Source organism: Bufo bufo, chromosome 6 (assembly GCF_905171765.1).
Source record: "Bufo bufo chromosome 6, aBufBuf1.1, whole genome shotgun sequence".
Classification (NCBI taxonomy): domain Eukaryota; kingdom Metazoa; phylum Chordata; class Amphibia; order Anura; family Bufonidae; genus Bufo; species Bufo bufo.
The window spans coordinates 406,094,067-406,166,155 of NC_053394.1; the positions used below are offsets into that span (position 1 = coordinate 406,094,067).

Below are 72,089 nucleotides of genomic sequence, written 5' to 3' on the forward strand. Positions count from 1 at the left end.
TTGCCCCCTCCAGGAAAAGCCTCCACTCCTCAAATGCCCATTTAATGGCCAGCAGCTCCCTATTCCCTATGTCGTAGTTTCTCTCCGTGGGAGAGAATTTCCTGGAGAAGAAGGCACATGGTCTCAGATTAGTGAGGCTAGCAGGACCTTGTGAAAGGACTGCTCCTACGCCGTCCTCGGACGCATCCACCTCCACAATAAAAGGTTTCTCCTGATCAGGCTGGATCAGAATGGGAGCGCTACTGAATGCCTTTTTTAATTTTTCAAATGAAGAAATGGCCTCAGTAGACCAATTCTCCAAATCCGCCCCTTTCTTAGTAAGGTCGGTCAACGGTTTAGCAATTACGGAAAAATTCATAATAAATTTACGATAGTAATTGGCGAAACCTAAGAACCGTTGTAAGGCCTTTAAGGATGAAGGTCTTACCCATTCCTTAATTGCTAGTACCTTACCAGGATCCATCTTGAAGGTGTGAGGAGTCAGAACATGCCCTAGAAACAGAATCTCCTGTACACCAAAGACACATTTCTCTTGTTTAGCGGATAGCTGATTCTCCCTCAACACCTCTAATACTTGTTTAACATGAGACACATGGGATTCGAAGTCAGGAGAGAATATCAAAATGTCGTCAAGATAGACAATAACAAATTTACCTAAGTACTCCCTAAGAATGTCATTCATGAAGTTTTGGAACACAGCTGGGGCATTGCTGAGTCCAAAAGGCATCACTTGATGGTCAAAGTGTCCTACCGGAGTATTGAACGCCGTCTTCCATTCGTCTCCCTCCTTGATTCGGATTAGATTGTATGCCCCTTTCAGGTCAATTTTGGAAAACCAGGTTGCCCCCAGAACCTGGTTAAATAAATCCGGAATCAATGGGAGGGAGTATCTATTCTGGACAGTGATTTTATTTAATCTCCGGTAATCGATACATGGCCTAAGACCACCATCTTTTTTCTTAACGAAGAAAAACCCCGCCCCCATAGGAGCGACAGAAGGTCTAATATGCCCTTTACCAAGGCTCTCCTTAATATAATCTTCCATGGCCTTGCGTTCAGGCATAGAAAGATTATAAATTCGTCCTTTAGGAAACTTGGCCCCCTCTACTAGCTCTATGGTACAATCATAAGGTCTATGGGGGGGTAGAACCTCCGGGGTTGGTGATGAGAATACATCAGAATATTCCTTAATAACAGAGGGTAATGTATTAGACCTTACTGAAACCCCAGCCTGGACCACAGACAAGCATGAGTCACACTTAGGTCCCCATTTCACCAACTCTCCTTTGGACCAATCAATTGTGGGGTTATGTAAACGGAGCCAAGGCAACCCTAGTACCACCTCAACCGGTAGGTTCTCCAGGACTAGAAGAGAACATCTCTCAGAGTGGCACACACCCACGGACAGAGAAATTTCAGAGGTACATGACCTCACCGTACCACCAATCAGGGGAGTAGCATCAATAGCCATGACATGGATAGGTGTAGGTAAAGCAAACATTGGAATACCCAATTTACAAGCAAACTCAAAGTCAATAAAGCTGGCCGCTGAACCGGAGTCAATAAAGGCCTTACCCGGCCACTTATTAACCCCCAGAGAAATTGTTATGGGTACCAAAAGCTTACCTTTAGAAAAATCAGGGTGTACCTGGTCTTTAGGTTGTCTTGCCTTAGAAGACTTGTCAGAGAGAACCCTCTTAGGACACTTGTTAATCCAATGGCCAGGATCTCCACAGTAGAAGCACTCTCCGCGTCTGCGACGAAGATTACCCCGGGTCATGCCAACCTGCATGGGTTCCTCGGTGGAGACCTCAGTGTTGTCCCTGGAAAAGGCCTCTGGCTGGACCACCATCTGAGAACAGAACTGTCGTTCTTGTCGTCTCTCTCTAACTCGTCTGTCAAGTCGGACAACTAGGGTCATCATCTCCTCTAAGGTCTCAGGAATTTGGTAATTGACCAATAGATCTTTTAAATTATCAGATAGACCAGACCTAAACTGACTCTTCAGGGCTGGTTCATTCCATCCTGAGGGGACACACCACCGTCTGAATTGGGTGCAATACTTCTCCGCAGGGAGATGGCCCTGAACCAGTGCCCTAAGAGCTGTCTCGGCTACCAGGGCCCTGTCTGGTTCGTCATAGAGGGTACCCAGGGCCTGAAAAAACCCCTCCACAGAAGTTAGACAACTGGCCCCAGGAGGTAACAAAAATGCCCAGTCCTGGGGATCACCCTGTAGTAGAGAAATGATAATCCCCACGCGTTGGCTCTCGGGACCGGAGGACACGGGGCGCAAACGGAAGTAGAGTTTGCAATTCTCCTTAAAGGAGAGAAACCTCTTCCGGTCTCCAGAAAAGGGTTCTGGGAGCTTGATCTGGGGTTCAAAATATGGACTGGAGGACAGAGGAGTGGAAGAACCTTGCCCTAACTCACAAGAACGGAGTTTCTCTCCTAGCTCCTGCACCCTCTGTGTCAAATTAGAGACATGGTCAGTCAGGGTAGTAAGAGGATTCATGATACAGTGGTTATTGGGCCTGTTAATCTGTAAAGGTCACGTCCACACACACACAGGGGGAAGGGTAGTAACCACTGCGCTCCACCCTCACCCCTGGCCCTGCCTACTTGCCTCACGAGTCCTAATGACAGGGGACAACTGGACGGCAGTCCCTAACTTAGGATATGTGCAGGGAAGACAGACAAGACAAAATACGGAACATGAACGGACCGGGTCAGAACCAAGAGAGCTACGCAGTACAACGGATTAAGCAAAGAATGGTCAGGAGAAGCCGGGGTCAAATACCAGGAGAGTAGGGAAGTACAAGAGGAGTCCAAGGAGAGTAGTCAGGTGGGAGCCGAGGTCACAATACCAGGATGTATGCGCAGTACAGGAGGAGCAGGCAGAGGATCGTTAGGGAACAGGATCAGGTAAATATTCAGTAGTCCAACAAATAGCCAGGAACCTAGAAAGTAACAGGCAACCTGTAGCCAGCAGGCTGCCTGTATTTATAGTGGGGAGTGAGGGTCATGTGACGTGGCCAGCGTCACATGACCAACAGACCAACCAGTCGAGCACCGAGTGATCAGCTCGGCGCTCAAGGCAGACTAGGAGCAGGGAGCCACCCAGCTAGTAAAGCCGCCCTGGGAATGAGGTCAAACACAGAACCTCATTCCAAAAGCTAAGCAACAGTTCTGCGGGCGATGGGGGACCGAGTGCACCTTCGGAACCCCGTGACAAGATGTTTTATATTCGTCCTTCCTCCACACTTCTGCTGTCTGTTGCTTCTTGTAGTTCCGCAAGGTTGTAGTAGACCGCACTCTGAGAGCTCTCACTTCCCATGTGCCCTCTCCCCTCCAGCTCTATAATCATACAGAAGCTATCACATAGCTCCTAACTGTCCCGGATCAGGCGGGACAGTCCCGGATTTCAGTGGTTGTCCCAGGGTCCCGGTTGGGGGGTATGTCCCGCTTTCTGGCAGCTGTCTCTGCTTCCATAGGAAGCAGAGACAGTTGCCTGTGATGATAAGACAGAGAGTGGTCAGTCCAGTGCAGGTCATAAACTCATACAAACTCGTACAAATCTTTCCAATATACCTTATCTCTGTGGAGGCTCCACTTCTGGTTTTGTCTCACAATCACTTTTGAAAATCACTGAAGTGTGAACTAGGCCTAAAAGGGCAGACCAGCATTTGAAGCAGAAGCTGACTAGCAATTAGAAGCAGCCATTCAAGTGCACACAGAACAAAGTTGTTTGGCTGTTAACCAGTGCTGCATTACAGATGAAAATCAGCAGAAAAAGGTGAAATTTTGAAATTTCACTTCCTTTTTTCTTTCATTCTTATGGAACACCTAAAGTGTTAACGAAGTTTGTAAAATAAGTTTTGAATAATTTGAGGGAAGTAGGTTCTAAAATGGAGTCTTTACAAAAATTTCAAAATTGCTTCTAAAATTCAAAGCCTTCTCACATCCGAAAAAAAATAATTTACAGAATGATGTCAACATAAAGTAGACATATGGGGAATGTTAAGTAATAAATATTTTATGAGGTATGACTATCCATCTTACAAGTAGAGAAATTCAAATTTATAAAATAGTGAATTTTTCCAAAATTTCAGTAAATTTGGGATTTTTTTATAAATAAAAGGTAAAACATATAGACTCAAATTTACAACTGTCATGAAGTACAGGGTGGGCCATTTATATGGATACACCTTAATAAAATGGGAATGGTTGGTGATATTAACTTCCTGTTTGTGGCACATTAGTATATGTGAGGTGGGAACTTTTCAAGATTGGTGGTGACCATGGCGGCCATTTTGAAGTCGGCCATTTTGAATCCAATTTTTGTTTTTTCAATAGGAAGAGGGTCATGTGACACATCAAACTTATTAGGAATTTCACAAGAAAAACAATGGTGTGCTTGGTTTTAACGTAACTTTATTCTTTCATGAGTTATTTACAAGTTTCTGACCACTTATAAAATGTGTTCAATGTGATGCCCATTGTGTTGGATTGTCAATGCAACCCTCTTCTCCCACTCTTCACACACTGATAGCAACACCGCAGGAGAAATGCTAGCACAGGCTTCCAGTATCCGTAGTTTCAGGTGCTGCACATCTCGTATCTTCACAGCATAGACAATTGCCTTCAGATGACCCCAAAGATAAAAGTCTAAGGGGGTCAGATCGGGAGACCTTGGGGGCCATTCAACTGGCCCACTTCGACCAATCCACTTTTCCAGGAAACTGTTCATCTAGGAATGCTCGGACCTGACACCCATAATGTGGTGGTGGGTGCACCATCTTGCTGGAAAAACTCAGGGAACGTGCCAGCTTCAGTGCATAAAGAGGGAAACACATCATCATGTAGCAATTTCGCATATCCAGTGACCCCCTTAGACTTTTATCTTTGGGATCATCTGAAGGCAATTGTCTATGCTGTGAAGATACGAGATGTGCAGCACCTAAAACTACGGGTACTGGATGCCTGTGCTAGCATTTCTCCTGCGGTGTTGCTATTAGTGTGTGAAGAGTGGGAGAAGAGGGTTGCATTGACAATTCAACACAATGGGCAGCACATTGAACACATTTTATAAGTGGTTAGAAACCTGTAAATAACTCATGAAAGAATAAAGTTACGTTAAAACTAAGCACACCATTGTTTTTCTTGTGAAATTCCCAATAAGTTTGATGTGTCACATGACCCTCTTCCTATTGAAAAAACAAAAGTTGGATTCAAAATGGCCGACTTCAAAATGGCCACCATGGTCACCACCCATCTTGAAAAGTTTCCCCCCTCACATATACTAATGTGCCACAAACAGGAAGTTAATATCACCAACCATTCCCATTTTATTAAGGTGTATCCATATAAATGGCCCACCCTGTACAATACAGGTGAAACTCGAAAAATTAGAATATCGTGCAAAAGTACATTTATTTCAGTAATGCAACTTAAAAAAGGAGTTGCATTAATGCAACTAAAAATTAGAATATTAAAAGGTTCAATATTTTAGGCTCAAGGTGTCACACTCTAGTCAGCTAATTAATCTCTACCCCCTGAGCAAAGGGTACTGGAGATCGTGACTTTGGGGTTTTCATAAGATGTAAGCCATAATCATGCAAATTATAACAAATAAAGGCTTGAAATATCTCGCCTCGCATGTAAATATATTAGTTTCCCCTTTTAAGTTGCTTTACTGAAATAAATGAACTTTGCATCATATTCTAATTTTTTGAGTTTCACCTGTATATCAGGAGAAAACAGTCTCATAATGGCTTGGATATGTAAAAATATTCCAGAGTTATTACTACTGAAAGTGACATGTCAAGATGTGGCTTGGTCCTTATGGTGAAAACAGGCTTGGTCTTGAAGGAATTAGGGTTCATGCACATGACGTATTTTCTTTCCATGTCCGTTCCGTCTTTTGGGGGAACCATTCATTTCAAAGGGTCCGCAAAAAAACTAGTTACTCCACGTGCATTCCGTTTCCATGTCCGTTCCACAAAAAAGTAGAACATGTCCTATTATTGTCTGCATTATGGACAAGGATAGGACTGTTCTATTAGGGGCCAACTGCTCCGTTCTGCGAAATACGGAATGCACACGGACGTCATCCATATTTTTTGTTGATCTGTGTTTTGCGAACTGCAAAATACATACGGTCGTGTGCATGAGCCCTTAATGGCTGGACTCCCAACTACGTCCCCTGGTTTTTAGATCTCACAAGATGGCCTGAGAATTATGGATAATATAATGTGGGAGCGGAGTTATACTTGTGATGTAGTTGCCCTGTACCACATAACAGGGCAATAGACGCGCTGGCAGAACAACTGTATAAATATACTGCACACACCAATAAACACAAGGCAGGGGTGGATTGACCATAGATTCTACAGGGAAATTTTCTGGTGGGCCGATGCCTACTGAGCCCTCCTCACATCCACCGGCCAGGTACAAAACAATCTGATGCTCTAAGCATTAATTAATGCTAGGAGCATCAGGTACTCGGCCAATGGCCACAGGAGCCCTCCTGAACTCAACTATCCCTGTCCTCAGGATGGTGATAAAGTAGAATTCCGTGGTGAGTATCTTGCGCTGCACTGTGGTGTTTCCTTCTGCTGGGGCCATGCCTACTTGTGTTGTCCCTGCCTACTTGTGTTGCCCCTTTCAATTTGGACTTGCCTACAACATGGGGCCATTTTTAGTTTTTTTTCCAGGGCCACTTTAGGTTCCCAGTCTGCCCATGAAACAAGGAATTTATATTTATGGTCACATCTTGTTTGTTGAGCCAGAATTATTTTTGTTCTCTACTTTTGGTCTCTATTTTTACAAGTTTAGGGATGCCCCATGGGAGCGGCCTTCTCACCTTCTCTGGCAAACATGTATGTTATCTGATGGAAGGAACGTACTATATACAATGTCAGCAATCCCTTCTCCCAGGACATTGTGTGGTACGGAAGATATATCAATGACGTCCTCCTCATTTGAAGGGGGCATCATTGAGTATCCAGCACTTTGTTTCCTATTTGAATAACAATGATATAAATCTCCATTTTTATTCAACAAACATCCAGAATACATAAAGAAAACCCATTACAGGTAGTTCCCTTTTACATACCGTCACAAGAAACATGTCACACAAAAGTTACCAAAAGGAGAATCTATCAGAGCCAAAAGGTCATGTAGTGAAGCAAGTAAATATGAGCAGGAGTGTGATGGAATCAGAAGGAGATTCACCATTGAGACAGCAAAAGAAATAACATAACAAATTCGATCTGAATTTGAGGGAAAATTCGATTCACTGCGAAAATCAAATTTCCTCGTGCTTCATGGTTGCAAATCGATTTTCCTTGAATGGCGCTAAAAAAAAAAATTAAAAAAAAATCATACTTGCCTCCTCCATTTGTGCGCGAAGAGCTGGCCGCTGCCATCTTCATTGAATATCCCACACAAAATTCTGTGCACGTCGACATATAATGTCACCACGGGCCGTGAGAGATTTCGTGCTAGATGTTCAATCAAGATGCCGGTGGCCAGCTCTTCGCGATCAAACAGAGGGGGTAAGTATGATTTTTTTTTCTATTTGACACTGTATTATTACTGTCAGATCCCGCGATCAGCTATGAATGCGGCATCTGAGGGGTTCAATGACCAGGGTGGCGCAATCGCTGCTCCCCGTTACTGCATCCGCTGCTTACAAAGAAATGCGCTCAAAGAAATTTGTCACAACGCAAATGTTTTGGTAAAATTTGGTGAAGCAGCAGAATTTAATTTTTCAATACTTCACTCATCTCTAATAATAGCACCAAGTTTGTTCCCAAAAAATAATAAGGGTTCATACACATGAACGTGTGCCACCCGTTCCGTGCATTGCGGTCCCCAATGCACGGGCACCGTCCGTGTGGTTGGAGCAGATGGATGCGGACCCATTCAACTTGAATAAGTCTGTGATCTGTCCGCACAGCAAAAAAATAAAATAGAACACGGAAGCACTCCTCAAGCTTCAATGGCCTTCCACTCAGTATCTTCCAGATTGCGGACCCATTCAAGTGAATGGGTCCGAATCTGTGATACGGTGCACACACGGCTGGGCAACGGCCTCGTGCATCAGCCCTATAACAGACAAGAATATGTGGCTCTGTACCAAAGGATTATATGCATGCGGGAGTGCCCGCTGCGCATTATGCAAGCATATGATTAAAACTAGTATAATGAAGTCAAAAAGCACAGGACAAACACACGCTATAAAATCTTTTATCAATTCTGCATCCACACATATTATATACTGTATACAATGCCAACATGGCGCCATGCAATATATAGGAAGCACACATCAGTACATCAGTGGAGGAAGAGAATAGGGCAACACACATGGGAGATTCTAAACCCAGGAAATCGCAATGCTTCCGCAGCCTCCCAACATTTTACACAGACTCATGCTGGCAGCATAGAAACACTGAAAGTAATAGGAATTGAGAAAGTGGAAAAACCGGCCAGGAACATGGATTGGGAATATAAGGTCTGCAATAGAGAGGGTTATTGGATCTGGAAACTAATCACCAGATCCCCTGATGGTTTAAATCTATGTACGGACCTTCTGTAACTCTACTAGCTATGATATGCAATGTTGTATCATGCATGAAATTTCAGGGGTTTTTTTCTGGTTGTTTTTCCCGTTGATTTATTATTGACATAGTCCGCAGCTTTACAGACATTAGCAACTTTCTGTCCCTAATGGGGCTCACAATCTAAGTTCCCTATCCGGAGAACCCGGAGGAAACCCACGCAAACACGGGGAGAACATAAAAACTCCATGCAGATGTTGTCCTTGGTCGGCATCGAAACCCAAAAAACTCTCTATGGAAATAATTCAAATGGCTCTTTATATAAAAAACTAAATACAACCAAACTGAAAAGAAATCAAATCAATATTTGGTGTGACCACCCGTTGCCTTCAGCACCAATTCTTCTAGGTACACTTTTAAACTTTTTATTTTAGGAACTCGGAAGTGAGGTTGTACTAACCATTTTGGAAAGCTACCATATTTAAAAAATCTGGCTCGGTCCTTAAGGGGTTAACATTTAAAAAGATGTGATTTGTGGTTAACATATTTCCCACATTTTGGACCTGAAATTATTTTTCCTGTGTAAGTTCTTTGATGTGCTATTAGAGTTAACTTTTAGCTAAAACCCTTTCCAAATACCGCATATCAGAATGGCTGCTCCTCTCTATCAATTATTTGATGGTCAATAATAGTTAATTTCTGAGTAAAGGTACGGCTACATGGTGACACTGGTCATGGCCAGGATCGCAGGGGATTTGCAGAGAAGTCATAATCAAACAGAAATCAATGGCAATACAGAGTGAATCGCATGTTTGCTGTGACCCCGACACGGGAGTTGCGAAAAATCCAACACTCCAAAATTTTTCCCATGCGATCCTATCTGCTAACAGTTTTACACCGTAAAATATTTTTTCACAATCTGGTCATGAAAATGGCTTCCCCGTGTGAATTCTCTGATGCATAACAAGATTTGACTTACGGATAAAACATTTCCCACATTCTGAACAGGAATATGGCTTCTCTCCTCTGTGAATTTTGACATGTTCAACAAGATTGGATTTACGGTTAAAACATTTCCCACATTCCGAACAAGAAAATGGCTTCTCCCCTCTGTGAGTTTTCTCATGCATAACAAGATATGATTTACTTTGAAAATGTTTACCACATTCTGAACAGGAAAATGGCTTCTCCCCTGTGTGACTTCTCTGATGTTCAATAAGACGTGATTTATAGTTAAAACCTTTCCCACATCCTGGGCAGGAAAATATCTTCTCCCCTGTGTGAATTCTCTCATGTATAATAAGATCTGATTTATAGTTAAAAGATTTTCCACATTCTGAACACGAAAATGGCTTCGCCCCTGCGTGAACTGTCTCATGTTTTAAAAGATTTGATTTCTGGTTAAAACCTTTCCCACATTCTGAGCAGGAATATGGTTTCTCCCCTGTGTGAATTCTCTCGTGTATAACAAGATGTGATTTACTGTTAAAATGCTTTTCACATTGTGAACATGAATAGGGCTTCTCTCCTGTGTGAATTCTCTCATGTTTAACAAGATTTGATTTATAGTTAAAACATCTTCCACATTCTGAACAGGAAAATGGCTTGTCCCCTGTGTGATTTCTTTGATGTTGAACTCTTCTTGTGTTAATTTGAATTTGCTTAACACTCTGTGATGAATCAGAAGATTGGAACTGATCCAAAGGATCAGATGATGGATCTTTGCTGTTAAAGGCTGAGGGTTCAACTGAGATAATTGCATGCTCTTCATATGTATCTTGCTTGAAACCATGATCCTCTGCTTTAAAGTCGGAAGCTACTAGATGTTCGTTTGAGCTCCTGGTACAGTCATCTGCCAAGAATAAAACTGCTTTTTATTTTTAAATAAAAATATAAACATTATATTGATATACAATAACATTTCTATTAAAAAATTACATACAAATTACAAAGCATGAAGCAAAAGCCAATCATCGACTGACAGTGGTGGGAAAGCAGATCTCAATCTAACAGTAGACCTCAGAGCCAGGACCAGTAGATCATGCTGTTAGGCCACCAGGCTGTTCTCTTGTATTTTCCACTCTAGTCTTGATGCATCTTCATAGGGTCCTGTTTCTATATGCCTACCACCACTGTTTTACAGTTAAAAGTTAAACGATCAGTGGAGAATCATAAAGGGACCTGTGAGTCAGTGCTATTAGGTGGTGTCCATCTCACACACTGATGGCTACATGCATTTTAGCACAGGGCAGAGGAGATGATCAGCACGGTCATGTACAAAAAAGTCACAGCTTTGGAACAAGTGTAACAATGGATCATCAGCTTTAGATTTTTTATTTACACGTTCATTTATTTCTTCAGGAGAAGTACTTTATACTGCATCATCTACTGGCAGCTCTAACTGAAAAAAATAAAAATAAATCTATAGTGGTATAAAGCACGCAGCAGTGGAAATGTGGTCTGTGAAGTGATGAATCAGGCTTCTCTATCTGGTGGTCTGATGGACGAGTCTGGGTTTGGTGAATGCCAGGAGAACGTTATCTGCCTGACTGCACTGTGCCAGCTGTAAAGTATAATGGAGGAGGGATAATGCTATAGGACTGTATTCAGTGGTTAGCCTCGGCCCCTTCATTCCAGTGACGGAAAATCTTAATGCTTCGGCATACCAAGACATTTTGGACAATTCAAACAAAAATCTCATAAAAAAATTGGTGAAGGTGTATCATATCAGACAATCGGAGCTAGTGGATTACAAAAAAAGTAGCAATTTTAGTCCAAATTCACACTGCTCAATGACTGTTCTATGAATAAGCGAATACGACTGTACCCAAGCGTGGTTCTTCGATTTCTGTTATAGATGTTTTATATTCGACCTGCCTCTGATTGTTGCTTCTTGTAGTTCCACAAGGTTGTAGTAGACCGCCCTCTGAGAACTCTCACTTCCCATGTGCCGTCTCCTCCAGCTCTATAATCTTACAGAAGCTATCACGGAGAGTGTAATATGCCAGGACTCAGTAAGAAATCTCCCTTTATTGAAATTACATCAACAGTTAAAATAGGCCGATTATCTCATAAAAGTTCCACAAGCTGCACGCCAAGTACTCGCCCGATTTAGGGTTTTGCCCCGATCGCTTCTTCTGGATTTTGTAAGTGCAAAATAGGTAGATTTCTTACTGAGTTCTGGCACAGAAGAGCGGAAGCTGGTTTAATTGCAACTGGAGGAACAACTGTTCATTAATGCTTATGGATGTAGAATGGCCTGTCATAATAGCTTCTGTAGGTGTAATGTATAGGAGCAAATTGATTCTAAATTAATCAGATTTTGAGATCCACATTTATCAGGGAAATTGAGCGATAGGAAGTCAGGAGGGAAGGACCTTTGCCCGGTTTGGGAATCCCTTTAATATAGGCTAGGTTGTCAGTGTTATAAAGAGGGGCATTCTGTAGAAATCCATTATATAATGCAGAGTGGGTGTAATATCCTCCTTGAGGATTTTGAATAACTCACCCATGTACCTATCAGGAGCCGGAGCCTTACCCCCTGGCAGCTGGTTGATGACTTTCAACACCTCTTGATCAGAGGTAGGCATATTTAGAAGGCTACAGTTCTCTTCTGGAAGCATAGGTGCACAACCTGCGGCCCTCGATACTATTCTGTGCGGCCGCCAACCATCTGGTGACAGACATGTATGTCTATGTCTTGTGGCTTTTTTAATGTATTCTTCCATTAGATGGGAATCCTGGAGGTGTAACCAGACTTTTATAGTATATACTGTATGAATAATACACTATAAATACAGTATTTCAGTTGGTAATACACCCATAACTTTTATTTTTGGCCCTTGGGATTCCTTCAGTCTCACAATGTTTCCACCAACCAGAAAAGGTTGTGCACCCTGATTTAGATAGACATCAGGACAGTTTTTCTTCGGTCTGGTTTCACTATACAAAGACTTATAAAAGTCTCCCAATACCACCACTATTTGGTTAGACTATACACATTTGACACCCTGGATGTTTTTAAGATTAGGAATGTGTAAGTTAACTCTTGTCAGTCTAGCCAGAAGCCTACCAGATTTCTTCCTGTAGCGGGATGATGAGACTTTTGGGCGTTCATGCCACAGTTCATGTTCTCGTTTGGCTTGTTGCCATTGTGTTTTATGGTGAGTGTTTGGAGTCTGCAAGAATCCTCCACCTTCTTTCTCATTCCTCGGACACAGGATATTATCTCCCTCCTCATTACAGCTTTCCTTGCATCCCAAAATAAGGAGTTTTTAGATTGGGAGGATATGTTGTCCCTGGCATAGTCCACAAACCATTAGCGGAAAAGCACCTTAAAAGGTGTAATCCAATATTAAAAACACTGGAAAGCACCATAGGTAGTCCTGGCCCTCAGGTTAATAATATAGGGGAATGACCAGAGATGATCATATCTAGAATGTCTACTTTAATCACTTTCCCCCGCAGATGACCAGATACATAAAGGTAATCTATGCGAGACCACGAGCCATGGGATGGTTAGAAGTAGGAATATTCCCTACCCTCTGGGAAAGACAGTCGCCATAGATCCAGTAGCCCTACATCTCAAAAGAAGGGTGCCAACACAGAATTACTCAACCTTTGAATCTGTTGGACCCCCAAGCCAGTTGGTCCTCTAATACTTTAACCACCATGTTCCCTCTGACTATGTTCTGTCCTAACCTGTCGTCCCCCCCAGCAGAGACATTAATTCAGAGAAAAACTGCAGTATAAACATAATGCCTGATAACACAAGTAGAAGTTACAAAAAACAGTAAAACAGAGTAGGAATCAGTAGATAATCTTCCCGACCATCTGGTTGAACTCCTAGGGACTACTCTTTTTTCCTGCACAGTGCAGCAGCCCACCAAAGTATAAGGTGACAGACACTGGTCCAGTCCCTGTGTGAACCTCGTGAAAATAAAAACAGAAGAACAAAAGATAAGGAAAAACTCCTCCAACAAAGGAGGACCAGACAGCATGATATTTTCTTGCTTAGATTGGACAGCAAGGCCCATTAGCAGTTAGACCAGGCTCTCTTAGGGCATAACATGCCCTCCCAACTTGTTAAGACATGGAGTATGAGCTAACAACTCCAGGCACAGCAGTGAAGAAGTCAAAGTCACATGGAAAAGAAATAAAGATGTGTAAGTCTCCCTGAGTCTTAGATCTCACATGCTGTTGTCGACCCCTCTCAGGTTTCTCTGTTCCTTGGGTCGAGGACATTGGGGATGACCATCCATCTCAGGAGTGAGGGACCAATCTGGTATTTTGTCAGGAGAGGTCTTTGCCATCTGGTTCGGTCTCGATGTGATCACTGGAGCTTGCAGATCCACTGCCATCTCGGTGTTGAGTATGTCACCGTAGAGCCATTCGGCTGGCATACCTTTAGAACAGCTGGATAGAGAAGCACAAAGCGGGTATTCTTTTTATATAGCTGGGAGCATATTGGAGAGAAGGCCTTTCACCAGCAGGTGACCTTCGCTGAGAAGTCCCCAAGAATGAGGACTCTGGCTCCTTTAATAAGTAGAGCTTCTTTGAAGCTCTTGAAGGCCCTAATGATGGCAGTTTTGTCGCGTAATCCAAATAACGTACCACAGTCTGCCGTGGCCTAGTTTGTTAAGTATCAGTGCCACCTCTAGGTCGCAGATCGGGGTCCACTCTAAGAGCCCGTTCCACCTTGCAAGTGTGAGCTATCCCCAGGGCTTGTGGCAGGATGCTTTCACATATAGCCACCAGATTCACCGAAGCAATAGTTTCAGGAAAACCCACAATTCTTAAGTTGTTCTAACGGGACTGGTTTTCCATGGTGCCCTGCAGCTCTTGCACCCTCTTGCATCCAAACACGAGACATGTTGATGTAATGGGGGACGAGAGGGATTCGTGCAAATCTTGGGATAGATGCGTCGCTACCTCCACGGCCAATCTTTTATAATCCAGTCCCTGTTGGGTTAGAGAAGGCTCTGGGTCTTAGGAATCGGGGATGGAAGGTGACTGTGAGGATTCATCCTTACCACACGGTCTGAGCGTCTGCGCCATATTGGAGGCAATTTCGTATTCTTGGACTTGAATGTCTTGCCCATGGCGACAACAAACCGGTCCATACACAATAAGGTGTTCCAGTAAGTAGCTACAGCAGGTATAACGATGAGTCACCGGGCAATGAGGAGGTTGTTGTTTCAGGGGCCGAAAGCTTGCTATTCGTGCTGCCTCACATGGCAGCATCAGAACCAGAAGTCCTTCACAAAGTGTTTTGGCAGTGTCATCTTGCACTACAAACACTATAGAGACATTATATGGGGATATAAGGGGGTAAATTTTAGTTTTTTTGGAGGGAGAGAGAGTTTTGTAGTTATGTGTATGGAGCTTTGTGAGGGCATATTTTTTGTGGGTGATACTTTTCATTGATACTATGGGGTGTGTAACTCTTTTTGATCACCTTTTTTTTTTTGTGGGAGGTGAATTAATCAAAAAAACAAAACAAAACTGTGAATTGGCCATTTTGACATTTTTCTGTTTCGTCGTTTGCCGTATGCGAAAACTATTCTTATATTTTAATAGTATGGGTATTTTTGCAATCGGCTATGCCCATCATGGGGAAAAGAAAAGCTGTGTTTAGAGTCCCTGCCAGGACCATACATGTACGGGGCTAGTCGGGAAGGGGTTAAACTAAAAAACAATTTCTATTTACTATTTGTAATTGGACATTTCGGTGCATTATACACCATGTTATCGAATGCATTGTACTGTATATTACTGCAAGATATGGTTCAGTGTTATAGCAGATGCAGCAGGCTGCTGATCCATGGGGGTCAGAGACACTGTTGCAAAGCACCGAGAGATCAGGCAATATTTGTAATCAGAAACAGGCCAAGGTCAGAGCAGGTAGCATTTGTGCATATCCATGAATTTGTTCCAATATCAGGGCAGGCAGGAATGGTTCAATATGGTTGATAAAGGCTATAGTCAGGGCAAGCAGCAAAAAATCGGAATCAAAAAGCAGGCAGAGGTATGGTATCCAGGCAGACAAAGAGATAAACACACCTTTGAAGGGCATTCAATAAGTAAGGCCTAGTTCAAACTTCGGTGATTTGATCAGTGATTTCTATCAGTAATTGCAAGCCAAACCCAGGTGCAGGTCAAAAACCCTTTCCATTGTACCTTATCTCTGTGTAGGCTCCACTGCTGGTTCTGGCTCACAATCACATTTGAAAATCACTGACCAAATCACTGAAGTGTGAACTAGGCCTAAGGCCCCTTTCACACGGGCGAGTATTCCGCGCGGATGCGATGCGTGAGGTGAACGCATTGCACCCGCACTAAATACCGACCCATTCATTTCAATAGGGCTGTTCACATGAGTGGTGATTTTCACGCATCACTTGTGCGTTGCGTGAAAATCGCAGCATGCTCTATATTCTGCGTTTTTCATGCAACGCAGGCCCCATAGAAGTGAATGGGGTTGCGTGAAAATCGCAAGCAAGTGCGGATGCAGTTGCGGATGCGGTGCGATTTTCACGCACGGTTGCTAGGAGACGATCGGGATGGAGACCCGATCATTATTATTTTCCCTTATAACATGGTTATAAGGGAAAATAATAGCATTCTGAATACAGAATGCATAGTAAAACAGCGCTGGAGGGGTTAAAAAAAAAAATATAATAATTTAACTCACCTTAGTCCACTTGATCGCGGCCCGGCATCTCCTTCTGTCTCCTTTGTTGAATAGGACCTGTGGTGAGCATTAATTACAGGAACAGGACCTTTGATGACGTCACTCCGGTCATCACATGGTACGTCACATGATCTTTTACCATGGTGAATCACCATGGTAAAAGATCATGTGACGGACCATGTGATGACCGGAGTGACCTCATCAAAGGTCCTGTTCCTCCAGCGCTGTTTTACTATGCATTCTGTATTCAGAATGCTATTATTTCCCCTTATAACCATGTTATAAGGGAAAATAATACAATCTACAGAACACCGATCCCAAGCCCGAACTTCTGTGAAGAAGTTCTGGTTTGGGTACCAAACATGTGCGATTTTTCTCACGCGAGTGCAAAACGCATTACAATGTTTTGCACTCGCGCGGAAAAATCGCGGGTGTTCCCGCAACGCACCCGCACATTTTCCCGCAACGCCCGTGTGAAAGAGGCCTAAGAGGGCAGACGAGCATTTAGAAGCAGCCATTCAACTGTACACAGAACAAGGAGAGGAGGGGATCGATGGTAGCATAAATTGTAGTAGTAGTAGTAGCTCAATGAATAATGTTCTTAATAGAAGTAGTAGGGAAGCCACGGACTGCAAACGTAACACTATACCCATATTGTTGAACACGTTGGAAATTACTGCAAGATACAATGCAGTTTTACAGCAAACACATTTTATTGCAAAAACACCATTATTAGCATTGTAAATACCAGTGTGCAGGGTGTTTGTAGAAGGGGAGGGACATTAAATTCCGCCTCTGCCTTTAAAATTATAGGAAAAACACTTTTTAATCTGTGTACCAAACCCGTGACTTTTCATTTATTGGCCTCATAATAAAATGGTAAACGGAAAAGTGCCAAATGAAAGACCCAGGATCCGAGAGTCAGAATGTGGGTAGTATTGGAAACAACAATAGCAGCACCTGCCAGTAGTAGTAGGCCACAGTTCTTCCTGGCTTCTGATAAAATAGCTGGTAGGGCCAGATCTGCTTCTATTATGGTCACCTCAGGAACTGCTGATGCCGCTGACATTCTTACATCCAAGACAGAAACAGAGCAGAGCGTTGCTCCCACTCCCCCTCCTATCATATGTGTAAAGTGAGCCTTTGTCATGATGCGTCTTTTTTCTGCACTAACACTCGTGTGTATAAATATGGCCAGACATTCTGCTCCGTTAACGCAACATTTTTGAACGCCTATACCGAACAAGCCAATATTTCTCATGACATTAACGCATGTGCCAAAAATAATAAATAAATAAAAATTCAACGAATCGGACCCGAAACAAATTTCAAGAAGGTCATTCATCTGTATATAGGAGTAACAATACTATTCTTACTTTTCCTGTTGCTTTTTCTATATTTACTGTGTTATTGTGTTTGAAGTCTCTTTGACATATTTCCTGTGTGGTCTTCCCAACATATTTCTCGTAGCTACACATGGCCACACAAATAATTCCTTTTGTGCTGCACGCTCTGTCTGTAACAAACTGTCCTACATTCATGATCTCTTCATCTCTCAGAAACTTTCCTTTCTGGGTCTCACAGAAACATGGCTGACACCCTCTGACACCTCCTCCCCTGCTGCACTCTCATATATTGGATTTCATTTCACTCACCCCCCCCCCCCCCCCGCCCCGGCTGTAAACATGGTGGAGGAGTTAGTCTTCTCCTATCGGACACCTGCTCCGACAGCCCAACTCCACTGCCACCCTCCATTACACTCACCTCATTTGAAGTAAACTGTTCGCATCTACTCTCCCTCCAACCTTCAAGTAGCTGTCATTTACCGCCCCCCAGGCCCAGCCACCATCTTTCTTGACCACTTTAACACCTGGCTCCAACACCTTCTTTCTGCCGACATCCCCACTATCATGGGTGACTTCAACATCCCTATTGACACCTGCCACTCAGCCGCCTCTAAACTCCTATCACTCTCTTCCTCCTTCGGCCTCTCACAGTGGTCTTCAGCTCCCACCCACAGAGATGGTCACACTCTGGATCTGATCTTTACCTGCCTCTGCTCCTTATCTAACCTTTCTGATTCGCCTCTCCCCCTATCTGACCACAACCTACTCACCTTCTCTTCATTGGTCTCTTCTGCTACTCCCCTGGGCCACACACTAGCACACCCCCGCAGGTACCTTAAACATCTCGACTTTCGTTTGCTTTCTGACTCTCTTCTCCCACTCTCTACCATCTGTTCGCTCCAAGACCCAGATGCTGCCACCACCCTATATAACACCACAATAAGTACAGCTCTGGACACTGTTGCCCCCCTCACACACAACAAAACCCGAAAAATCAACAGACAACCCTGGCACGCCAACCTGACCAAAAAACTCAGATAAGCTTCCAGGGCTGCTGAGCGGCCATGGAAGAAATCCCATTCTAAAGATCAATTAGGAGGGGAGGGGTATATTACATCCAAAAATGTAACAAACAATTTATTTATTTTTTTAACCAGTCTACTAGGTATAGCAGTGGTACTTCACACCCAAAAATTGGTGAAAATGTAACTGACAAAGTAGTGAAATGACATAAAATAAAATACGTACAAATAAAAATTTGATTTATGAGGTGGAGTTCCAAATGGAGTAGGCGGTGGACGTAGCAGTGGTGGAGGAGGACGAGGTAGCCAACACAGGATTTTGGTTTTAATTTTATTTTTTTAAATTAGGGTACACTCCGAAAGAGTGTGAAATATCCAAAATACAAGAATAAACAATAGCGCTGCAGTATAACAATGGCTGGTTAGTGCCGGTATACATGTCTATTCTGCACAAGGTACGGACAAGTCCTGAGGGATCCATGCCTGGTTCATTTCAATGAATGTGAGCTTGTCCACATTGGCTGGGACAGGCGGCTGCGCTTGTCTGTGATGACGCCCCCTGCCGTGCTAAACACACGTTCAGATAATACAATGGCTGCAGGGCAGGCCAGCACCCCCAAGGCGTAAAGGGCAAGCTCAGGCCATGTGCCCAATTTGGAGACCCAGAAGTTGAAGGGGGCAACCCAGTCATTCAGTACTTGTAGGCGTGTACAAATACTGCTCCACCATGTTGGTGAAATGCTGCCTCCTGCTAAGACGTTCCATATCAGCTGGCGGTGCTGGTTGTGGCGTGCTGACAAAGCTTTTAACATTTCGGCCATGCTAACCCTGCCTTCTGAGGTGCTGGCGGTGCCCCAGCTGCGTTGGCAACCTCTTCTTCCTCGTCCTCTGCCTTCGCCTTGTGCTTCCACTGTGCCCCCGCTGTCAAGTGGGAATGCCACCAGCAGCGCGTCTACCAGCGTGCGCTTGTACTCGCGCATCTTATGATCACGTTCCAGTGACGGAATTAAGGACGGTACGTTGTCCTTGTAACGGGGATCCAGTAGCGTGGCCACCCAGTAATCAGCACAAGTTAGAATGTGGGCAACTCGGCGGTCGTTACGGAGACACTGCAGCATGTAATCGCTCATGTGTGCCAGGCTGCCCAGAGGCAACGAAAAGCTGTCCTCTGTGGGAGGTGTATCGTCTGTGTCCTCTGTATCACCCCAGCCACACACCAGTGATGGCCATGAGCTGGTCTGGGTGCCACCCTGCTGTGAACATGGTTCCTCCTCCTCCATCTCGTCATCCTCCAGAACTGTGCCCTGGCTGGACAATTGTGTACCTGGTGTTTGTGGGTGCAGGATCCCAACCTCGGAGCCACTTGGGAATGACTAGACCGGAAACCCTACGAAATGATCCCTCTTCCTCCTCCTCTTCCTGTGCCACATCCTTTTCCATCATCGCCAGCAGCGTTTTTTCAAGGAGGCATAGAAGTGGAATAGTTACGCTGAGAACGGCGTTATCGGCACTGGCCATGTTGGTGGAGTACTCGAAACACCGCAACAAGCAACACAGGTCTTGCATGGAGGCCCAGTCATTGGTGGTGAAGGGGTGCTGTTCCGCCGAGCGACTCACCCGTGCGTGCTGCAGCTGAAACTCCACTATTGCCTGCTGCTGCTCGCACAGTCTGGCCAGCATGTGCAAGGTAGAGTTCCACCTTGTGGGCACGTCGCATATGAGGCAGTGAGCGGGAAGGCCGAAGTTACGCTGCAGCACTGACAGGCGAGCAGCAGGAGGGTGAGAACGCTGTAAGCGCGCACAGACGGCCCACACTTTATGCAGCAGCTCTGACACATCAGGGTAATTTTTAAGGAACCTCCGCACCACCAAATTCAGCACATGCACCAGACAAGGGATGTGCGTCAAACCGGCTAGTCCCAGAGCTGCTACGAGATTTCGGCCATTATCGCACACCACCAGGCCAGGCTTGAGGCTCACTGGCACCAACCACTCATCGGTCTGTTGTTCAAGGCCCATCCATAGCTCCTGCGCGGAGTGGGGTTTGTCCCCCAAACAGATAAGTTTTAAAACTGCTTGCTGTCGTTTACCCCTGGCTGTGCTGAAGTTGGTGGTGAAGGTGTTACGCTGACCGGATGAGGAGCTGGTAGAGGATGAGGAAGCAGAGTAGGAGGAGGAAGCAACAGGAGACAAACTGAAGCGCCCTGCAATCCTCGGTGGTGGAAGGACATGCGCCAAACTGCTATCCGCCTCAGGCCCAGCCGCCACTGCATTTACCCAGTGTGCTGTTATGGAGATATAACTTCCCTGACCATGCTTACTGGTCCACGTATCCGTAGTGAGGTGCACCTTGCCACAGATGGCGTTGCGCAGTGGACACCTGATTTTGTCCCCTACTTGGTTGTGCAGGGAAGGGATGGCTCGTCTGGAAAAGTAGTGGCGGCTGGGCACGAAGTACTGTGGGACAGCCACCGCCATAAGGCCTTTAAAACTATCCGTCTCCACCAGACGGAATGACAGCATTTCAAAGGCCAGTAATGTAGAAATGCTGGCATTCAGGGCTAGTGATCGCGGGTGGGTGGGGGGGTACTTCCTCTTCCTCTCCAGCGTTTGGGAGATGGAGAGCGGAACTCTTCCGTGGGACATTGTGGAGATGCTTGGTGACCCAGGTGGTGGTGTTGCTGGAAGATCCTCTGTTTACGGGGTGGCAGGTGGCACTGTCACTCCAGAGGTGGATGAAGAGGCCGAGACTGCAGTAGAAGAGGAAGCAGGAGGAGCCAGAGACCTTTCTTGGTTTTTGAGGTGTCTACTCCACTGCAGCTCGTGCTTTGCACTTAAATGCCTGGTCATGCAGGTTGTGCTCAGGTTGAGAACGTTTATGCCTCGCTTCAGGCTCTGATTGCACAGCGTGCAAACCACTCGTGTCTTGTCATCAGCACATTGTGTGAAGAACTGCCACGCCAGGGAACTCCTTGGAGCTGGCTTTGGTGTGCTTGGTCCCTTACTGCGGTGGGCAGTAGCAGGCGTACTCTCTAAAGGACGGCCGCTCTGCTTTTTCACCCTGCTCCCTCTTCTGCTGTGCTGGTGACACCGCTTCTTCCTCCGAACTACATAGGTCACTCGCATGACCTTGATTCCATGTGGGGGTCGAGGACCTCATCGTCCTTTACATCATCTTCCACCCAGTCTTCACCCCTGCCCTCCTTGTCGGTCTGCACACTTTCAAAAGTCCCAGCAGTTGGCACCTGTGTTTCGTCATCATCCGAGACGTGCTGTGATGGTCCTCCCATGTGCTCATCTTGAAAGATAAGTGGTTGGGCATCGGTGCACTCACTCTCTCTCTCTCAAACTTCTGGGGCAGGGCTAGGTGGATGGCCCTGGGAAACCCTGCTAACAGAGTCATCAAAAAGCAGAAGAGACTGTTGCATGACTTGGGGCTCAGACTGCTTGGCTGATTTGCAAGGGGGTGAGGTGAAAGACTGATGGACATCGGCTGCAGGTGCCAACTGTGGTCTTTCAGCATAAGACTGGGTGGGAGTCAATGTGAAGGAACTGGAGCCACTGTCAGCAACCCAATCTACTATCGCCTTTACTTGTTCAGGCTTCACCATTCGTAGAGCAGCATTAGGCCCGACCAAATACTGCCGCAGGTTCTGTCGCCTACTCGCACCTGAGGAAGGGGTTTCACTTGTGCGTGTAGCTGGCACAGATCGACCACGTCCTCTCCCTGCAACAGGAGCTCCACCAGCAGCACCACGACCTGGGCCATGTCCCTTATTTGACGCTCTCCTTATATTTCTCAAATTTAGGATCTTGCCCTAAATGGGTGTTTAATAGCAGAATAGAACGACAGTATGTAAAGGATGTATCTCACACGCTCTGAACCAGACTAGGCCTCAATTAAATTTGCTTGCCCAAACAACTGAATATGACAGCAATATATAACCCTGGAATTTCAAACGTCTTGATGATGTAAGGCCTGAAATGTTGTGTATTTTGCACAAAAAAAATTGTTTTATTAATAAAAGAATCAAACCCCTGTATATACAGGCTGTATCTCACACGCCCTCACCCACAGTAGGTCTCAATTAAAGATTTGTGCACAAAATGGCTGTATTTCAAATAACTGAATAGAAAACCTGTATATAAAGGGTGTATGTCACACGCCCTGACCCACACTAGGCCGCTATTAAAGAATTGTGCCCAAAATGGCTTTATTTCAAATAAGTGAATAGAACCATACTATGTAAAGGCTGTATCTCAAAATGACATATGCAGGAATGGCTGCAAAAAAAACCTTTTTTTCCCCCAAACTCGTGTTTGTTTAATAACTAAATATGACAGCAGTATATAACCCTTGAATTTCACACGTGCTGATGCTGCAAGGCCAGAAAAATAGTGGATTTTGGCAAAAAAAGTGTGTTTTTAAAAAATAAAATAAAATTATGTCTGTATTTCTAGCTTAAATTGAACACTGACTAATCCAGATGTTGTATGTTGCCAAAAAAGTGTTTATTTTTGTAACAGAATTTGAAAGCTGTATATATTAAACTTGAATTTAACACTTGCAGATCTGGAAAATACAGTTTTTTGGCAAAAAAGTGTGTTTTTAAAAACCCAGAAAATTATGGCTGTATTTCTAGATTACCGTATTTTTCACCCCATAAGACCCCCCCCCCCCCCCCCTGCGTCTTATGGGGCGAATGCTGACAGTTTTACATTGCAGGCTGCGATGTACGAGCGAGCGGGGAGGGACTGGGAGGAGGAGCTGGGGGCCGGCAATAGCGGCGGGGCGGTGCAGTCACTACTATAGCCCTGCCGCTCCAGTGCTGCACTATACAAATATAAAATGTCTTATTCAATTAAAAGTGATTAAACTTGCCCCCTCACTCCTAATATTACCGTACATCCTAACCACTTCTGTAGAATGCAGGCAGGCCGGGCGGGCGGCAGGGTAACTCCCTGATGTCACGTGCCTGCGCCGCCTACTTTATGAATGAAGCAGGCGGCGCAGGCAAGTGACGTCAGTGAGTGACGCGCCGGCCGGCCGACCGGCCTGCCTGCATTGTACAGAAGCTGTTAGGATGTACAGAAATATTAGGAGTGAGGGGGCATGTTTAATCATTTTTAATTGAATAAGACATTTTATATTTGTATATTAGAGCGGCGGGGATCTGTGGATGACAGTTTTATGGGGAACATCCGTGGATGGCACAGTTAAGGGGTGGGGGGTCTGTGGATGGCACTGTTATGGGCTGGGGGGTCTGTGGATGGCACATATATAACAGTGCCACCCACAGATCCCCCCCTCTAACAGTGCCACCCACAGATCCCCCCTCTAACAGTGCCACCCACAGATCCCCCCTCTAACAGTGCCAGCCACAGATCCCCCCGTAACTGTGCCAGCCACAGATCCCCCCGTAACTGTGCCAGCCACAGATCCCCCCCATAACAGTGTCTGTCATCCACAGATCCCCCCATAACAGTGTCCGTCATTCACAGATCCCCCCATAACAGTGTCCGTCATCCACAGATCGCCCCATAACAGTGTCCGTCATCCACAGATCCCCCCCATAAGTGTCAGTCATCCACAAATCCCCCCATAACAGTGTCCGTCATCCACAGATCCCCCCATAACAGTGCGTCATCCACAGATCCCCCATAACAGTGCCATCCACAGATCCCCAGTAATAGTGCCATCCACAGACCACCATTAGTTCCAAACCCACCAAAAGCACACCTTTTGGTTAAAAATATTTTTATTTTTATTTTCCTCCCCAAAAACCTAGGTGCGTCTTATGGGCCGGTGTGTCTTATAGGGCGAAAATACGGTAAATTGCACACTGACTAAGCCTGCAAATGCACCAGATGTTGTAAATTAGATTTTTTTTTTTATGGATTATTTGTGCTGTTTTAAAGTTTGGATTTCAATGTCCCAAAAGCTCAGATGCAGTGCTGGTGCACTGAGCTTGCATAAAATGGCCGCCGCTCACCTAACTGACTTATAAAAGTTATTTTTTTTCTGTCACTGGGCTCAGGGCAGGATAAAAAAATTGTGCCCTGCACCCACATAACACAATGTATGTAGATCGCTGAGTTAGATTCACGTTTTGAACAAAGATTCTGTCCTATTCTCTCCCTGAAATCACTATCAGCATCCTCTCCCTACACTAAGCACAGCAGAGTGACGTGCAGCGCTACGTGACTCCAGCTTATATAGAGGATGGGTCACATGCTACACTGGCCAATCACAGCCATGCCATTAGTAGGCATGGCTGTGATGGCTTCTAAAGGTTAGACAGTTAAACGCTTGTTAAACGCCAAGAAAGCGCCGAACTAAAACTTTTACTGAAATGTTCGGGTCCGGGGTCCAAAAATCCTAAAGTTCGGTATGAACCCGAACTTTACAGTTCAGGTTCGCTCAACCCTAGTCAGGGCATCTTCACACAGTTTTTTTTTTAAGAATAGCAATGCAAGTGTGCAACATGTGTTTTACAGGTGCATCTCAATAAATTAGAATATCATCGAAAAGGTAAGCTATTTCAGTAATTCGATTCAAAAAGTGAAACTCATACTAAATAAATTCATTACACACAGAGTGATCTATTTCAAGTTTTTATTTCTTTTATTGTTGAAAATTACGGCTTACAGCTAAGCCTAAACTTCTGTATTAAAAATATATTTTTTAAATTGGTCTTATATAATATTCTAATTTTCTGAGATACTGACATTTGGGTTTTCATTAGCTGTAAGCCATAATCATCAATCTTAAAAAGTTATAAACACTAGATCACTCTGCGTGTAATGAATCTCTAGGAGTATTACTTTTTGAACTAAATTACTGAAATAAATTAACGTTTTGATGATATTCTACTGTATCGAGCTGTATCTGTATAATACAAAGATTAGCGTTTTAAATCTGAGTAAAAACATGTGATATACTAGTCCCAACTCTGTCAGGGCATTTCTAGACAGTTCAAGTTTTTTTTTTGCGAAAAATAGCAGTACAAGTGTACAACACGTGTTTTACAATTTCACAATCTAGAGCGTAGTATTTAACAGTAAATCTCAGTGAAAACACTGTAAATAGTAGGCTGAACTATTTAACAGGGCATCTCCACACAGTTTAAGTTTGTTTTTGGGTGGAGGTGAGGGGGAGACGGTTAGCCACATAAGTGTGCAAGAGATGTTTTACAATTCAAGGGGGTGGCATTTTAAATCCAAGTGAAAACACTGTAAATAGTAGGGCAAACTATTTAACAGGGCATCTCCAGACAGTTCAAGCGTTTACATTTTTTTTGTGGGTGGGGATAGCAATACAAGTGTACAACACATGTTTTAAAATCAAGAGGTAGCATTTTAAATCTTAGTGAAAACACTGTATATAGAAGTCCAAATTCAAGTTCAGGGGGTTTTCTGAGGAAAAGAGCAATGCTAGGTTGCATTGCGTGTTTTACAATCTAGAGGGTAGCTTTTTAAATCTGCATGACAGCACGTGAAGTACTAGTGTGTGACACATAAAATCTATGTCAGGGCATCTCCAGACAATTTAAGTGTGGCTGTGTGTGTGGTAAGAAATAATCTCATAGTAGGTTAACAACTTTTGTTTTAAGGTAAATTTAACAGGCGATTGTCGGAAAGGAAGCGCCTTCTCGTCAGTGAAACGGACTGCTGCATTTACATGCAGCAATCTCCTGCACAGTATGGGGAGGAGCGATCGCTAATGCACATAAAACATTAGGCGCAAATCTGTTAGTGGCGCTGATACAGCATTATTGCCGAAATAAATTGTCAGCAGCAGTGTCTTTAGTGTGTTTGTGGAAAGGGACAGACTTGCAAACCGTTCCATACTTTGTTTGACTGTGCACATTAGGCCAAAAAGTGCCAGGAAAACGAAACACCCAGGGCAAGGCCTTGTCCACCAAGAGTCAGAATGTTTTCCTAAAATTTCTGAGTCCTAGGAGACCAGGGGGTGTTATATGCCAATTTCCAGGGCAATTGGAGCCACTTTGGTTCAAGCCAAATCGACTCGGATCCGAACAGAACTTTTTCAAAAAACTATGAATTAACACATGTGGAATTATATACATAACAAACAAGTGTAAAACAACTGAAAATATGTCATATTCTAGGTTCTTCAAAGTAGCCACCTTTTGCTTTGATTACTACTTTGCACACTCTTGGCATTATCTTGATGAGCTTCAAGAGGTAGTCCCCTGAAATGGTTTTCACTTCATAGGTGTGCCCTGTCAGGTTTAATAAGTGGGATTTCTTGCCTTATAATTGGGGTTGGGACCATCAGTTGCGTTGAGGAGAAGTCAGGTGGATACACAGCTGATAGTCCTACTGAATAGACTGTTAGAATTTGTATTATGGCAAGAAAAAAGCAGCTTGAAAATAAAGAAAACTCTTTGAATGATTAGGTGTGTCCAAACCTTTGGTCTGTACTGTATATAGCATCTTATCTTATGTGTCATCCACAGATCCCCCAAAACAGTGTCCCTGTGTAGTGAATGGGGGCCGGCATCTGTTTCTGTAATGGCAGCGGGGCCCGGTGCAGTCACTGTATTCTACTACACCGGGCCCCGCTCACTGTAGTATACGGTAATCATATCTAACTTGTGGGTATTGTTAAAGTATTCCAATCATCTTAAATCTAGCGCTGTACTACTTACTACTAACTTCTTGGCAGTCAGGAGGCCGGGCGGGCGCTCGTATCGTAGCTCACTACGTCAGGCGCCTGCGCCACCTGCTTTATTCATAAAGTGGGCGGAGCAGGCGCGTGACGTAGTTCGCTACGCTACGAGCGCCTGCAATAACAATACCCACAAGTTAGATATGATTACCATATACTACAGTGAGCGGGGCCCGGTGTAGTAGAATACAGTGACTGCACCGGGCCCCGCTGCCATTACAGAAACAGATGCCGGCCCCCAGCCCCTCCTCCCTCTCAGCCTATTCACCGGACGGTCGCAGCATTCGCCCCATAAGACGCACTGCTATTTCCCCCCCCATCTTTTAAGGGGGGGGTGCGTCTTATAGGGCAAAAAATACGGTACTTCTCTACTGTAAGAATAAAGGCCAATGCATGCAGTGCGTCACGTTACCGCAAAACGAACACGTTAAGTGACCGTGAAGAAGCATGCTACGCACAGTTAAGGAGCGGCAATACTTATACTTTCCATTGTGTTGTGTTCCGCTGTTACAGGGAACACAACGCCCATGGTTAACCTAGCCTCTCACTGATAACTGATTAAGTTTTTTTGCAGGACTAGACACATTTATAAGTGAAGGGAATGGGTAGTGAATAGTTCAAGACTGAAGCTGTAAACCATTTGAAAAACTGCTGTCATTCAGCTAAGGCTATAAAAACTTGTAAACTCAGATTGTTAGCTTAAACTTTAAACATGACTATGGGATTCTACTGGGGAAATCATGTTTTAAAATAAATGCCCCTTCCCCTGCCCCTTCCTGGATCTTCCCACTGCCCTATCTTCGGCAGAAGATCAGCACACAAAGGAGAAGGCAGCAGCTTCCTAGCCAGTAGTTCTGTGGTAATGGCATGTATGTTGCCTTTCTTTCCTTCAAGGAATGTATAAAATACATTCGCATATTAAATACAGAGGAGTCGGGGAGTCAGAGTCGGAAGTACCAAAAACTGAGGAGTCGGAGTTGGAGTCGGAGCATTTATCTACCGACTCCACAGCCCTGATTTCAGTAACACATGGTGTACGACAAATATTGAACAGCTCAGCTATAAAACTGCTCTGTACATACAACAATTCTATATGCTTTCATGATTTGGGGCTACTATCTCTCCTTGGGGAGACAGCGCCTGAGGAGACTTATAGACCATACATGCTCCTCTGGAATTCTGAGCAGAAAGGGATGCAAATGAGCCATTAACAAGCTCTGCCTCGGATGCCACCAATCCTATCCACCTCATCTGCAGACAGCTATTTCGGGGTGATTGCCCCTCTTCATCAAGGCCTATTTAAAGGGTCGAACACTAATTTATAGGATCGCTGCTTTACATCTGGTGGCATCAGAGGCAGAGCTTGGTAAGGGCTCATTGGCATCCCTTTCTTTCTATATGCTGTCATGTCACACCATGACTATTCTCACTGATCTGCTCCCTGAAATGTCAACAAGGGGACCATTAGACAGCCGCCATCAGATATTTTGGGGCCTCATGAGATTGGCCAGAGTCCTGGGGGAGAGTGGAGGATAGCTTTAAAGCCTTTAGCAGGAGGGGCTGAGCAGAACAGCACAACCAGCTGGCACTGACCACTGGGGATTTCCTTCCTGTGATTATACCAGGACATTGTAATAGCTTTACTGACAGACAGGCAGCTGCTAATGAACAGTGGTGGCTCTTTTTAAGTCAAGTGCTTAGCCTGCCCCGGTGGTGGCTCTGTCATAAGGCTCTTCCCGAGTACTTCCCTTAAGTACTGCTGGAAGAAGGTTCATAGAAGTTACAAGCTTCTAATCAATACTGTGAGACCCCAGCAGTGTAACAGTTGTTTACTAGTAAAGGGAACCTGCCAGCAGGAAGCCCCCCCCCCCACCCCCACCACCACCAAACTGTGACCAGTACCTGATGGTAAAATGAGTCCTTCTGAACCCTCCTGTGGAAGAAGAGGACTGGGACATCTCTCCGGTGTTCTTCTCTCTTCCTTAACTGTAGGAAACACAATCAGTGACTGAATTCATTCCTTACATACAGATAATGAGAGGATGTGTTTATTTAGTCATGTCTATTACCTGGTGATGTGAGAGGCCGGTGATCCTCCATCATGATACCATTATCTCCATCTACCTGATCATCCTGTGGGACATTGTGATGTTCTTCTAAACCATCTGGTGGAAGAAGAGGACTGGGACATCTCTCCGGTGTTCTTCTCTCTTCCTTAACTGTGGGAAACACATCCAGTGACTGAATTCATTCCTTACATACAGATAATGAGAGGACGTGTCTAGTCATGTCTATTACCTGGTGATGTGAGAGGCTGGTGATCCTCCATCATGACGTCCTTGTACAGATCTTTGTGTCCTTCTAAATACTGCCACTCCTCCATGGAGAAATAGATGGTGACATCCTGACACCTTATAGGAACCTGACAACACAATGATACAGTCATCACCCAGATCCCTTTATGGCTTCCTGTATAATGTCCCAGCATTCCCAGCAGTGTCACCTCTCCAGTCAGCAGCTCAATCATCTTGTTGGTGAGTTCTAGGATCTTCTCTCTATTGATCTCCTCATGTATCAGGGGGTGAGGTGGAGGCCCCGTGATTGGGCTTAGGGTTCTTCTCCATCCTTCAGACACGGGGGCCTGACAGTGCTCACTAGAGGTCTTCTTCACTACTGTGTAGTCCTGGTTATGAAGAGACAAACTAATACATATCACTCCATACATCTCCAGAGTCCCTCACCTCTCCAGTCATGTCCATCTGTTATTAACATAGATAAGATAATGTAATGTGACATCATCAGAATCTCTCACCTCTCCAGTAAGCCGGAAGAGGATCTCTAGGGTGAGATTCATTATACTCTCCTCCATCTTGTCCCTGTCCCTATCCATCCTTGACGGGTCAGTCAGGAGAAGGATCTTATATAGAAGATATCAGCTGAGCGGATCCTATATTGTAGGAACCTGAATGGAGAGAAGATGAGACAATGTCAAATCAAACAAAATCCCATGTAAAATACAATTACTGGAAATAATAAGAGGAGACATCAGAGGAGATAATAAAGTGTAGATGCTGAATATCTAGTGAAGGCCGTTCCTCCAGGTTTCAGGACAAAGCATGTCCTCCCCATCACAGATGCTGATCACGACATCTGAGGCTACCATTTAGGCCTTTCAGGGGTTAATCAGGGTACAAAAAACTCACCTTATCCATTTTATTGTGTAGAGGCCGTTGCGGCCATCTTGATTGAAGACAATGCCCAAAAACTTGCGTGGTGACATCATACGTCACCGTGCGCAAGATTTTGTGAGGTATTTTCAATCTAAATGGCCAGAAACTGCCTCTTTGTGCACAAATGCATGAGGTATTTTTATTTTTGTTTTGTTTGTTTTTTTCCACCATTTCAGAAAAAATAGATTCGTTACCACTAAGCGCGAGTAAATTCTGCTTTGGAGCAAATTGAGTCAATTTGTTTGACTTTGATTCGCTCAACACTATATTTTGTGTTTCACTACTTAAAAAAACAAAAACTTTGGAAATAATCTTTAGTTTTCTCTGCATCGGCATATCTGTTTTCATCGCACACGAAAAATGTTTTTATATTTTATTAGTTATTGGACACAGCCATACCTGGTTTATTTTTTTACTTTTTTTCATTGTCATTTTTAGTCCTCTTGAGGAAATTATACCTGCGATTTTCTGATCACTTGTACCTAGGGTTGCCACCCGACTGGTATCTCACTGGCCAAGCTGATATTTTAGTGGCTCTACCGATGCCGGTAATTTTTTTTTACCAGCAATATTAATTGCCGGTATTTTTTTCTAAGGAATGTTATTAATGAGGCTTCCATTGTGGAGCGATCATTAGTGCAGCCTTTAACTCCTGCCCCCTCCCTCACTTGTGTTAAGAAAAAAACCAAAAAACTCACCTCCTCGATTTGATCGCGCTACTGTGAACACTCGCTGCTGACTGGAGGACAGGACCTGTGAAACGTCATCACGCTGAGCGCAGGTCCAGTCCTGAGGTTCCAGTGAGCAGCGAGTGCTCACCGCGGCGCCATCATGGAGGAGGTGAGTTTTTATTTTTTTGCAGAAGCAGAGAAGGGTTCACTAATGGGGGCATTACTCTTAATGGGGGGTATTATTAATTCTGAGGTTCACTAATATGGGCATTACTCTTACTGGTGGCACTAATAGAGGCATTACTCTTACTGAGGGGTATTATTAATTCTGCGGCGCACTAATGGGGGCGTTACTAATTCCGGGGTGCACTAATGGGGGTATTACTGTTTCTGGGGGCGTTAACAGGGGCATTGTTAATTCTGGGGGGCACTAATGGATACATTACTATTACTGGGGCACTAATGGGGGCAATGTTAATTCTGGGGGGCACTAATGGACACATTACTATTACTGGGGCACTAATGAGGGCATTATTAATTCTGGGGGGCACTAATGGAGGCATTACTATTACTGGGGGGGCACTAATGGGAGCATTATTAATACTTGGAGGCACTAATGGGGGCATTATTAATACTTGGAGGCACTAATGGGGGGACCTACTAAAAGGAATGACAGAGTGGAATGCCCATAGACTTTAACAGGAAAGTGGAATGCCCATAGAGAATAATGGAAATGTAATATTTGAATTAGAGACAAAACCATTTGACATATCTAATAATTATTTAGCAGGCTTAATCTCCAAGTTCAGTAGGATTATTTAATGTTCAGATAAAGTGGAATGATCACTGTTTTCTGCAGAATGACGAGGGTAAGTGACACAAAGGAATGCCCATAGACTTTAACAGGAAAGTGGAATGCCCATAGAGAATAATGGAAATGTAATATTTGAATTAGAGACAAAAACATTTGACATATCTAATAAATATTTAGCAGGCTTACTCTCCAAGTTCAGTGGGATTATTTAATGTTCAGATTAAGTGAAATTATCACTGTTTTCTGCAGAATGACGAGGGTGAATGACACAAAGGAATGCCCATAGACTATAATGGAAAGTAAACTATGAGCTCATTTGCAGGTAAATCTGTGTTATGTAGGACATTAACATTTACCGCAAGTGTTCCCTGGGTAGAGGAGCATATTGTAAAATGAAAATTACCTTGGATTATAACCGTTTTTCTATAGAATGCAAAGGTGATGGAATGCCCATAGACTATAATGGGAAGTAAAACGTGACTTGGTGCCTGAACCATTCAACATATCAAATAAATCTATAGCAGGCTTACTCCTCAAGTTCAGTGGGATTATTTAAAATCGAGATTAAGTAGGATTATCATGTTAATATCCTACATAACACAGATTTACCTGCAAATGAGCTCAGAGTTTACTTCCTATTATAGTCTATGGGCATTCCATTGTGTCATTCATCTTGTCATTCCATAGAAACCAATGATAATCCCACTTAATCTTAGTTTAAAATAATCCCAATGAGTTTGGAGAGTATGTCTGCTAAATATTTATTAGATATGTCAAATGGTTTTGTCTCTCATTCAAATATTACATTTCCATTATTCTCTATGGGCATTCTACTTTCATGTTAATGGGCATTCCACTCGGTCATTCCTTTAATATCAATTTATCCTTCACAACAGATCTTCCCCGTGTATAGTAACATCTTTTACAATTGGAATAACTTTGTATTTTTCCTGTTTTCTATGGAATGACAGGTGAATAGCACAATGGAATGCCCATAGAGTATAATGGGAAGAAAGATGGGCCATGGAGACGAGAACCATCTGACACATCAAATAAATCTTTAGCAGGCATACTCTCTAAGCACAGTAGCATTGATATAAATTGAGATTAGGTGGGATTATCATTATTTTCTATGGAATGACAAGTGTGAATGACACAAACAATGCCTATAGACTATAATGAAGCCAAACGGAATGCCCATAGAGTATAATGGGAAGCAAAGTATCAGATAATTTGTAGGCAAATCTGCAGAAAATATCAACGTATCCTTTACCACAGATCTTCCCCGTGTATAGTAACATCTTGCAATTGAAATAACTTTAGATTTTTTCTGTTTTCTATGGAGTGACAGGTGAATAGCACAATGGAATGCCCATAGAGTATAATGGGGAAAAAGATGGGCCATGGAGACGAGAACCATATGACACATCAAATAAATCTTTAGCAGGCATACTCTTCATGCACAGTAGCATTGATCTATATTGAGATTGGGTGGGATTATCATTACTTTCTTGAGTGAATGACAAGTGTGAATGACACTATGAAATGCCCATAGTCTATAAAATTTAACTTTTATTTACAGATGCTCCCCAAGTGCAGAGTCAAGTGCTAAGATTGAAATTGTCTGACAGAATTGTTTTCTTCTAGGGAATAACATGAGTTAATACGGAAGTATTTGGGAGAGAAGGAAAGGGTCCTTGGGAGAAGCAGCAGCAGGACCCTTTATTCTGAGCACGGGTGGCATAGGTAATACGTTGGGAGCTTTGACGCTATTTGCAGCAGGCAAGATGCATGATACCATTGGCGACATTTGCAACATAAAACCATGCAGTCGGTGGGGGTGAATGAGCCAGGGCAGGTATTCTGCCCACGCGTCGACCATCTGCTGCTGTCCCTATCTAGAAGAGATGAAACGTAGGTAGAAAGTGGCTTCTTGATGACGTCGGTTTTCATGTTCATTTGTAGAAGTGTTTTGTGTTTTTTAATATGCAAACCTTTGTTGAGGTTTTTTGTCTTCAGCCTTTTGCAGTTGCACTGCTTATGTTCTGCTACATTTAATGCAATCCATTTTCGAACGTGTTGACTAACAACATTATGATACTGATGTCCAGAAATAATCGAATAAGCGTTCAATACAGTGTAGACACCACAGTCAAAATTATTGTTTTTGGAACGGTCGCGTACACACACACACAGGGGGGAGGGAAGTGACCACTGCGCTCCACCCTTACCCCTGGACCTGCCTACTTGCCTCGCGAGTCCTAATGACAGGGGACAACAGGACGGCAATCCCTAGCTTGGAATAAGTGCAGGGATGACAGACAGACAAACAACAGAACGTGAACGGACCGAGTCAATACCAGGAAAGCTACAAAGTACAAATGGAGCAAGCAGTGAATTGTCAGGAGAAGCCGGGGTCATAAATACCAGGAGAGTCGTGAAGTACCAAAGGAGTCAGCAGAGGATCGTCAGGAGGAGGCCGGGGTCAGAATACCAGGAGAGCAGCAAAGTACACAAGGAGCAGGCAGAGGATCGTCAGGAATTCAGCAGGAGGTAAGTACGCCGGGAAAGACAAAATCACAGGTGGAACCTAAATAACAGGCAATCTGTGGCCAGCAGACTGCCTGTTTAACCCCTTAAGGACGCAGGGCGTACCGGTACGCCCTATTTCCCGAGTCCTTAAGGACCAAGGGCGTACAGGTACGTCCTGACTTAAATTCGGAATTCCGGCGCCGCAGGGGTTAATCGGAACGGGACGCCGGCTGAAATCATTCAGCCGGCATCCCGTAACAACGCAGGGGGGGGTCATTTGACCCCCCCGTATCGGCGATCGCAGCAAACCGCAGGTCAATTCAGACCTGCGGTTTGCTGCGCTTTTTGCAGTTTCTGATCGCCGCGGTCCCTGACCGCGGGGATCAGAAACTTTAGAGTGGCTAAAATCATTATTTTTCACCCCCCCCCTGCACCCCTGCACGATTTTATGCCGGAGGGTGGTGCGGGGGGGGTGTCGCAGGCGGTGGGGGGCGTTGCGGGAGGCGGGCGGTGCGGCAGGCGGGATCGCGATCCCCCGCCCGCCTCCCCATGAACGATCGTTGGCTTCTAGTGGGTATACCAGGGTGCCAGCACATTGCTGGCACCCTGGTATAAACGGCTGACATCTGTGAAGATGTCAGCCGTTTAACCCTTTCCATACCGCGGTCCGTACGGACCGCTGTATGGAAAAAGTTAACTGTCATTGGTCAGGGAGCTCCCTCCCTCTCCATCGGGGGGCTGCTGTGGCTTTGCAGCCCCCCGATGGAGAGGGAGAGAGCCCCCAGAGAGCCCCCCTCAGCCCCGTCCTTACCCTTCCCCGTCTGCGAAGTTCTGAGCAGACGGGGAGGGTTCCCATGGCAACAGGACGCCTGCTCAGGCGTCCTGCTGTCCATGGTGCTGAACAGATCTGTGCTAAAAGCACAGATCTGTTCAGTGTAAGTAAAATACAGTACAGAACAATATATATTGTTCTGTACTGTATTATACAGACACCAGACCCACTGGATCTTCAAGAACCAAGTGGGTCTGGGTCACAAAAATGTAAAAAAAAAGTGAAAAAAGTTAAGATAAAAAAAAAAACATTTATCACTGAATAAAAATTAAAAAAATAAAATAGACTACACATATTAGGTATCGCCGCGTCCGTAACGACCTGATCTATAAAATGGTCATGTTACTTTCCCCGCACGGTGAATGCCATAAAAATAAAAAAATAAAAACTATGAGAAAATTGAAATTTTGCCCACCTTACTTCCCAAAAAAGGTAATAAAAGTGATCAAAAAAGTCGCATGTACGCCAAAATAGTACCAATCAAACCGTCATCTCATCCCGCAAAAAATGAGACCCTACTCAAGATAATCGCCCAAAAGCTGAAAAAACTATGGCTCTTAGACTATGGAGACACTAAAACATGATTTTTTTTTTTTTAAAAATGAACTCATTCTGTAAAACTTACATAAATAAAAAAAAAGTATACATATTAGGTATCGCCGCGTCCGTATCGACCGGCTCTATAAAAATATCACATGACCTAACCCCTCAGATGACCACCGTAAAAAAATAAAAATAAAAACAGTGTAAAAAAAGCCATTTTTTGCCATCTTACGTCACAAAAAGTGTAATAGCAAGCGATCAAAAAATCATATGCACCCCAAAATAGTGCCAATCAAACCGTCATCTCATCCCGCAAAAAATGAGACCCTACTCAAGATAATCGCCCAAAAACTGAAAAAACTATGGCTCTTAGAATATGGAGACACTAAAACATTTTTTTGGTTTTAAAAATGAAGTTATTGTATAAAACTTACATAAATAAAAAAAAATGTATACATATTAGGTATCGCCGCGTCCGCGACAACCTGCTCTATAAAATGACCACATGATCTAACCTGTCAGATGAATGTTGTAAATAAAAAAAAAAAAAAACGTGCCAAAAAAGCTATTTCTTGTTACCTTGCTGCACAAAAAGTGTAATATAGAGCAACCAAAAATCATATGTACCCTAAACTAGTACCAACAAAACTGCCACCCTATCCCGTAGTTTCTAAAATGGGGTCACTTTTTTGGAGTTTCTACTCTAGGGGTGCATCAGGGGGGCTTCAAATGGGACATGGTGTCAAAAAAAACAGTCCAGCAAAACCTGCCTTCCAAAAACCGTATGGAATTCCTTTCCTTCTGCGCCCTGCCGTGTGCCCGTACAGCGGTTTACGACCACATATGGGGTGTTTCTGTAAACTACAGAATTAGGGCCATAAATAATGAGTTGTGTTTGGCTGTTAACCCTTGCTTTGTAACTGGAAAAAAAATATTAAAATGGAAAATCTGCCAAAAATGTGAAATTTTGAAATTGTGTCTCTATTTTCCATTAAATCTTGTGCAACACCTAAAGGGTTAACAAAGTTTGTAAAATCAGTTTTGAATAGCTTGAGGGGTGTAGTTTCTTAGATGGGGTCACTTTTATGGAGTTTCTACTCTAGGGGTGCATCAGGGGGGCTTCAAATGGGACATGGTGTCAAAAAACCAGTCCAGCAAAATCTGGCTTCCAAAAACCAAACCGCGCACCTTTCACTCTACGCCCTACTGTGTGCCCGTACAGTAGTTTACGGCCACAAATGGGGTGTTTCTGTAAACGGCAGAGTCAGGGCAATAAAGATACAATCTTGTTTGGCTGTTAACCCTTGCTTTGTTAGTGGAAAAAATGGGTTAAAATTGAAAATTAGGCAAAAAAATGAAATTCTCAAATTTCATCCCCATTTGCCAATAACTCTTGTGCAACACCTAAAGGGTTAACGACGTATGTAAAATCAGTTTTGAATACCTTGAGGGGTGTAGTTTCTTAGATGGGGTCACTTTTAGGGAGTTTCTCCTCTTGGGGTGCATCAGGGGGCTTCAAATGGGACATGGTGTCAAAAAACCAGTCCATAAAAATCAGCCTTCCAAAAACCATATGGTGCACCTTTCACTCTACGCCCCGCTGTGTGGCCGTACAGTAGTTTACGGCCACATATTGGGTGTTTCTGTAAACGGCAGAGTCAGGGCAATAAAGATACAATCTTGTTTGGCTGTTAACCCTTGCTTTGTTAGTGGAAAAAATGGGTTAAAATGAAAAATTTGACAAAAATATGAAATTCTCAAATTTCCTCCCCATTTGCCAATAACTCTTGTGCAACACCTAATGGGTTAACAATGTATGCAAAATCAGTTTTGAATACCTTGAGGGGTGTAGTTTCTTAGATGGGGTCATTTTTGGGTGGTTTCTATTATGTAAGCCTCGCAAAGTGACTTCAGACCTGAACTGGTCGCTAAAAATTGAGTTTTTGTAAATTTCTGAAAAATTTCAAGATTTGCTTCTAAACTTCTAAGCCTTATAACATCCCCAAAAAATAAAATATCATTCCCAAAACAATTCAAACATGAAGTAGACATATGGGGAATGTAAAGTCATCACAATTTTTTGGGGTATTACTATGTATTACAGAAGTAGAGAAACTGAAACTTTGAAATTTGCTAATTTTTTTCAAATTTTTGGTAAATTAGGTATTTTTTTGTGCAAAAAAAATAATTTTTTTGACTTCATTTTACCAGTGTCATGAAGTACAATATGTGACGAAAAAACAATCTCAGAATGGCCTGGATAAGTCAAAGCGTTTTAAAGTTATGAGCACTTAAAGTGACACTGGTCAGATTTGCAAAAAATGGCCTGGTCCTTAAGGTGAAAATGAGCCCGGTCCTTAAGGGGTTAAATAGGGAGCTAGAGTGGTCATGTGACGTGGCCAGCGTCACATGACTCCACACAGACTACACAGCCGAGCACCGAGTGATCAGCTCGGTGCTCAGTCCTAAAACCATTAGCATGAATGCAGATAGATGCACACATAGTATTATCAGGAGCGCGAGTGACGCTGGACGCACTGATGATGCGCGCGCGCTCCGGACGTGCCCGCCTCCTAGACTGCGCCGTGACAGTACACCCCCTTTTACGCGGGGCCACCGGACCCAATGAGTCAGGTGTCGGCTTCTCGGGATGATCCTCATGAAATTTCTTAACCAGTCTAGGGGCATGAACCTCCCTAACTGATAACAGAGACCTCTCCTCAGGTCCATAGCCCTTCCAGTGCACCAGATACTGCAAAGAATTACATACTCTCCTGGCATCCACAATTTTAGATACCACATACTCCACAGAATCCTTAACCATTACAGGCAGAGGCGCGTCTTGTGACGGTACAACAGGTTCGATGTATTTTTTTAGTAGGGACTTGTGAAATACATCGTGAATGTGGAACGAGTCGGGCAATTCTAACCTAAATGATACAGGATTAATCACCTCTGCGATTTTGTACGGCCCTATAAAGCGAGGAGCAAACTTTCTTGAAGCAACTTTGAGTGAAAGATTTTTAGAGGACAACCACACCTTATCACCCACCTGAAAGTTCACCCCCGTGGAACGTCTCCTATTGGCCTTGACTCTTTGAGTATCTTGAGCCTTTTCCAGGTTCGATTGAACCTGAGCCCATACTGTGCACAGTTTTGAGGAGACGGATGACCCAGAAAGAAAATGAGGATGAAAGCCATAGTTACAAAAAAAAGGAGAGACCCCAGCAGAGGAATTAACACGGTTATTCAGAGCAAACTCGGCTAACGGAAGGTATTTCACCCACAACTGTTGATCATCTGCAACATATGCCCTGAGAAATTGTTCCACCGACTGATTGAGGCGCTCAGTCTGTCCATTACTTTTAGGGTGATAAGCAGATGAGAAGGACAGAGAAATCCGGCATCTCAGACAGAAGGCCCTCCAAAACTTGGACACAAACTGCACACCCCTGTCAGATACAATATTTTCTGGAATGCCATGTAAACGTACAATTTGTTCCACAAACAAAGATGCTAGGTTCTTCGCACTCGGGAGTTTAGGCAGGGGAATAAAGTGAGCCATCTTGCTGAATCTATCGACCACTATCCAAACCACAGTCTTACCCTCTGCAGGTGGCAGATCAGTGATAAAATCCATCGAGATATGAGACCAGGGTCTACTGGGAATGGGTAATAGTCGTAGGTCCCCAGCCGGGCGAGTCCTAGGGGTCTTAGACCTCGCACAAACCTCGCAGGCCAACACATAAGACTTGACGTCTCTAGTTAAGGTAGGCCACCAGAATGATCTGGAAACCAGCTCTTTATTGCCCTCAATGCCCGGATGTCCACAAAAAACAGAGTCATGACACTCACCCAGCAGTTGGAGACTAAACTGTACGGGAACAAACAACTTATCTGTAGGAGTGGATGGCGGAGCTAGGTGTTGTTCAGCCTTGATGAGAGTCGTGATGTCCTGAGACAAGGCTGCTACGAAGACCTTAGCTGGTAAAATGGTTTCAGGTGGAGTCTCTGTAGGCTGGTACGCACAGAAACTCTGAGAGAGTGCGTCGGCCTTCACGTTTCTACTTCCAGGTCTGAAAGTTATGGAAAAATAAAAGCGAGTAAAAAACAATGCCCATCTAGCCTGACGGGGATTTAACCTTTTAGCCGACTCGAGAAACATTAGGTTCTTATGATCGGTAACAACAGTAACACAACGTTTTGCCCCCTCAAGAAAATGTCTCCATTCTTCAAATGCCCACTTAATGGCCAGTAACTCCCGATTTCCTATGTCATAATTTCTCTCAGAGGGGGAAAACTTTCTGGGGAAAAAAGCACAAGGTCTCAGGTTAGTGAGGGTAGCAGGACCTTGCGAGAGGACTGCTCCTGCCCCGTCCTCAGAAGCATCCACCTCCACGATAAAAAGGTTTTTCCTGATCTGGCTGGGTTAGAACGATAACGCTACTGAAAGCCTCCTTTAGGGTTTCAAATGAATCTAAGGCCTCAGTAGACCAATTTTCCAGATCCGCCCCTTTTTTAGTGAGGTCGGTCAGTGGTCTAGCGATTACCGAGAAATTCTTTATGAACTTACGGTAGTAGTTAGCAAATCCAAGGAAACATTGTAAGGCCTTTAAGGATGATGGTCTTACCCATCCCTTAATCACTAAAACCTTGCTAGGATCCATCTTTATGGCATGGGGAGTCAGAACATGTCCGAGAAATATAATATCCTGCACCCCAAAAACAAATTTTTCCTGTTTAGCAGATAATTGGTTCTCTCTCAACACCTCCAACACCTGTCTAACATGAAACACATGACTCTTAAAATCAGGGGAAAATATCAAAATGTCGTCGAGAGATACAATGACAAATTTTCCCAAGAACTCCCTAAGAATATCGTTCATGAAATTTTGGAACACAGCCGGGACATTGCTGAGTCCAAAAGGCATAACGAGATATTCAAAGTGACCAGCCGGGGTATTGAATGCTGTTTTCCACTCGTCCCCCTCCTTGATTCGGATTAAATTGTATGCTCCTCTTAAATCAATCTTAGAAAACCAGGCCGCCCTTAATACCTGGTTAAATAAATCCGGAATCAATGGGAGGGAATAAGTATTCCGGATAGTGATCTCATTTAATTTCCGGTAATCTATACAGGGTCTAAGACCACCATCCTTCTTCTTAACAAAGAAAAACCCCGCCCCCATGGGAGAAACCGAGGGTCTAATGTGCCCCTTAATGAGACTCTTCCACGGCCTTACGTTCAGGTTTGGAAAGATTGTAAATATGCCCCTTAGGAAACCTTGCCCCCTTCTCCAGGACTATGGCGCAATCATAAGGTCTATGGGGAGGAAGAGCCTCCGTGGACGACGACGAGAGCACATTAGCATACTCCTTTATGACTGCGGGTAATACCTCAGACTCCACAGAGAACCCAACCCGTATTCTAGACAAACACGAGCCGCACTCAGATCCCCAACTCACCAGTTCCCCTCTGGTCCAATCAATCGTAGGATTGTGTAATTTTAGCCACGGCATCCCCAATACCACCTCGACTGGTAAATTCTCTAGGACTAACAGGGAACATTTCTCTAAGTGGCACACTCCCACAGCTAAGGAAATCTCTGAGGTACATGACCTCACAGTACCCCCCACCAGGGGAGTGGAGTCGATGGCCATGATATGGATGGGCGTAGGTAAAACAAAAATTGGAATACCCTGTCTAGTAGCATACCCCTGGTCAATAAAGCTGGCCGCTGAGCCCGAATCTATAAAGGCCTGACCCGACCACTTATTAGAACACAGAGAAATGGTTATAGGAACTAAAAGCTTACTCTTAGTAATAACAGGGAGTACCTGGTTCCTTGGTGGTCTTGTCTTGGAAGCCTTATCAGAAAGGATCCTCTTTGGACACTGATTGATCCAATGGTCAAGATCTCCACAGTAGAAACAGATCCCACGTCTGCGGTGCTGATCCCCTCTGGTCATCCCAATTTGCGTAGGTTCTTCAGAGGAGACCTCAACACCACTCCTGATGCAACCCTCAGACTGGACCAGTACCTGAGAAGAGAACTGTCGTTCCTGTCGTCTTTCTCTCACACATCGGTCAAGTCGGACTGCTAGGGTCATAGTCTCCTCAAGAGTCTCAGGGAGCTGATAACTCACTAGTAGGTCTTTTAGATTATCAGATAGGCCTGACCTGAATTGACACATAAGAGCTGTCTCGTTCCACCCTGAGGGAACACACCACCTTCTAAATTGGGTGCAATACTCCTCTGCAGAGAGGTTGCCTTGAACCAATGTTTTCAGCGCAGTTTCGGCTACCAGGGCCCTGTCTGGTTCATTATACAGGGTACCCAGAGCCTGGAAAAACCCCTCTACTGTGGTTAAACAACTAGCATCAGGGGGTAAAGAAAAGGCCCACTCCTGGGGATCCCCCTGTAAGCGGGAAATAACAATGCCCACCCGTTGGCTTTCCGACCGGGAAGACAAGGGGCATAAACTAAAATACAATTTATAGCTCTCCTTAAACAAGTGAAACTTCCTCCGAACTCCAGAGAAGGGCTCTGGAAGCTTGATCGGTGGCTCCATATGAGGGCTCAAGTTCGGACCAGAGGCCTGAGGAGCAGCGGCGTCTTGTCCTATTTCTAGGGAAAGAATCGTCTCCCCTAGCTCCTGCACTATCTGCGTCAGGTTTGACACATGCTCAGTCAGGGTCACTAGAGGATTAATGGTACAGTGGTTTCAGTAGGCCTGTTATTCTGTAACGGTCGCGTACACACACACACACACACACACAGGGGAGAGGGAAGTGACCACTGCGCTCCACCCTTACCCCTGGCCCTGCCTACTTGCCTCGCGAGTCCTAATGACAGGGGACAACTGGACGGCAATCCCTAGCTTGGAATAAGTGCAGGGATGACAGACAGACAAACAACAGAATGTGAACGGACCGAGTCAATACCAGGAAAGCTACAAAGTACAAATGGAGCAAGCAGAGAATTGTCAGGAGAAGCCGGGGTCATAAATACCAGGAGAGTCGTGAAGTACTAAAGGAGTCAGCAGAGGAACGTCAGGAGGAGGCCGGGGTCAGAATACCAGGAGAGCAGCAAAGTACACAAGGAGCAGGCAGAGGATCGTCAGGAATTCAGCAGGAGGTAAGTACGCCGGGAAAGACAAAATCACAGGTGGAACCTAAATAACAGGCAATCTGTGGCCAGCAGACTGCCTGTTTAAATAGGGAGCTAGAGGGGTCATGTGATGTGGCCAGCGTCACATGACTCCACACAGACTACACAGCCGAGCACCGAGTGATCAGCTCGGTGCTCAGTCCTAAAACCATTAGCATGAATGCAGATAGATGCACACATAGTATTATCAGGAGCGCGGGTGACGCTGGACGCACTGATGATGCGCGCGCGCTCCGGATGTGCCCGCCTCCTAGACGGCGCCATCTTCACAAAGGTATACTCTCCATTCCTCTTTGGAGAAAGATACATTTGCTAACTGGTAACATGCAGCAGCAATAGATAAAGCAATGTCAGCATGTTCCTCTGTTCTTTCTTTTTCTTTCATGGAATCCAAAAATATTACTTCCTTGGTACTAAAAATTACAACAGAGAGGCACCAGTGCTGTCCAGGACCATAGGCATCCGTGTTGAAAGGAAGCAAGAGAATGTCTTTATTTAGAGCAACATTTTTCCCCCAAAAATTGTAAAAAATGTCTGCCGTGCCTCTTACCATATTCTGGAATATGAAAGTGGGACACATCAAAACCTTTTCGGTGAGCGTCCTCTGACAAATAAAATTGCTTATGGCTTCTTCTATCACCTCATCACAAAGCCATTCTCCAGGATCCAATGTCTGCAAAAACTTTTTTTCCACTCTGCCTAACAGGCTGTTATCCAGATCTGTTGCTGGCACATCCCATGGAGACAATTCATCGTGTGCGACCGTTTCATTTCCTCCGGTCGTTTCTTTTTTTGGTGTAGAATGTTTGGGCTGGTTTTCAAAGATTATGTCAGAAATATCAATCAAAAGTAAAACAGGAGATGGGTATAATTGTTCTCCCGAATTTTTCTCTTGCAAATGTCCTTTCTCCGGTGAAAAGTAAAGAAATGAATCTGGGGGTGCTGGCTCCACATCATAATCTCCTTTCCTTGGTTTCTTCCTTCCTGATTTCTTTGGTCGGCCTCGTTGTTTTCTCTTGCAAAGCATAGGCAACGAGTATGTTTGCTTGTCCACTGCTGCTATGATGTGATAACACAGCCCTGTGCTGGGACAAGAACAAACAGCTGGTTCTGGAAGAAGTTTTACTGCATGTATTCTTTTGCCATAAATGCTTCGTACAACAAATATTGAGGACTGTGGACAGAGTGTAATGCCACCAGATTCTATGCAATATTTTGCGAGAGACCTTTGACTCATTCGGTAATGTTTCCCCTTTTCCACTCCTTTGACTGGCTCTGGATCAGAATTTTTGATTTTTATCAATTATGGTCTCTAGTGGGTAAAAGGCAGAAAATGTTACATCTGCCATTCTTTTTCTCAAATGTGAAAATTGTTTTTTCAATTCCTAGTTTTCCAGTTCACAATCTGCTCTTTCAAATTCATTCATGTAATAACACTGCATGTAAAACATCGCAAGCGCGACTACATCAGCAGGCCGTTCTTTCCATTCGTTTTGGTTCTTTATAACTTTATTAAAACTCTCGCTGATGTTGTTTGTGGCGTTTTTGTCGTTTACAAAGGCGGCAAATTTAGACGTCACAAATTTTGCTGAATATTTGGAGATGCAATCCTTTAATCGTTTATCAAAATAGTCTCTAAATTCTTTACTCCATTTCCTTCTGAACAAATGGTAAAGACTGTCAAACGCTGACATTAATCCTGAGTCAATCAGTTGTGTTATGTTGTCTTTTAAAACCTTTAAGTCATCCTTTTTTCCACCATGTTTCCTTATCCAGGCATCTACATCTCTCAATATATGGTTTGTGCAGTATATATGAGGTATCTTTGGAAAATATGTCTGGAGAGGTTCAGCGATACCCCTTTCTCTGTCGGTAACGAATGGAATGCTTGTAATCCTGTTCCCATCCAAACAGTTTAGAAGGTCATACAGAAATTCACTATGGCACGCTTTCAATTTTCTCTCATGAAGAAGAAAAGCCACAGGAAAAAAAAAAATCGGGTTACCAATTAATGTGACATTTCTCATCACAATTGTGGACAGATAAAAGTCGCCAACATTAAATGTGGTATCATAGGATAAAAGCTGCGGCAAAGAAACATCTTGATTTGATATCCAAATAAGCTTCCTAGCTCAACTTAATATCTCCGGGTGGCCAAACGATACCAGAAGATCTGTATTTTTTTTTCTATGTAATCTTCAAGGTGGACTGCCAGTTCAAGAAGGCTAAATATTTCATCATTGCAGATTCTTTGTTTCTTCTTTTCCTGGTAGGAGAAATTTTGAACCTGCTTTAAGTTTCTAGGACGGTCCACACTCATGTGCTTATTAGATCCTTGGAACGAATATTGGCTTAGCATGTGCTTGTAAGTTTTCATTGGCTCTCTCTGTAGCACAGACTCCTTTATTTCTGTGATGGTATTTTTCATAGGTTTCTTGGAGTGTTTGCTGTTTCCATGGCATACTGTACGATGTAAACTCTCATCACTCAAGTAATGTAGAATGTACAGCTTCCTTGCGGTTTTACTTTCCTGTAAACGTGCTTACGAAAACCACGCAGAGAATCTTTTTTTTTTTCCCATTTGGATCCTTTAAGTAGTAGTATCTTTTAAGTACTTCCGGAAGATACTTGCACTTACCATGAAAGTTTGATCCTTTGGATATCCATCTGTACTGATGCTCATGATCAGGATTAGTATCTGGTGGGCAATAAACATCCACCTCTCCACCTCTTGGTAGTACAGGGGGCAGTGAAATCAGTTGACTTTCTTGAAATTCTGTGTTACACAGAATTTTGGAGACTTCTTCTATTGATAGGTCATCATTACGGCCACTCATATATGCCTTGTTACAAGAAGCCATTGCAGTACCGAGGTCCTTCAAGAGGGAAGGGTTTTAGAGTTCAGGTGGAATCCCTTGCTTATTCTGGTGTGAAAGACCACTCTTAATAAATGCTGGGTTTCTTTCAATGAAGAAAAAGCAAGGGTGTGACATACAACTCGGATTCCGCTTCGCCGGTGACAAGACCCGCTTCGCAGCTAGTTCTGGATAGTGAACTCTTTCTCCATCCTCGATTAGAGACAGCAGCACTGGAGAATGACCTCTAAGCCCAGGGGGTTGCAGTATTCCATATAGCAACTGTCTGTTCTGCTACTCAAAATCTCACTTGTCCAAGACATAAGTCAGTAGAGCCCAAAACCGACAACTATTTTGTAAGGAGAAAAAAACATATTTATATGAAACATGAAAGCCGAATTCACTTAAGCAATGGGGACTTAAAGAGAACTTGATTACATAAAAAAGGTACATGTAGACTGAGCATGAATTCCGATAAACGCTAGAGTATGAAATGACAGATTATTCTAAAATCATAAGCATATGCAATATTAAAGGCTAAATTCACCTTTTTGAGCAAGCTTCTTGTTAAATCCATATTTGTCATATTGTTATATCCATATCCAGTCACTTGGCCTACAAGACTCTGCTCTCTCGTAGTTCTCCTCCTACCTATCTAAGCGCTCCTTTAGCGTCACCTACAAATCTAACTTCTCCCTTCCTCTTTCTATAGGGGTCCCCCAAGGCTCTGTCCTTGGACCCCTTCTCTTCTCTAGCTACACCTCCTCCCTTGGTCAGTTAATAACCTCACATGGCTTCCAATATCATCTCTATTCCAATGACACTCAAATCTATCTTTCTACTCCACAACTCACCCCCTCTGTGTCCTCTCGTGTCACTAATCTACGCGACAATTCTTAGAAACTCAATCTTTCAAAAACTGAGCTCTTGATATTTCCTCCTGCCCGTGCACCTTCCCCCAACTTTACCCTTGAGATTGTTAACACAACTATTCAGCCCTCCTCCCATGCCAAGGCCCTAGGTGTCATCCTTGACTCGGACCTCACCTTTCTTCCCCACATCCAATCACTATCCAAATCTTACCGCCTTCACCTTCGTAGCATCTCCAAAATATGCCCCTTCCTCACCAAAGACACTGCAAAATTATTTATCCACTCACTTGTTATATCTTGTCTTGACTATTGCAACTCCCTCCTCATTGGCCTTCCGCTACACAGGCTATCCCCCCTTCAGTCTATCATGAGTGCAGCTGCTAGACTCATGCACCTAACCAACCGCTCAGAGTTTGCAACCCCCCTCTGTCAATCCCTGCACTGGCTTCCAATAGCCCAAAGGATCAAATTCAAAATATTAACAATCTGTTACAAAGCCATCCACAACTCCACCTCCGGCTATATCTCAAACCTGGTCTCAAAGTATCACCCTAACGGTCGGCTCCGCTCATCCCAAGACCTCCTGCTTTCCAGCTCCCTTGTCAACTCCTCCCATGCTCGCCTCCATGACTTCTCTAGAGTCTCTCCCATCCTCTGGAATTCTTTACCCCAACCCGTCCATCTGTCGCCCACCTTGACTGCCTTTAGGCATTCCCTAAAGACTCATCTCTTCAGGGAAGCCTATCCCACCTTAAACTAACCGCTCAACCATCACATTCTCAAAGAACTCATCCCCACGCAGCTCCCTCCTCAAGTATCACTTCCCCCTCCCTTTTAGATTGTAAGCCCTCAGGGCCAGGGCCCTCCTTACCATCTTGTCTGGATTTGTATTGTGATTGTGATGTCTTCCCTATATTGTAAAGCGCTGTGCAAACTGTTGGCACTATATAAATCTTGTATAATAATATGTAGGGTGTATCATGGGCCAGCTGTTATCCAGACAGCTTACCTCCATCAGAATCCAGCTTCCTCCACTCTGGAACCAGAAGATCGTAATTACAGCCCAAACCTCCGCTAATACCCAGGCAGAACTAGAACATATTAGGGTAGGACCAAGAACTGACTTTTTTTGACAACCAGCACAGCATTAATACAGTTCTGGAGGTCTATAAACATAATGCAATCACACATTAACACAATGCAAGGTCAGACATTAACACAAACTCCTCCCCAGTGCCCTAATCAAAGAATAGGAAGAGAGAAGACACATATGATGGGATTAACTAAATACTGAGTGTCAAACACCGACACAGAGTCAGCTATGTTAATCCCATCCTTAACAAAATGAAACAAATGGACAAAGAGACTAACAAATTAAACAGGAGTCAAAGCCCAGAGTTAATCCCTTAAAGGGAGTCGGTCATCAAAGTTTCACCTTTTTAACCCTTCCCATAGCTTTCTAGCAGCCTTACAGTTAATAAAAACGTTACCTTTATGAGCAATCCTGGACTTATAAAACTGGCAAAAAACAACTTAGTAGCATATGCAAATGAGGGCTCGCAAGTGCCCAGGGGCGGCATTACCCTCGTAGGTGCCCAGCTAGCTCAGCCTTATCGTCGCTTCCCCCCGCCCATTCTTTCCCTCTGCCCGCCCATCCTTTCCCTCTGCCCGCCCATCTACTTACTTTTTGTTTCGCCGAGATCCCGCGCCTACGCACTCAGTCCGTCGGCCGGCGCATGCGCACTGCGATGCCCATTCCTTGTATGGCATCACAGTAATTAATGCGCATGCGCGGGATCTCGGCGAAACAAGAAGTAAGTAGATGGGCGGTCAGAGGGAAAGAATGGGCGGGGGGAAGCGACAATAAGGCTGAGCTAGCTGGGCACCTACGAGGGTAACGCCGCCACTGGGCACTTGCGAGCCCTCATTTGCATATGCTACTAAGTTGTTTTTTGGCGGTTTTATAAGTCCAGGATTGCTCATAAAGGTAATGTTTTTATTAACTGTAAGGCTGCTAGAAACTTTGATGACAGACTCCCTTAATTGCTGCTGGATTCACACCTTGTACCTTTCCTAGACATAGGGTTGACAAACAATACACCACAGGGAAGACACAGCACTTCCACTCCACACATAAATCTGGGATGATAGTTCCAAGGGGTAGAAATACATGGCAACCCCCGAGGGTCCCAGGAAGAGTCCCTCAAGTTTTAGTTCCATGAGCAAGGGTATCCTGGATCATCCCTGACCAGCAAAGCACTCAGGCAAAGTGATACAATTCTATCATTTTTTAATTGTGAATAAATATATGTATACAGTACATAACATTCACAAAGTCAGGCATATGTCAAAATGTTAAAAATGGAACGTTTACTTTTTTAGAAAAAATAAGCCTGCTACAGATTTATTTGATATGTTGAATGGTTCAGGCACCAAGTCACGTTTTACTTCCCATTATAGCTTATGGGCATTCCATCACCTTTGCATTCTATAGAAAAACGGTTATAATCCAAGGTAATTTTCATTTTACAATCTGCTCCTCTACCCAGGGAACACTTGCGGTAAAGGTTAATGTCCTACATAACACAGATTTACCTGCAAATGAGCTCATAGTTTACTTTCCATTATAGTCTATGGGCATTCCTTTATGTCATTCACCCTCATCATTCTGCAGAAAACAGTGATAATTCCACTTAATCTGAACATTAAATAATCCCACTGAATTTGGAGAGTAAGCCTGCTAAATAATTATTAGATATGTCAAATGTTTTTGTCTCTAATTCAACTATTACATTTCCATTATTCTCTATGGGCATTCCACTCTGTCATTCCTTTTAGTAGGTCCCCTAATGAGGGCATTATTAATTCTGGGGGGCACTAATGGACGCATTACTATTACTGGGGGTGCACTAATGGAGGCATTACTATTACTGGGGGCAATAATGGGAGCATTATTAATACTCGGAGGCACTAATGGGGCATTATTAATACTGGGAGGCACTAATGGGGGCATTATTAATACTGGGCAGCTTTATGGGGGCATTATTAATTCTGGGCAGCTCTAATGGGGGCATTAATATTACCGGGAGCCATAGTATGACAGAGACTTTACGCCCTGTGTTAAGCCACGCCCCCACCCCTTTGGGGTACGGCTTTTTTTTGTTGGGAAAGGTGGCAACCCTACTTGTACCACAGACTGCAGTAGAACACTATCGCAGTGTATGGGATCTCACAGGAAGCTGGTCAGGCTGTCCCTGTAGCACGGCTTGGCAGACAGACCTGAAAGCCTCCACAAGCAATTGATGGGAACCCGGCAATTTGTGCTCGGAGAACCCCTTTAAACGCCTCCTGGTGTGAATAGTGACCAGGTGGTGACTCTAGATCAGAGAGCTGGTAGTGATGGGGTTAATAACCCCTCTGCCCCAGTAATCCTGACAGACAATGGCGGTGACTGTGACACATACCTGCACTGTGGTGAACAGAGAGGAGTGGCTCCCGGACATCATAGGAAGACGAGATTTGTAGCGTAATAGGCGGAGCCTCCCAGAGTGCAGGGAAGAGCTGTATGTGGAAGGGAACGAGCTCTACACTACACGTCTGAGGGAGGTGGGGGGAGACTAGTGGGCTACAGGACCTTTCATGATGTCATGACCATGTGACCATGTGTGGGAGGAGTCAGGATATAGTGCTGAAGGAGGTAAAGGACCTGTGAAGATGCCATGACCATGTGACCATGTGTGGGAGGAGTCAGGATGTAGTGCTGAAGGAGGTAAAGGACCTGTGAAGATGTCATGACCATGTGATCATGTGTGGGAGGAGTCAGGGATCACATGACCAGGTGCTGCTGTGCTGGATTACCTGAGTAGGGATGAGCAAGTCGACTTCGGATGAAACATTCACATGAACTGCGCAGGGCGAGCGCTCCGTACAGTATTAGAATGTATTGGCTCCGATGAGCCGAAGTTATTACTTCTCGAAGTCTCACAAGACTTTGCATAATAACTTCAGAAATTGATTTATACTGTAAAAAACTTTCCTGAACTCAAGTTCGGTTCGAAATGGTACCTTGGAACTGAACCCAAGTTCGGGAAATGTTTTTTTATAGTATAAATCATCCAAAGTTGATTCGCTCATCACTAGACCTGAGGTTTATGTGTCTCATTAGGAGGAAATTACAGTGTGTATGTAGCGGAGCTGTCTGTGTGATGTGTATGTAGCGGAGCTGTCTCTGTGTGATGTGTATGTAGAGGAGCTGTCTCTGTGTGATGTGTATGTAGCAGAGCTGTCTGTGTGATGTGTATGTAGCGGAGCTGTCTCTGTGTGATGTGTATGTAGAGGAGCTGTCTCTGTGTGATGTGTATGTAGCGGAGCTGTCTCTGTGTGATGTGTATGTAGCGGAGCTGTCTCTGTGTGATGTGTATGTAGCGGAGCTGTCTCTATGTGATGTGTATGTAGCGGAGCTGTCTCTATGTGATGTGTATGTAGCAGAGCTGTCTCTGTGTGATGTGTATGTAGCGGAGCTGTCTCTGTGTGACGTGTATGTAGCGGAGCTGTCTCTGTGTGATGTGTATGTAGCGGAGCTGTCTCTGTGTGATGTGTATGTAGCAGAGCTGTCTCTGTGTGATGTGTATGTAGCAGAGCTGTCTCTGTGTGAGGTGTATGTAGCGGAGCTGTCTCTGTGTGATGTGTATGTAGCGGAGCTGTCTCTGTGTGATGTGTATGTAGCGGAGCTGTCTCTGTGTGATGTGTATGTAGCAGAGCTGTCTCTGTGTGATGTGTATGTAGCGGAGCTGTCTCTGTGTGATGTGTATGTAGCGGAGCTGTCTCTGTGTGATGTGTATGTAGCGGAGCTGTCTCTGTGTGATGTGTATGTAGCGGAGCTGTCTCTGTGTGATGTGTATGTAGCGGAGCTGTCTCTGTGTGACGTGTATGTAGCGGAGCTATCTCTGTGTGATGTGTATGTAGCGGAGCTGTCTCTGTGTGATGTGTATGTAGCAGAGCTGTCTCTGTGTGATGTGTATGTAGCGGAGCTGTCTCTGTGTGATGTGTATGTAGCAGAGCTGTCTCTGTGTGATGTGTATGTAGCAGAGCTGTCTCTGTGTGACGTGTATGTAGCAGAGCTGTCTCTGTGTGACGTGTATGTAGCAGAGCTGTCTCTGTGTGACGTGTATGTAGCGGAGCTGTCTCTGTGTGATGTGTATGTAGCGGAGCTGTCTCTGTGTGACGTGTATGTAGCAGAGCTGTCTCTGTGTGACGTGTATGTAGCAGAGCTGTCTCTGTGTGACGTGTATGTAGCAGAGCTGTCTCTGTGTGACGTGTATGTAGCAGAGCTGTCTCTGTGTGATGTGTATGTAGCAGAGCTGTCTCTGTGTGATGTGTATGTAGCGGAGCTGTCTCTGTGTGATGTGTATGTAGCAGAGCTGTGTCTGTGTGATGTGTATGTAGCGGAGCTGTCTCTGTGTGATGTGTATGTAGCAGAGCTGTCTCTGTGTGATGTGTATGTAGCAGAGCTGTCTCTGTGTGATGTGTATGTAGCGGAGCTGTCTCTGTGTGACGTGTATGTAGCAGAGCTGTCTCTGTGTGACGTGTATGTAGCAGAGCTGTCTCTGTGTGACGTGTATGTAGCAGAGCTGTCTCTGTGTGACGTGTATGTAGCAGAGCTGTCTCTGTGTGATGTGTATGTAGCGGAGCTGTCTCTGTGTGATGTGTATGTAGCGGAGCTGTCTCTGTGTGATGTGTATGTAGCGGAGCTGTCTCTGTGTGACGTGTATGTAGCAGAGCTGTCTCTGTGTGACGTGTATGTAGCGGAGCTGTCTCTGTGTGATGTGTATGTAGCGGAGCTGTCTCTGTGTGATGTGTATGTAGCGGAGCTGTCTCTGTGTGATGTGTATGTAGCGGAGCTGTCTCTGTGTGATGTGTATGTAGAGGAGCTGTCTCTGTGTGATGTGTATGTAGCGGAGCTGTCTCTGTGTGATGTGTATGTAGCAGAGCTGTCTCTGTGTGATGTGTATGTAGCAGAGCTGTCTCTGTGTGATGTGTATGTAGCGGAGCTGTCTCTGTGTGATGTGTATGTAGCGGAGCTGTCTCTGTGTGATGTGTATGTAGCGGAGCTGTCTCTGTGTGATGTGTATGTAGCGGAGCTGTCTCTGTGTGACGTGTATGTAGAGGAGCTGTCTGTGTGTGACGTGTATGTAGCGGAGCTGTCTCTGTGTGACGTGTATGTAGAGGAGCTGTCTGTGTGTGACGTGTATGTAGCGGAGCTGTCTCTGTGTGACGTGTATGTAGCAGAGCTGTCTCTGTGTGATGTGTATGTAGCAAAGCTGTCTCTGTGTGATGTGTATGTAGCAGAGCTGTCTCTGTGTGACGTGTATGTAGCGGAGCTGTGTCTGTGTGACGTGTATGTAGCGGAGCTGTCTCTGTGTGATTTGTATGTAGCAGAGCTGTCTCTGTGTGATGTGTATGTAGCGGAGCTGTCTCTGTGTGATGTGTATGTAGCGGAGCTGTCTCTGTGTGATGTGTATGTAGCGGAGCTGTCTGTGTGATGTGTATGTAGCGGAGCTGTGTCTGTGTGATGTGTATGTAGCGGAGCTGTCTCTGTGTGATGTGTATGTAGCGGAGCTGTCTCTGTGTGATGTGTATGCAGCGGAGCTGTCTCTGTGTGATGTGTATGTAGCGGAGCTGTCTCTGTGTGATGTGTATGTAGCGGAGCTGTCTCTGTGTGATGTGTATGTAGCGGAGCTGTCTCTGTGTGATGTGTATGTAGCGGAGCTGTCTCTGTGTGATGTGTATGTAGCAGAGCTGTCTCTGTGTGATGTGTATGTAGCGGAGCTGTCTCTGTGTGATGTGTATGTAGCGGAGCTGTCTATGTGTGATGTGTATGTAGCGGAGCTGTCTCTGTGTGATGTGTATGTAGCAGAGCTGTCTCTGTGTGATGTGTATGTAGCGGAGCTGTCTGTGTGATGTGTATGTAGCGGAGCTGTGTCTGTGTGATGTGTATGTAGCGGAGCTGTCTCTGTGTGATGTGTATGTAGCGGAGCTGTCTCTGTGTGATGTGTATGTAGCGGAGCTGTCTGTGTGATGTGTATGTAGCGGAGCTGTGTCTGTGTGATGTGTATGTAGCGGAGCTGTCTCTCTGTGATGTGTATGTAGAGGAGCTGTCTCTGTGTGATGTGTATGTAGCGGAGCTGTCTCTGTGTGACGTGTATGTAGCGGAGCTGTCTCTGTGTGATGTGTATGTAGCGGAGCTGTCTCTGTGTGATGTGTATGTAGCGGAGCTGTCTCTGTGTGATGTGTATGTAGCAGAGCTGTCTCTGTGTGATGTGTATGTAGCGGAGCTGTCTCTGTGTGATGTGTATGTAGCAGAGCTGTGTCTGTGTGATGTGTATGTAGCAGAGCTGTCTCTGTGTGATGTGTATGTAGCAGAGCTGTCTCTGTGTGATGTGTATGTAGCAGAGCTGTCTCTGTGTGATGTGTATGTAGCAGAGCTGTCTCTGTGTGACGTGTATGTAGCGGAGCTGTGTCTGTGTGACGTGTATGTAGCAGAGCTGTCTCTGTGTGATGTGTATGTAGCAGAGCTGTCTCTGTGTGATGTGTATGTAGCGGAGCTGTCTCTGTGTGATGTGTATGTAGCGGAGCTGTCTCTGTGTGATGTGTATGTAGCAGAGCTGTCTGTGTGATGTGTATGTAGCGGAGCTGTGTCTGTGTGATGTGTATGTAGCGGAGCTGTCTCTGTGTGATGTGTATGTAGCGGAGCTGTCTCTGTGTGATGTGTATGTAGCGGAGCTGTCTCTGTGTGATGTGTATGTAGCGGAGCTGTCTCTGTGTGATGTGTATGTAGCGGAGCTGTCTCTGTGTGATGTGTGTGTAGCGGAGCTGTCTCTGTGTGATGTGTATGTAGCGGAGCTGTCTCTGTGTGATGTGAATGTAGCAGAGCTGTATCTGTGTGATGTGTATGTAGCGGAGCTGTCTCTGTGTGATGTGTATGTAGCGGAGCTGTCTCTGTGTGATGTGTATGTAGCGGAGCTGTGTCTGTGTGACGTGTATGTAGCGGAGCTGTCTCTGTGTGATGTGTATGTAGCGGAGCTGTCTCTGTGTGATGTGTATGTAGCGGAGCTGTCTCTGTGTGATGTGTATGTAGCGGAGCTGTCTCTGTGTGATGTGTATGTAGCGGAGCTGTCTCTGTGTGATGTGTATGTAGCGGAGCTGTCTCTGTGTGATGTGTATGTAGCAGAGCTGTCTCTGTGTGATGTATATGTAGCAGAGCTGTCTCTGTGTGATGTGTATGTAGCAGAGCTGTCTCTGTGTGATGTGTATGTAGCGGAGCTGTCTCTGTGTGATGTGTATGTAGCAGAGCTGTCTCTGTGTGACGTGTATGTAGCGGAGCTGTCTCTGTGTGATGTGTATGTAGCAGAGCTGTCTCTGTGTGATGTGTATGTAGCAGAGCTGTCTCTGTGTGATGTGTATGTAGTGGAGCTGTCTCTGTGTGATGTGTATGTAGTTGAGCTGTCTATGTAGCAGAGCTGTCTCTGTGTGATGTGTATGTAGTGGAGCTGTCTCTGTGTGATGTGTATGTAGCGGAGCTGTCTCTGTGTGATGTGTGTGTAGCGGAGCTGTCTCTGTGTGATGTGTATGTAGCGGAGCTGTCTCTGTGTGATGTGTATGTAGTGGAGCTGTCTCTGTGTGATGTGTATGTAGCGGAGCTGTCTCTGTGTGATGTGAATGTAGCAGAGCTGTATCTGTGTGATGTGTATGTAGCGGAGCTGTCTCTGTGTGATGTGTATGTAGAGGAGCTGTCTCTGTGTGATGTGTATGTAGCGGAGCTGTCTCTGTGTGATGTGTATGTAGCGGAGCTGTGTCTGTGTGACGTGTATGTAGCGGAGCTGTCTCTGTGTGATGTGTATGTAGCGGAGCTGTCTCTGTGTGACGTGTATGTAGCGGAGCTGTCTCTGTGTGATGTGTATGTAGCGGAGCTGTCTCTGTGTGATGTGTATGTAGAGGAGCTGTCTCTGTGTGATGTGTATGTAGCGGAGCTGTCTCTGTGTGATGTGTATGTAGCGGAGCTGTCTGTGTGATGTGTATGTAGCGGAGCTGTCTCTGTGTGATGTGTATGTAGAGGAGCTGTCTCTGTGTGATGTGTATGTAGCGGAGCTGTCTCTGTGTGATGTGTATGTAGCGGAGCTGTCTCTGTGTGATGTGTATGTAGCAGAGCTGTCTCTATGTGATGTGTATGTAGCGGAGCTGTCTCTATGTGATGTGTATGTAGCGGAGCTGTCTCTGTGTGATGTGTATGTAGCGGAGCTGTCTCTGTGTGACGTGTATGTAGCGGAGCTGTCTCTGTGTGATGTGTATGTAGCGGAGCTGTCTCTGTGTGAGGTGTATGTAGCGGAGCTGTCTCTGTGTGATGTGTATGTAGCGGAGCTGTATCTGTGTGATGTGTATGTAGCGGAGCTGTCTCTGTGTGATGTGTATGTAGCGGAGCTGTCTCTGTGTGATGTGTATGTAGCGGAGCTGTCTCTGTGTGATGTGTATGTAGCGGAGCTGTCTCTGTGTGATGTGTATGTAGCGGAGCTGTCTCTGTGTGATGTGTATGTAGCGGAGCTGTCTCTGTGTGACGTGTATGTAGCGGAGCTGTCTCTGTGTGACGTGTATGTAGCAGAGCTATCTCTGTGTGATGTGTATGTAGCGGAGCTGTCTCTGTGTGATGTGTATGTAGCAGAGCTGTCTCTGTGTGATGTGTATGTAGCGGAGCTGTCTCTGTGTGATGTGTATGTAGCGGAGCTGTCTCTGTGTGATGTGTATGTAGCGGAGCTGTCTCTGTGTGATGTGTATGTAGCGGAGCTGTCTCTGTGTGATGTGTATGTAGCGGAGCTGTCTCTGTGTGATGTGTATATAGCGGAGCTGTCTCTGTGTGATGTGTATGTAGCAGAGCTGTCTCTGTGTGATGTGTATGTAGCGGAGCTGTCTCTGTGTGATGTGTATGTAGCGGAGCTGTCTCTGTGTGATGTGTATGTAGCGGAGCTGTCTCTGTGTGATGTGTATGTAGCGGAGCTGTCTCTGTGTGATGTGTATGTAGCGGAGCTGTCTCTGTGTGATGTGTGTGTAGCGGAGCTGTCTCTGTGTGATGTGTATGTAGCAGAGCTGTCTCTGTGTGATGTGTATGTTGCGGAGCTGTCTCTGTGTGATGTGTATGTAGCAGAGCTGTCTCTGTGTGATTTATATGTAGCAGAGCTGTCTCTGTGTGATGTGTATGTAGCGGAGCTGTCTCTGTGTGATGTGTATGTAGCGGAGCTGTCTCTGTGTGATGTGTATGTAGCGGAGCTGTCTCTGTGTGATGTGTATGTAGCGGAGCTGTGTCTGTGTGATGTGTATGTAGCGGAGCTGTCTCTGTGTGACGTGTATGTAGCAGAGCTGTGTCTGTGTGATGTGTATGTAGCGGAGCTGTCTCTGTGTGATGTGTATGTAGCGGAGCTGTCTCTGTGTGATGTGTATGTAGCGGAGCTGTCTCTGTGTGATGTGTGTGTAGCAGAGCTGTCTCTGTGTGATGTGTATGTAGCGGAGCTGTCTCTGTGTGATGTGTATGTAGCGGAGCTGTCTCTGTGTGATGTGTATGTAGCGGAGCTGTCTCTGTGTGATGTGTGTGTAGCAGAGCTGTCTCTGTGTGATGTGTATGTAGCGGAGCTGTCTCTGTGTGATGTGTATGTAGCGGAGCTGTCTCTATGTGATGTGTATGTAGCAGAGCTGTCTCTGTGTGATGTGTATGTAGCGGAGCTGTCTCTGTGTGATGTGTATGTAGCAGAGCTGTCTCTGTGTGATGTGTATGTAGCGGAGCTGTCTCTGTGTGATGTGTATGTAGCGGAGCTGTCTCTGTGTGATGTGTATGTAGCGGAGCTGTCTCTGTGTGATGTGTATGTAGCGGAGCTGTCTCTGTGTGATGTGTATGTAGCGGAGCTGTCTCTGTGTGATGTGTATGTAGCGGAGCTGTCTCTGTGTGATGTGTATGTAGCGGAGCTGTCTCTGTGTGATGTGTATGTAGCGGAGCTGTCTCTGTGTGATGTGTGTGTAGCGGAGCTGTCTCTGTGTGATGTGTATGTAGCAGAGCTGTCTCTGTGTGATGTGTATGTAGCGGAGCTGTCTCTGTGTGATGTGTATGTAGCAGAGCTGTCTCTGTGTGATGTATATGTAGCAGAGCTGTCTCTGTGTGATGTGTATGTAGCAGAGCTGTCTCTGTGTGATGTGTATGTAGCGGAGCTGTCTCTGTGTGATGTGTATGTAGCGGAGCTGTCTCTGTGTGATGTGTATGTAGCGGAGCTGTCTCTGTGTGATGTGTATGTAGCGGAGCTGTCTCTGTGTGATGTGTATGTAGCGGAGCTGTCTCTGTGTGATGTGTATGTAGCGGAGCTGTGTCTGTGTGATGTGTATGTAGCGGAGCTGTCTCTGTGTGATGTGTATGTAGCAGAGCTGTCTCTGTGTGACGTGTATGTAGCGGAGCTGTCTCTGTGTGATGTGTATGTAGCAGAGCTGTCTCTGTGATGTGTATGTAGCGGAGCTGTCTCTGTGTGATGTGTATGTAGCGGAGCTGTCTCTGTGTGATGTGTATGTAGCGGAGCTGTCTCTGTGTGATGTGTATGTAGCAGAGCTGTCTCTGTGTGATGTGTATGTAGCAGAGCTGTCTCTGTGTGATGTGTATGTAGCAGAGCTGTCTCTGTGTGATGTGTATGTAGCAGAGCTGTCTCTGTGTGATGTGTATGTAGCGGAGCTGTCTCTGTGTGATGTGTATGTAGCGGAGCTGTCTCTGTGTGATGTGTATGTAGCTGAGCTGTCTCTGTGTGATGTGTATGTAGCGGAGCTGTCTCTATGTGATGTGTATGTAGCAGAGCTGTCTCTGTGTGATGTGTATGTAGCGGAGCTGTCTCTGTGTGATGTGTATGTAGCGGAGCTGTCTCTGTGTGATGTGTATGTAGCAGAGCTGTCTCTGTGTGACGTGTATGTAGCAGAGCTGTCTCTGTGTGATGTGTATGTAGCGGAGCTATCTCTGTGTGATGTCTATGTAGCAGAGCTGTCTCTGTGTGACGTGTATGTAGCAGAGCTGTCTCTGTGTGACGTGTATGTAGCGGAGCTGTCTCTGTGTGATGTGTATGTAGCGGAGCTGTCTCTGTGTGACGTGTATGTAGCGGAGCTGTCTCTGTGTGATGTGTATGTAGCAGAGCTGTCTCTGTGTGATGTGTATGTAGCAGAGCTGTCTCTGTGTGATGTGTATGTAGCGGAGCTGTCTCTGTGTGATGTGTATGTAGCAGAGCTGTCTCTGTGTGATGTGTATGTAGCGGAGCTGTCTCTGTGTGATGTGTATGTAGCGGAGCTGTCTCTGTGTGATGTGTATGTAGTGGAGCTGTCTCTGTGTGATGTGTATGTAGCGGAGCTGTCTCTGTGTGATGTGTATGTAGCGGAGCTGTCTCTGTGTGATGTGAATGTAGCAGAGCTGTATCTGTGTGATGTGTATGTAGCGGAGCTGTCTCTGTGTGATGTGTATGCAGCGGAGCTGTCTCTGTGGGTTGTGTATGTAGCGGAGCTGTGTCTGTGTGACGTGTATGTAGCGGAGCTGTCTCTGTGTGATGTGTATGTAGCAGAGCTGTCTCTGTGTGATGTGTATGTAGCGGAGCTGTCTCTGTGTGATGTGTATGTAGCAGAGCTGTCTGTGTGTGATGTGTATGTAGCGGAGCTGTCTCTGTGTGATGTGTATGTAGCAGAGCTGTCCCTGTGTGATGTATATGTAGCAGAGCTGTCTCTGTGTGATGTGTATGTAGCAGAGCTGTCTCTGTGTGATGTGTATGTAGCGGAGCTGTCTCTGTGTGATGTGTATGTAGCGGAGCTGTGTCTGTGTGATGTGTATGTAGCGGAGCTGTCTCTGTGTGATGTGTATGTAGCGGAGCTGTCTCTGTGTGATGTGTATGTAGCGGAGCTGTCTCTGTGTGATGTGTATATAGCGGAGCTGTCTCTGTGTGATGTGTATGTAGCAGAGCTGTCTCTGTGTGATGTGTATGTAGCGGAGCTGTCTCTGTGTGATGTGTATGTAGCGGAGCTGTCTCTGTGTGATGTGTATGTAGCGGAGCTGTCTCTGTGTGATGTGTATGTAGCGGAGCTGTCTCTGTGTGATGTGTATGTAGCGGAGCTGTCTCTGTGTGATGTGTATGTAGCGGAGCTGTCTCTGTGTGATGTGTATGTAGCGGAGCTGTCTCTGTGTGATGTGTATGTAGCGGAGCTGTCTCTGTGTGAAGTGTGTGTAGCGGAGCTGTCTCTGTGTGATGTGTATGTAGCAGAGCTGTCTCTGTGTGACGTGTATGTAGCGGAGCTGTCTCTGTGTGATGTGTATGTAGCAGAGCTGTCTCTGTGATGTGTATGTAGCGGAGCTGTCTCTGTGTGATGTGTATGTAGCAGAGCTGTCTCTGTGTGATGTGTATGTAGCAGAGCTGTCTCTGTGTGATGTGTATGTAGCAGAGCTGTCTCTGTGTGATGTGTATGTAGCGGAGCTGTCTCTGTGTGATGTGTATGTAGCAGAGCTGTCTCTGTGTGATGTGTATGTAGAGGAGCTGTCTCTGTGTGATGTGTATGTAGCGGAGCTATCTCTGTGTGATGTGTATGTAGCGGAGCTGTCTCTGTGTGATGTGTATGTAGCGGAGCTGTCTCTGTGTGATGTGTATGTAGCAGAGCTGTGTCTGTGTGATGTGTATGTAGCAGAGCTGTCTCTGTGTGATGTGTATGTAGCGGAGCTGTCTCTGTGTGATGTGTATGTAGCGGAGCTGTCTCTGTGTGATGTGTATGTAGCGGAGCTGTCTCTGTGTGATGTGTATGTAGCGGAGCTGTCTCTGTGTGATGTGTATGTAGCGGAGCTGTCTCTGTGTGATGTGTATGTAGCGGAGCTGTGTCTGTGTGATGTGTATGTAGCGGAGCTGTCTCTGTGTGACGTGTATGTAGCAGAGCTGTGTCTGTGTGATGTGTATGTAGCGGAGCTGTCTCTGTGTGATGTGTATGTAGCGGAGCTGTCTCTGTGTGATGTGTATGTAGCGGAGCTGTCTCTGTGTGATGTGTATGTAGCGGAGCTGTCTCTGTGTGATGTGTGTGTAGCAGAGCTGTCTCTGTGTGATGTGTATGTAGCGGAGCTGTCTCTGTGTGATGTGTATGTAGCGGAGCTGTCTCTGTGTGATGTGTATGTAGCGGAGCTGTCTCTGTGTGATGTGTGTGTAGCAGAGCTGTCTCTGTGTGATGTGTATGTAGCGGAGCTGTCTCTGTGTGATGTGTATGTAGCGGAGCTGTCTCTATGTGATGTGTATGTAGCAGAGCTGTCTCTGTGTGATGTGTATGTAGCGGAGCTGTCTCTGTGTGATGTGTATGTAGCAGAGCTGTCTCTGTGTGATGTGTATGTAGCGGAGCTGTCTCTGTGTGATGTGTATGTAGCGGAGCTGTCTCTGTGTGATGTGTATGTAGCGGAGCTGTCTCTGTGTGATGTGTATGTAGCGGAGCTGTCTCTGTGTGATGTGTATGTAGCGGAGCTGTCTCTGTGTGATGTGTATGTAGCAGAGCTGTCTCTGTGTGATGTGTATGTAGCGGAGCTGTCTCTGTGTGATGTGTATGTAGCGGAGCTGTCTCTGTGTGATGTGTATGTAGCGGAGCTGTCTCTGTGTGATGTGTGTGTAGCGGAGCTGTCTCTGTGTGATGTGTATGTAGCAGAGCTGTCTCTGTGTGATGTGTATGTAGCGGAGCTGTCTCTGTGTGATGTGTATGTAGCAGAGCTGTCTCTGTGTGATGTATATGTAGCAGAGCTGTCTCTGTGTGATGTGTATGTAGCAGAGCTGTCTCTGTGTGATGTGTATGTAGCGGAGCTGTCTCTGTGTGATGTGTATGTAGCGGAGCTGTCTCTGTGTGATGTGTATGTAGCGGAGCTGTCTCTGTGTGATGTGTATGTAGCGGAGCTGTCTCTGTGTGATATGTATGTAGCGGAGCTGTCTCTGTGTGATGTGTATGTAGCGGAGCTGTGTCTGTGTGATGTGTATGTAGCGGAGCTGTCTCTGTGTGATGTGTATGTAGCAGAGCTGTCTCTGTGTGACGTGTATGTAGCAGAGCTGTGTCTGTGTGATGTGTATGTAGCGGAGCTGTCTCTGTGTGATGTGTATGTAGCGGAGCTGTCTCTGTGTGATGTGTATGTAGCGGAGCTGTCTCTGTGTGATGTGTATGTAGCGGAGCTGTCTCTGTGTGATGTGTGTGTAGCAGAGCTGTCTCTGTGTGATGTGTATGTAGCGGAGCTGTCTCTGTGTGAAGTGTGTGTAGCGGAGCTGTCTCTGTGTGATGTGTATGTAGCAGAGCTGTCTCTGTGTGACGTGTATGTAGCGGAGCTGTCTCTGTGTGATGTGTATGTAGCAGAGCTGTCTCTGTGATGTGTATGTAGCGGAGCTGTCTCTGTGTGATGTGTATGTAGCGGAGCTGTCTCTGTGTGATGTGTATGTAGCGGAGCTGTCTCTGTGTGATGTGTATGTAGCAGAGCTGTCTCTGTGTGATGTGTATGTAGCAGAGCTGTCTCTGTGTGATGTGTATGTAGCAGAGCTGTCTCTGTGTGATGTGTATGTAGCAGAGCTGTCTCTGTGTGATGTGTATGTAGCGGAGCTGTCTCTGTGTGATGTGTATGTAGCGGAGCTGTCTCTGTGTGATGTGTATGTAGCGGAGCTGTCTCTGTGTGATGTGTATGTAGCAGAGCTGTCTCTGTGTGATGTGTATGTAGCGGAGCTGTCTCTGTGTGATGTGTATGTAGCGGAGCTGTCTCTGTGTGATGTGTATGTAGCGGAGCTGTCTCTGTGTGATGTGTGTGTAGCAGAACTGTCTCTGTGTGATGTGTATGTAGCGGAGCTGTCTCTGTGTGATGTGTATGTAGCGGAGCTGTCTCTGTGTGATGTGTATGTAGCGGAGCTGTCTCTGTGTGACGTGTATGTAGCAGAGCTGTCTCTGTGTGATGTGTATGTAGCTGAGCTGTCTCTGTGTGATGTGTATGTAGCAGAGCTGTCTCTGTGTGATGTGTATGTAGCAGAGCTGTCTCTGTGTGATGTGTATGTAGTGGAGCTGTCTCTGTGTGATGTGTATGTAGCGGAGCTGTCTCTGTGTGACGTGTATGTAGTTGAGCTGTCTATGTAGCAGAGCTGTCTCTGTGTGATGTGTATGTAGCAGAGCTGTCTCTGTGTGATGTGTATGTAGTGGAGCTGTCTCTGTGTGATGTGTATGTAGCGGAGCTGTCTCTGTGTGACGTGTATGTAGTGGAGCTGTCTATGTAGCAGAGCTGTCTCTGTGTGATGTGTATGTAGCAGAGCTGTCTCTGTATGATGTGTATGTAGTGGAGCTGTCTCTGTGTGACGTGTATGTAGTGGAGCTGTCTATGTAGCAGAGCTGTCTCTGTGTGACGTGTATGTAGCAGAGCTGTCTCTGTGTGATGTGTATGTAGTGGAGCTGTCTATGTAGCAGAGCTGTCTCTGTGTGACGTGTATGTAGCAGAGCTGTCTCTGTGTGACGTGTATGTAGCGGAGCTGTCTCTGTGTGATGTGTATGTAGCGGAGCTGTCTCTGTGTGACGTGTATGTAGCGGAGCTGTCTCTGTGTGATGTGTATGTAGCAGAGCTGTCTCTGTGTGATGTGTATGTAGCAGAGCTGTCTCTGTGTGATGTGTATGTAGCAGAGCTGTCTCTGTGTGATGTGTATGTAGCGGAGCTGTGTCTGTGTGACGTGTATGTAGCGGAGCTGTCTCTGTGTGATGTGTATGTAGCAGAGCTGTCTCTGTGTGATGTGTATGTAGCGGAGCTGTCTCTGTGTGATGTGTATGTAGCAGAGCTGTCTCTGTGTGATGTGTATGTAGCGGAGCTGTCTCTGTGTGATGTGTATGTAGCAGAGCTGTCCCTGTGTGATGTATATGTAGCAGAGCTGTCTCTGTGTGATGTGTATGTAGCAGAGCTGTCTCTGTGTGATGTGTATGTAGCGGAGCTGTCTCTGTGTGATGTGTATGTAGCGGAGCTGTGTCTGTGTGATGTGTATGTAGCGGAGCTGTCTCTGTGTGATGTGTATGTAGCGGAGCTGTCTCTGTGTGATGTGTATGTAGCGGAGCTGTCTCTGTGTGATGTGTATATAGCGGAGCTGTCTCTGTGTGATGTGTATGTAGCAGAGCTGTCTCTGTGTGATGTGTATGTAGCGGAGCTGTCTCTGTGTGATGTGTATGTAGCGGAGCTGTCTCTGTGTGATGTGTATGTAGCGGAGCTGTCTCTGTGTGATGTGTATGTAGCGGAGCTGTCTCTGTGTGATGTGTATGTAGCGGAGCTGTCTCTGTGTGATGTGTATGTAGCGGAGCTGTCTCTGTGTGATGTGTATGTAGCGGAGCTGTCTCTGTGTGATGTGTATGTAGCGGAGCTGTCTCTGTGTGAAGTGTGTGTAGCGGAGCTGTCTCTGTGTGATGTGTATGTAGCAGAGCTGTCTCTGTGTGACGTGTATGTAGCGGAGCTGTCTCTGTGTGATGTGTATGTAGCAGAGCTGTCTCTGTGATGTGTATGTACCGGAGCTGTCTCTGTGTGATGTGTATGTAGCAGAGCTGTCTCTGTGTGATGTGTATGTAGCAGAGCTGTCTCTGTGTGATGTGTATGTAGCAGAGCTGTCTCTGTGTGATGTGTATGTAGCGGAGCTGTCTCTGTGTGATGTGTATGTAGCGGAGCTGTCTCTGTGTGATGTGTATGTAGCAGAGCTGTGTCTGTGTGATGTGTATGTAGCGGAGCTATCTCTGTGTGATGTGTATGTAGCGGAGCTGTCTCTGTGTGATGTGTATGTAGTGGAGCTGTCTCTGTGTGATGTGTATGTAGTGGAGCTGTCTCTGTGTGATGTGTATGTAGCGGAGCTGTCTCTGTGTGATGTGTATGTAGCGGAGCTGTCTCTGTGTGATGTGTATGTAGCAGAGCTGTCTCTGTGTGATGTGTATGTAGCAGAGCTGTGTCTGTGTGATGTGTATGTAGCGGAGCTGTCTCTGTGTGATGTGTATGTAGCGGAGCTGTCTCTATGTGATGTGTATGTAGCAGAGCTGTCTCTGTGTGATGTGTATGTAGCGGAGCTGTCTCTGTGTGATGTGTATGTAGCGGAGCTGTCTCTGTGTGATGTGTGTGTAGCGGAGCTGTCTCTGTGTGATGTGTATGTAGCGGAGCTGTCTCTGTGTGATGTGTATGTAGCAGAGCTGTCTCTGTGTGATGTGTATGTAGTGGAGCTGTCTCTGTGTGATGTGTATGTAGCGGAGCTGTCTCTGTGTGATGTGTATGTAGCGGAGCTGTCTCTGTGTGACGTGTATGTAGTTGAGCTGTCTATGTAGCAGAGCTGTCTCTGTGTGATGTGTATGTAGCAGAGCTGTCTCTGTGTGATGTGTATGTAGTGGAGCTGTCTCTGTGTGACGTGTATGTAGTGGAGCTGTCTATGTAGCAGAGCTGTCTCTGTGTGACGTGTATGTAGCAGAGCTGTCTCTGTGTGATGTGTATGTAGTGGAGCTGTCTCTGTGTGACGTGTATGTAGAGGAGCTGTCTCTGTGTGACGTGTATGTAGTGGAGCTGTCTATGTAGCAGAGCTGTCTCTGTGTGATGTGTATGTAGCAGAGCTGTCTCTGTGTGATGTGTATGTAGTGGAGCTGTCTCTGTGTGACGTGTATGTAGTGGAGCTGTCTATGTAGCAGAGCTGTCTCTGTGTGACGTGTATGTAGCAGAGCTGTCTCTGTGTGATGTGTATGTAGCGGAGCTGTCTCTGTGTGATGTGTATGTAGTGGAGCTGTCTCTGTGTGACGTGTATGTAGCAGAGCTGTCTCTGTGTGATGTGTATGTAGCGGAGCTGTCTCTGTGTGATGTGTATGTAGCAGAGCTGTGTCTGTGTGATGTGTATGTAGCGGAGCTGTCTCTGTGTGATGTGTATGTAGTGGAGCTGTCTATGTAGCAGAGCTGTCTCTGTGTGACGTGTATGTAGCAGAGCTGTCTCTGTGTGATGTGTATGTAGCGGAGCTGTCTCTGTGTGATGTGTATGTAGTGGAGCTGTCTCTGTGTGATGTGTATGTAGCGGAGCTGTCTCTGTGTGATGTGTATGTAGCTGAGCTGTCTCTGTGTGATGTGTATGTAGCAGAGCTGTCTCTGTGTGATGTGTATGTAGCAGAGCTGTCTCTGTGTGATGTGTATGTAGTGGAGCTGTCTCTGTGTGATGTGTATGTAGCGGAGCTGTCTCTGTGTGATGTGTATGTAGCGGAGCTGTCTCTGTGTGACGTGTATGTAGTTGAGCTGTCTATGTAGCAGAGCTGTCTCTGTGTGATGTGTATGTAGCAGAGCTGTCTCTGTGTGATGTGTATGTAGTGGAGCTGTCTCTGTGTGACGTGTATGTAGTGGAGCTGTCTATGTAGCAGAGCTGTCTCTGTGTGACGTGTATGTAGCAGAGCTGTCTCTGTGTGATGTGTATGTAGTGGAGCTGTCTCTGTGTGATGTGTATGTAGCGGAGCTGTCTCTGTGTGACGTGTATGTAGTGGAGCTGTCTATGTAGCAGAGCTGTCTCTGTGTGATGTGTATGTAGCAGAGCTGTCTCTGTGTGATGTGTATGTAGTGGAGCTGTCTCTGTGTGACGTGTATGTAGTGGAGCTGTCTCTGTGTGATGTGTATGTAGTGGAGCTGTCTCTGTGTGACGTGTATGTAGTGGAGCTGTCTATGTAGCAGAGCTGTCTCTGTGTGACGTGTATGTAGCAGAGCTGTCTCTGTGTGATGTGTATGTAGTGGAGCTGTCTATGTAGCAGAGCTGTCTCTGTGTGATGTGTATGTAGTGGAGCTGTCTATGTAGCAAAGCTGTCTCTGTGTGATCACACAGATTTTCCACTGCACAAAACTTCCAAGAGTGATGAATATTTGTCTGGCGCTTCATTCAAACAGGAAACACGGGCCCTTACCGATCGCCAGTGGTTGGAGCCCCACCTGTTTCCCAAACACGGGCCCTTACCGATCGCCAGTGGTTGGAGCCCCACCTGTTTCCCATACTTTCATTACTGGATAAATTCTGTGGGGGAATCCACCGGACTTCTGACCAATCAGCAAAAAGCCGTTCATCTGGCTGTGATGACGTCATATTCATCAGTCACCGGCCTCAGCAGTGAAGCTTTCATGTATGGTGCGTGATCAGAAGAAGGCCTCCTGCACATGACCGTTTTTTTTTTTCCCGTTTACCGGCCTTTTTTTGCGTTCAGTATACGGTCCGTATACGGAACCATTCATTTCAATGGTTCCGTAAAAAAAACGGAATGTACTCCGTATGCATTCCGTTTCCGTTTTTCCGTTCCGTTTAAAGATAGAACATGTCCTATTATTGCCCGCAAATCACGTTCCGTGGCTCCATTAAAGTCAATGGGTCCGCAAAAAAACGGAACACATACGGAAATGCATCCATATGTCTTCCGTTTCCGTTCCATTTTTTACTGAACCATCTATTGAAAATGTTATGCCCAGCCCAATTTTATCTATGTAATTACTGTATATGCCATATGGAAAAACGGAACGGAAACACACCGGAAACTAAAAACGGAACAACGGATCTTTGAAAAACAGACCGCAAAACAATGCTTCTTTCCATTTCCAGTCCTGGCTCCACACGGCAGAAATTCCCGGGGACGCACACTCAGCCAATCACTGGCCTCAGTCCGTGATGGAAACTAATGGACAAAATGACGCCTTCACGTCAGACTCTGAAACCCTCGATAGTGCCGTACGCACTGCCAAAAATGCAGAGCTGCTCGCCCCGAGCAAGGCATGCGAATTACCAGAAGGAAAGACTGTGAACCTGTCGAGATTCTGTTCGGTTCAGATTCATTCCTGGCTTTCCACCGGTCGTCCAGTTGCTGGAGCATGTGCAATGTTGAAGTCGCAGATTAAGCGATGTCGTGGCGGACCGTTCTGTCGCTGCACGTCCAGGAGAGCGTTCCTCGACATGTAAGAATGGCTAGACAGTCTCCTGGACATTACTAGAACCTTGTGTAAGTCAGTGTACTTTTTTAAAAAAAGCGTTGCGCAACTAGTTCAATGACGTGCAAGTGCTGTGGCCCCCAGATTCAGGCCTCTTTCACACGGGCGCAAGCGGGAAAAGGTGCGGGTGCGTTGCGGGAAAACCCGCGATTTTTCCACGCGAGTGAAAAACACTGTAATGCGTTTTGCACTCGCGTGAGAAAAATCGCGCATGTTTGGTACCCAAACCCGAACTTCTTCACAGAAGTTCGGGCTTGGGATCGGTGTTCTGTAGATTGTATTATTTTCCCTTATAACATGGTTATAAGGGAAAATAATAGCATTCTGAATACAGGATGCAAAGTAAAACAGCGCTGGAGGGGTTAAAAAATAAAAAATTTAACTCACCTTAATCCACTTGCTCGCTAAGCCGGCATCTCTTCTGTCTTCATCTTAGCTGTGTGCAGGAAAAGGACCTGTGGTGACGTCACTCCGGTCATCACATGGTCCGTCACATGATCCATCACCATGGTAAAAGATCATATGACGGACCATGTGATGACCGGAGTGACGTCACCACAGGTCCTTTTCCTGCACACAGCTAAAATGAAGACAGAAGAGAAGCCGGGCTGCGCGATCAAGTGGATTAAGGTGAGTTAAATATTTTATTTTATTTTTTAACCCCTCCAGCACCATTGTACTATGCATTCTGTATTCAGAATGCTATTATTTTCCGTTAGAACCATGTTATAAGGGGAAATAATAATGATAGGGTCCCCATCCCGATCGTCTCCTAGCAACCGTGCGTGAAAATCGCACCGCATCTGCACTTGCTTGCGATTTTCACGCAGCCCCATTCACTTCTATGGGGCTTGCGTTGCGTGAAAAACGCACAAAATAGAGCTTGCTGCGATTTTCACGCAACGCCCCCAAGTGTACAGCCCGATTGAAATAAATGGGTCAGGATTCAGTGCGGGTGCAATGCGTTCAACTCACGCATGGCACCCGTGCGGAAAAGTCGCCCGTGTGAAAGGGGCCTCAGGGGGGCCACGATGTGGTGAATTCGCCTGTAACTCTAAAGCGGAAAAATTACTAATCCCTAAAAAAACGAATAGCCCCTCAGAATCATTGGTCTTTATGACAGTGCACACGTTGAGGTAAGATGGATCATCAGGAAATATTGGAATATTCAATGCGATGATCCAGATTTGAAAGCAGTTATTGGCCCGTACCTGAAAATCACTTATAGTCTAAGGGACAGACTAGTGAATAGTCATTTTCAACCCCCACCGCAGCCTACCACTTGGCTATCACGGAGTCCGAAAGGGATGTTTAAATGGGGAAAATGTGTCGCCTGTGATCAGGTCACAGTTACCACCAACAGATTCACATCTGCCTCTACGGGCCGTGAATATACCATTCGGGACTTCATTCATTGTAAGACCAGTGGGGTAGTGTATCTCGCCAAGTGCTCGTGCCCGTTGGATTATACAGGGAAGACCAGGAGAGAGCTCAGACGTAGAATACGAGACCATTTCAATGATATTCTAAATAAAAAAAGATACGTCTGTGGCGAGACACGTTAACGAAGTCCACAATGGCAATTCAGCGTCCATTCACTTTATGGGGATCCAGCAGGTTCCTCAAGGTCCCCGAGGAGGGGATTGGGACAATATGATATTGAGAGCCGAATCAAGGTGGATTTTTAGGATGAAGACTGTCACCCCCAGTGGCCTTAATGAGGTACTCTCATATAAACCCTGGGTGGTGGGTTACCTTTGTTTACATCTCCCACCTTGTATACTTCTCCCTATATATTCTCTCACTACATGCCCCAGGGAGACCTCTGTCTAAAGGTCTGCAGAGCCATCCAGTGTTGTCAGTTTTTAACTAGTGATGAGCGGCAGGGGTCATATTCGAATTTGCGATATTTCGCGAATATTTGTCTTTTTTCCATCTGAAGTCATGATTCCTCCCTGCTTAACTTAAGCAAGGAGGAATCATGACTTCAGATGAAAAAAAAAGACGAATATTCTAAAAAGCTAATATATTCGATATAGTGCTATATATTCGTTTTTTAGAATATTTGTAATATTCTAAAACAAGAATATATAGCAATATATTTTTTTTTCATCAGTACACATGATCCCTCCCTGCTTCTAGCTTGTGGGCCAATGAGAAGGCTGCAATATCTTAGACTTTAGGAGTAGTGTTGATTGCGAATTTTCGTAATGCGAATTTTCATAATGAGAATTTTCGTAATGCGAATTTTCTTAATATTATAATTTGCTATATTGCTATATATTCTTGTTTTAGAATATGACGAATATTCTAAGAAACGAATATATAGCAATATAGCGAATATTTGAAAAAAAAACGAATATAGAGCAATTTAGCTAATATAATGCTATAATCTTCTTTGTCTAATGGTTGTAATTCTATTCTGGAGTTCAGATTGGAAAAAAAATTACAACTTTCAAAAAAAAAAAAGATTATAGCACTATATTAGCTAAATTGTTCTACATTCTTTTTTTTTTCTAATATTCGCTGTATTGCTATATATTCTTGTTTTAGAATATTACGAATATACTAAAAAACTAATATATTCGCTTTTTAGAATATTCGTCTTTTTTTTTTTTATCTGTACAGTTGTTCCACTTTGGCATACTCCTCCCCGACAAGCGTCCCCGTCACCATGGGAACGCCTGGGGGTTAGAATATACCATCAGATATGAGTTTTCACGATCTCTTTGATTCTCATTACAAAAATTCTCATTACGAAAATTCGCAATCAACACTACTCCTAAAGTCAAAGATATTGCAGCCTTCTCATTGGCCCACAGGCTAGAAGCAGGGTGGGATCATGGGTACTGATTTAAAAAAAAATCTCGAAATAATCTCGAGAAATTACGAATATATATCACTATATTCTAAATATTCCCGAATTCTCGAAGTGCCGATATTCGCAATAAAAATTAGCAATTCGAATATTCGTGATCAACACTATAACTGGATGAACTATGCAGCTTTATTATTGCTATTGGGCTATTACTGTCCATTCATCTGCCCCTTGTAAATACTTGAGGGCATGTAGCCGTCTTCCCATGAGCCTCACTGACTTCATTCATTTATTTTTCTCTATCCCCTTACTTATATCCATTCTATACACGTTTGAGCCGAGCTTTATAAATATCAGCCCTCCTGATCCCCCTCAGTACATGTTAAATATACAGGGAGTGCAGAATTATTAGGCAAGTTGTATTTTTGAGGATTAATTTTATTATTGAACAACAACCATGTTCTCAATGAACCCAAAAAACTCATTAATATCAAAGCTGAATATTTTTGGAAGTAGTTTTTAGTTTGTTTTTAGTTTTAGCTATTTTAGGGGGATATCTGTGTGTGCAGGTGACTATTACTGTGCATAATTATTAGGCAACTTAACAAAAAACAAATATATACCCATTTCAATTATTTATTTTTACCAGTGAAACCAATATGACATCTCAACATTCACAAATATACATTTCTGACATTCAAAAACAAAACAAAAACAAATCAGTGACCAATATAGCCACCTTTCTTTGCAAGGACACTCAAAAGCCTGCCATCCATGGATTCTGTCAGTTTTTTCATCTGTTCACCATCAACATTGCGTGCAGCAGCGACCGCAGCCTCCCAGACACTGTTCAGAGAGGTGTACTGTTTTCCCTCCTTGTAAATCTCACATTTGATGATGGACCACAGGTTCTCAATGGGGTTCAGATCAGGTGAACAAGGAGGCCATGTCATTAGATTTTCTTCTTTTATACCCTTTCTTGCCAGCCACGCTGTGGAGTACTTGGACGCGTGTGATGGAGCATTGTCCTGCATGAAAATCATGTTTTTCTTGAAGGATGCAGACTTCTTCCTGTACCACTGCTTGAAGAAGGTGTCTTCCAGAAACTGGCAGTAGGACTGGGAGTTGAGCTTGACTCCATCCTCAACCCGAAAAGGCCCCACAAGCTCATCTTTGATGATTCCAGCCCAAACCAGTACTCCACCTCCACCTTGCTGGCGTCTGAGTCGGACTGGAGCTCTCTGCCCTTTACCAATCCAGCCACGGGCCCATCCATCTGGCCCATCAAGACTCACTTTCATTTCATCAGTCCATAAAACCTTAGAAAAATCAGTCTTGAGATATTTCTTGGCCCAGTCTTGACGTTTCAGCTTGTGTGTCTTGTTCAGTGGTGGTCGTCTTT

The 72,089-nt window shown here is 45.0% G+C and overlaps 1 protein-coding gene across 1 annotated transcript; it reads right to left on the minus strand.

The window, feature by feature from the left end:
- Positions 1-8,742: 8,742 nt before the first annotated feature.
- On the minus strand, positions 8,743-29,433 carry LOC121004510 (gastrula zinc finger protein XlCGF8.2DB-like). Its single transcript, XM_040436775.1, has 3 exons — positions 29,387-29,433; positions 29,220-29,303; positions 8,743-10,413 (listed from the first exon to the last, which is right to left on the minus strand). The coding sequence occupies exons 1-3, from the start codon at positions 29,418-29,420 to the stop codon at positions 9,485-9,487; spliced, it is 1,047 nt and encodes a 348-aa protein (XP_040292709.1). The 5' UTR covers positions 29,421-29,433; the 3' UTR covers positions 8,743-9,484.
- Positions 29,434-72,089: the final 42,656 nt, after the last annotated feature.

Bases quoted from the DNA above. Each gene is read 5' to 3' on its own strand.
- LOC121004510 (XM_040436775.1), bottom strand. From the start codon at position 29,420: ATGATGGAGGATCACCGGCCTCTCACATCACCAG. The intron at 29,304-29,386 runs GTAATAGACATG...TGTTTCCTACAG, and splicing joins CCGGCCTCTCACATCACCAG to TTAAGGAAGAGAGAAGAACA. The intron at 10,414-29,219 runs GTACTGGTCACA...TATTCTTGGCAG, and splicing joins AGGACTCATTTTACCATCAG to ATGACTGTACCAGGAGCTCA.